The sequence below is a fragment of the Streptopelia decaocto genome (genome assembly GCF_964273445.1).
Source record: "Streptopelia decaocto genome assembly, chromosome: 1".
In the NCBI taxonomy this organism is placed as follows: domain Eukaryota; kingdom Metazoa; phylum Chordata; class Aves; order Columbiformes; family Columbidae; genus Streptopelia; species Streptopelia decaocto.
In genome coordinates this window covers 181273521-181345609 of record NC_138663.1, presented here as the reverse complement: position 1 = coordinate 181345609, position 72089 = coordinate 181273521, and the positions used below count along the sequence as shown (strand labels likewise).

At 42.8% G+C, this 72089-nt stretch overlaps 1 protein-coding gene across 1 annotated transcript; it reads left to right on the top strand.

Annotated features, from left to right (window-relative positions):
* Nucleotides 1-40039: 40039 nt before the first annotated feature.
* Nucleotides 40040-70587, top strand: LCP1 (lymphocyte cytosolic protein 1). Its single transcript, XM_082073780.1, has 16 exons — nucleotides 40040-40264; nucleotides 50878-50968; nucleotides 52777-52928; nucleotides 53645-53774; nucleotides 55239-55371; nucleotides 55965-56046; nucleotides 58017-58182; nucleotides 60056-60198; nucleotides 62604-62699; nucleotides 63202-63397; nucleotides 64045-64123; nucleotides 64364-64478; nucleotides 65322-65455; nucleotides 66452-66575; nucleotides 67476-67600; nucleotides 69091-70587. The coding sequence occupies exons 2-16, from the start codon at nucleotides 50902-50904 to the stop codon at nucleotides 69221-69223; spliced, it is 1875 nt and encodes a 624-aa protein (XP_081929906.1). The 5' UTR covers nucleotides 40040-40264; nucleotides 50878-50901; the 3' UTR covers nucleotides 69224-70587.
* Nucleotides 70588-72089: the final 1502 nt, after the last annotated feature.

Sequence of the window (72089 nt, the reverse complement as noted above, 5' to 3'; positions counted from 1 at the left end):
AAAGTACCACTAGAGGGGGCTGGTTGCACATAACTCAGTTCAGGTTTCTGCTCTGCAGGACAGGGTGCAGTGATGCTGTCCTGGCCCCTCAGCACCACTGCAGGTACGCGGCCAATGCAGCGCCAGTGGACACTCCCAGCCTGTGCAAACAACCCTCAGTGTAGCTATAGCCACATAAACTGCAAAACCTGCCCAGAACCAGCGGCAGAACCCAGAGCGCTGACCCCAGCGAGGTTGTGTTGCTGTGCTCGTGCTGCTCTCAGCTCCAAAGGTGCATCTGCTGAGCCACCACAAGCTGGAGATGAACAAATGTTCATCCTGGGGAAGCAATGCCCACATGCACCAGCAGTTCTAGTGGCTGCAGAACACAGCTGCACCATGCATTTGCTTCAAGTTCTGGCTCCTCTTTCTCACAGCTCCAAGCTTGGCCACCTCTATTCCTATATTGCCCGAACTCCTTTTGCTACTCATGTTTTGTGAAAGACACACTGAGTGCCAAGTCTCTGTGCTGCTGCCAAGTTAGCAATGCAGAAGATACAGCCCTCTGCCCTTGGGGCCTGTCAGAGAGGCTGCCAGTCTGGCCCAGAAACCCCGAATGCATTTGGAGCTTTTCCAGTCTGGAGACACTTTCTATTAATTAGTACAGAGAAGTTTTACAGCCATTCCTAAAGTAATGAAAGAAATTGCTTAAAGATATCCCTAGAGCAGCTCAATGCTAGCAAACTTTTTTTTTTTTTTTTTTTTTTTACTTTTTTTTTTTTTTCTTTTTCCTTTGGAAGACACAGGAATACTGTTCCTTAAAGGTGTATCTGTTCAAGCAGAAGCTGACACATACCACCTCCTCCATGCTGGCTCAGCCCAGCTCTCACTGAGAGTGAGGCAGTGCTGCACTTGAAATAATAATAACAATAACAACAACAGTAATCACAGAATGGTTGGGGTTGAAGGGGACCTCTGGAGATCATCCAGTCCAACCCACGTGCTAAAGCAGGTTCACCAGAGCAGATCACACAGGAATGTGTCCAGGCAGAATTTGAATGTCTCCAGAGAAGGAGACTCCACAGCCTCTCTGGGCAGCCTGTTCCAGTGCTCTGGCATCCTCAAAATAAAGAAGTTTCTCCTCATATTCAGATGGAACCTTCTGTGCTTCAGTTTGTGCCCATTCCCCCTCAACCTACCGTTGAGCACCACTGAAAAGAGTCTGGTCCCATCCTCTTGACATCCACCCTTGCCATATTCATAAACATTGATAGGATCCCCTCTCAGCCTTCTCTTCTCCAGGCTGAACAGACCCAGCTCTCTCAGTCTCTCCTCATACGAAAGATGCTTCAGACCCCTAGTTATCTTCATAGCCCGCTGCTGGACTCCTTCCAGTAACTCCTTGTCCTTCTTAAGCTGTGGAGGCCAGAACTAAACACAGTACTCCAGATGTGACCTCACCAGGGCAGAAAAGAGGGGGAGGAGAACCTCCCTCCTCCTGCTGGCCACACTCTTCCTAATGCACCCCAGGATACCGTTGGCCTTCTTGGCCACAAGGCCACATTGCATGGAAGACAACGTAACCACAGCTCACAGCTCATCCTCTGCCAGCCAACTCCAAGCCCAGAGCACAGAGGTGAAGTGTGTCTGTGTTTAGTTGTGCTGCACCCCGCCTTGCAGAAGCACCTACTGTACTCTGCAGTGCCAGAGTTTGTTTTCCTCACTGTGAGCAGCCAGGAACAGGTGAGCAAAAGCTGTTGGAAAGTTTACTGGGGATCTTGCTAGCTGCTGAATTTGGTGATGCTTTGAAATTATTTTGAATTTCAGCCATGGGCTTTTTGGCGTGTACAAATCCTCTGGATTACATCAGTCCCAGAAAACTTCAAAGAAAAATAAAAATCTCCCTTCCTCCTGTGCTATAGAGCTTTTCCCTTCCCACTCCTCTCGAGATCATGGGGTGGTTGTTCAGACCGCCTGCTCTATGGTAGGCATTGAAACTGATTGATTTTCTACTCTGTATGTGGAAGTTTAACATTTAGCAAAATGCAATCTCCGTGCAAGTGACACATTTCCTGGTTTTCTGTGTTTGAATAATGGTTATTATTATTTGCATAAAATCTTTCAGATTTCTGTCTTTACTGTAATGCTCATGAGTTCTACTAAACCTCTGAATTCCCTTTCATTTCTCTTTCTGCTATATCCATTTCTGCTTCTGCATTTTAATTTCTCTAACTTCACTTCCAGTTCACACTGCTGCCTATCCCCAGCCTGTAGCTGGTTACCTACACTGGGAGAACATTCAGCTGAATTAAATTACTCTGGTGAAAATCCCAGCAGATAAAGCAGTCTGAGGTTTTTACTATAATTAGTATAGCAAGCAGACAAAGAGTCATGAAGTTACTTTCATCCTTCAGCTCCACAGAAACCAGATTTCAGGTGCATTGAGCTACCAGAGTGAAGCCTACCTGGATCCTTGGTTTCACCTTTGTCCCCAGGCACCTAAATTCTGGCAGGTCCCCAAGGCTTCACACATTCCAGCGAGCTACCATTCCATAGGAACTACACAAAGACAGCACCAATTTCACCTGAAATCACTGAGGAAGAGGGGAGAAGGGAAACGGTGCCTGTCGTGCCGTGCAGAGTTTGGAGCACTTACCAGGAGGTGAAAAGCATTCCTTCTTCAGCTCAGGTGGTTTTATCTCCTCATAACTGTATCACAGCAGAGCTCACCAGCCATAAGTCAATAGGAATAATGTGATGTGTGGGGGAAAGCAGAAGGGGTCATGGAGAGGGAAAAAGGGACTACTTTTCATGCCGTGCACTGATGCTGTTATCAGGCATGCAAGATTCATGGGACCAAAGCGAGAGGTCGGCAGAATGCACCTACCTTCATGGCCAACTACTGAAAATGTTCTCTTAGGACCAGGAGGACCATGTGTTTGGCCCTGCCCCTTGATGTTACGGATGCATTTTATCCAACAATTATTCTGTGACAAATGCTGTAAATGAGTCACTGGAGCAGAGATGTCTCTCTGTCCATAGAAGTGCCTGTGTCATCAGTTTTTCACCTCTCTTGGCATTTCCCTCTCCTGTCTCTGTGTCCCAACTGTGTGTGTAATGTTGCATTTACAACTTCTATGAAGAGCCATGACCAGTCTTTCTCAGGTCACAGAACATTGAAGATCTCCTCAGACACATGACAAATCCAATGCAATTCCAGCTGAAGGCTGTGAAAATGCCAAGTTTTGGGCAAGTCCTGTGGGACCGTATCAGGAAGATGAGGCGACAGGACCTTCCCCTGTTGGGTCCAAGTTGTAGCTGTGGGAACTCCAAAGTCAGGGAAGACTCAGGTATTGATTTCAGTGCATCAGAGTCCAAAGTCTGTCACAGACCAGTGATAAAATTCCTTGAAAATAAAAAATGGTTGCCTTGGCACAGGCACAGGTACAATGGTTGTTACAGAGATCAGAATAAAACCCTTGAAGTCCGGCTGTGATTCTCGCCCTCTACTCGGCTCTAGTGAGGCCCCACCTCTAACCCTGTGTTCAGGTTTGGGCCCCTCACTACAAGAAAGACATTGAGGTGCTGGAGAGAGTTCAGAGAAGGGCAATGAGGCTGGTGAGGGGTCTGGAGCACAAGTCTGATGAGGAGCAGCTGAGGGAACTGGGGCTGTTCAGCCTGGAGAAAAGGAGGCTGAGGGGAGACCTGATTGCTGTCTACAACTACCTGAAAGGAGGTTGTAGCGTGAGGGTGTTGGTCTCTTCTCCCAAGTAGCAAGTGATAGGATGAGAGGAAATAGCCTCAAGTTGTGCCAGGGAAGGTTTAGATTGGGTATTAAGAAAGATTTCTTCATGGAAAGGGTTGTCAGGCATTGGAACAGGCTGCCCAGAGAGGTGACTGAGTCACCATCTGTGGAGGTGTTTAGAAGACACGTAGATGAGGTTTTTAGAGACATGGTTTAGTGCCAGTGTTAGATTATGGTTGGACTTGTTGATCTTGAGGGTCTTTTCCAACCAAAATGATTCTGTGAAAAAATGCTGGATTTTTGTCATATAACCAAAAGGCATGAAACTCTGTTGCACTTCATAATTCTGTATCTGTCCTGTTAAGTGGTTTTGAGTTTTGTTTATTAAAATGGCAGTTGAGTTTCACTGGTTTTCTGTATTGTGTCACTTGCACTGATACAATGTGGGAAGCTACACAAAGCATCAACTAAGCCCTTACTGAACAATTCTGTGATTAGGGGGCACCAAATCAGAAGCTGGAGCTCGGGTCCCAGTTTTGTTGCAGGCTGTCTTCATCATCAAGACACTTAGGCAAGGTTTTTTTTGTTTGTTTCATTGCATTGTTTTAATGTTTAGAGAAACATTAAGCATTCAGAGTTGGGAACTGGAACTCATTTAAAAATACATTTTTTTTTCCTATAGTAAACAAAATGTTTATAAATTGAAAAGTATTTATGAGACTTTCTATAGCTTGCAAAAATGTTGCAGTTTTGACAAATTGGTACTAGATGTAATTTGTAGTCCAGGAAAAACGTTATCCCTTTTTTTTTTTTTTTAAAGCAATGACAAGCATTATGATGTAAAATGACATATTGCTAGCTGTGAGGAAGAATCTGATACCTTGCCAGATATCAGTGGAGGAAATACAGGGTCAGTATATGACTTCATTGATTTTACATAGGGCTGAGTCTGCCTTTCATTTTCATTCAACTACATATTCAGTGGTATGAAACAGACCCTCCAGAGCTGAAAACAGTTTAAGGAATATGGCAAGAGTACACAGCACCTGATCATATCATTCCAGCTGATTCCCAGGTTGTCTAGCAGAATAACATGAGATCTTGTACTTCTTAACTATTTTATCCCATTTGCAGTTCCTCTGCTGTAATCCAGATCACTCTTCACAAAGTACTGGAGTCAAGCCTTAGTCTGAGAAATGAAGTTTCTATGGTATGATGATGGGCAGGCATGGAAGGAAAAGGGAAGCCTTCCAAATCTAAATATGGTTCTGTAACATTAGACAAGCCCAAGTCCTTTGCCATACCAAAGTCCACGGCAGCAATCACAGACAGCAAAACTACAATGGGGAAGAAACTGAGTAAAAAACTTAGCATCATCTTTCTAAGGCTACATTCACACCCACAGCAGTTCAACTTCCTCGCTCCCAAATGCAAATGAAAGAAATTATCTGGTCTCAAAATGATTATGGTTCATTGCTGGAGGAGGTGCTTAAACTTCCTTAGCTCCATTTTAGCAAAGGCCCACACTATTGCAAAGAAGTAATTACTTCAGCTCTAATGCACGGTCTGCAGGGCTCCTGCGGGCAAGAAAGAGGCAGACTTGTCAAAAATAGAAAGTTGTACCATACAGTGGAGCGGGGTGGAGAGGGAGGGAAGAAAATGTTTCTGCAAGTCCCAGAAATGGAGCTGACATCATTTTTGTCTCAGCTGTAAGCTTCAGGTCCATCTCCTTTGTGAACACACCAGCTTGACACAAAGTCTCAACATGAAGGTGCAACACACGTTTTGTCTGGAGGACAGGTGGCAGTGTAAAATCCTAGGAACATTACATAGAAGGAAGTATTTTGCATGCCTAATAAATCTCCCTTAAAAGTAGTTTTGCATTCCCCCAGATATACTCAAAATCTAAACTGACTATACCTGTGTGGAAACCATTATATACCCCATATTATCTAATAGCTAGCTTTGATCAACATTAATTTAACTTGAAAGAATGGACCAAGTATGAACTTCCACTTTCCTGGTACTTTTAGAATTACTGATTAGGACACAACTATGCGTATTTCTTCCTCGCTCTGGGGGGCAAGGGAACAGCACATATTTCTCTATTACTTACTTATCTTTTTTTTTTTTTTAATAACTTCTGTGATGTCTGGAGAAGCAAAGGGCAGGTAGACGAGTGAGCTTCTGAGGGTGGTTCTGAATCTCTTCCTTCCATAACAATGGGTGTATGAAGTTACTTTCTATTCTGAGGCATTTTAGTGGAAGATTGTGATTCTGTGATTCTGTCATTCAAAACCCCAGATAGCAAAGCAGAGGGCTAGTTCCCTTCAATGTTCAGACATTCGAGCTTTCTGTAATTTTAAAGACCACCAGGCATTTATAGGCTGTTCATACCATATCTTACCTTGACCAGGTTATATAATGTCCTAATTCCAATCTGATTAATTAGTAAACCAAGATAGCACATATGCATAAAATACTATGTGTTTCTTAGAGTGCACTTTACATAACAGACACAATCATACATACAATAATCTTCTAATTATAATTTAAATACCTGGGTTGTCTTGAAAAACAGGGGTGGGTATATCTGAATGCATTTGACAAGTACACAGAGAACATCGACAAACCAAGACCAACACAGTCTTATGTATGAATAATTCTTTTTCTATAGTTTCTACTGGGTGAGTTCCATGGAGCTATGTTTTAATTATCACCTAACTGACACATCATGCTGCTTGAAAACAACCACATATGGTTTAGAAATACATTTTCTCTTTCCTCATCATATACAAACTGTGTACACATATGTGGTCCAAATGAGAGAATGATTGCATTTTGTGTGGGATATTCAACTTACAGCTATCAGCAAGATGCTTACAAATAGTGGTTGGCTCTGTCCCCAGCTATTCCAGGTATACAATTGTCATTTACTGCTTTTGTTTAAATGAACCTCTCACACAGGGCAGGATTAAGAAGGGGAGAGAGAGTGCGATTAATCTGCCCGATGTATTCACTGACACAGTTAATATCCAAATACAGCCCACAGCATTATGATGTACAGATCTGTTTTCATTTTATGCTGCTTATATATCTAAGATTCTCAATACCATGAGGAATAAAGCTAATATCATTATAGGCAATGTCCAGATACTGGAGATCTTCCAATAAAAACAATCTACAGTGAAAAAAACCAGAATGATGAATTAGAAACACAAATGACAGAAAAACACAGAGTCAGAATAATTTAAGTTGAAGGGAACCTCTGGAGGTTGCCTAGTCCAACCCTGCAGCTCAGACCATTCCTAACTGCTACATAGTGTGTAGGCCTCTGGTTTTTTACCTAGTATAAAAAAGTATGATGGCTTAGCCTCTTTTCAGCATCCAAAACTATGTTTCAGCTAGCACATGAGCTGAGATGACCTCTAGCGGTATTCTCTCCACTCAGTGTGCATGTTGAGATGGGCACCTCAATTAAATATCAAACCCGAGGAGGAAGAAGCTGGGTCTTAACATTCCAAAACAGTCTAGAAAGAGACTTTTGCTTCTGTACTCCAAAATCTCCACAGGACAGTCATATCTTAATGTATTGACTGAGATTTAAGACGCTACATGGATTAATAGTTGTGATTAAGTGATTAGCCTCAGGGCAAGTTAGGTGAGATGAACTCCCTCCTCAAGGTTTCAGTTAGATTTGATGGAGACTGCCTCACTGTCATGGAAGGAAGCAGGTGTTTGAAAACTTCACAGATTTTTTTTTCAGAAAATTTTTTAGAAACTGTTTTGGACAACAGGAATAATTATTACAATAATAATTCTTATTTAGGATTAAGAAAGAGTACATCTGCCTGAGAAAGAGAGGCAGAAGGTAACACTACAGCATCAGTTATTCCCAACTCTGGTGGTCTCCCTGAAAGGGAGATGCTGAGGTAAGACCTTAGAAAATGGTTGGGATCCAACATATATTTTCTTCTTCAAATGCTGCTGAAAAGAAACCCATGAGAGTACCTCTCTAACAAACCACCTTTTTAGTAGGATGAGACTTCCACGTTATCTTATCTACTTCCTCGAAACCACTCTTCTAGTCCCTGGTGACATGTCAACCATTCCTACCCATGCAAATAGTTTGGACAAAACTACAGCTAGCAGAAAAGTCTGTGGCAACTGCACAGTGCTGCCTTCCACAGGTTTGGGTAGACTGGATGCAACTGGGAACACGAGCCTTACAGCAAAGTGTCTGTCAGAAAATCTCTGAGTGCTGCTTTTTTCTTCCGAGATGCAGCACATCTCTCACACTCTGAGGACAGCAGAGCTCTTGCCAGAGGAACAGCTGGTCCCTTGGAGCTGTGCCCATGCAACCTGTGCTACAGAACCACGCTGCAGCAGCGAGAACCACTGGAGAATCACACCCTCTGGGCCAAAGCACACACAAAACCAGAGTGTGACAATTAGTTGACTCTGCATTTTCACATTTCATATCACTGCCACACATCAAAATGCCATTTCCACTGTGTGAATAATTCATAGTGGAAATATAGAAATAGCTGTATACCTGCTTCTAGAACACCACAGCAGAATTAGATTATCTGCTGTGCATAGATTATCTGCTGTGCAGCATGGCCACACAACCACTTGTTTTAGCACAGCTGAAGAGGTAGATGCTACAGTGCTGCAAGCTCCTCTTTTCAATCATTAACCATCTACTGAGGACTTGACAGTTGTAGTGAGAAAAGGCAGCTTTTTGAGTGTTGTCTTCAGATGCAGAGGGTGAGAAGATGAAACTGCAGCCAGACTTTCCAGTGTAAACACAGGAGTGAAATGGGCAGGGCCAGTGCTCTGTAAGTCTCAGTGCTTCGTACAAGAGAATCTATGTTTTTTGTGGGATGGGTAGCTATCAGGCCCACTAGGAATTTCAGTAACAATAAAATCTCTCCTAGGAGGTTGGACAGAAAAAACGTTTTTCTCTTTGCTTTGTTTTGGCATTTGGCTGCTTGAGTAGACAGGAATAATTTCATATTGATCAACTCTGCTTGCAGTAATGCCTGGTAAAGACCAACATGAATGGTTGCAATTCTTATGCACCAGATCTGGAGAGTATCTATCACCTTTCTGCTCCACTTTCTCTGTTGGGAAGCTTGCTTCAGAGAGAATCAAACCTCTCCTTACATCATAGAAACCTGTGGTTTGGGGCTGGAATTGTATCTGTTACTGTCTGGATTAAGGAGATTCACATGTCTGTGTTGGAAACATATTGGGCAAGAAGGAACGAGGTCAACTGGGGCTGTGTACTGACAGGCTGGAACTAAGTCTGAAGAAGGGGGTCTTTGAGATGGATTTGTGTCTGACAATGACAAATCTAATGAACAGATGTGCAAAGGGACAAACATTCAGGGAACTTCCTTATCAAAAAAGCACCCTGGAGTGGACTTGTTTTAAGCCTGATTATTCAAGTGAGGTCAGTTGTGGTCAAGCTGTGAAAAGAACAGGTGAATCAGCTTCTGGGAACTGTCTCAAAAGTGACTGCAGGATCTTTTCCAAGTAGGCAGTTTCACAGAATCAATCATGCCTGTGCAGAAGCACTTCTAGCAGCCCCTGAGGTCTGGATTCATCCTTCTACTGCAAGGCATCCAGCTGAAGCACCACAGTCAGAAGTCTGTCTGCTCCTGTCCTGGATCCTTCTAGTAATGCAATACAATATGCAATTCCTCTCTTCAGAAGAGGATTAACCTCTTCAGAGGATGAAACAGATCTTCAGACAGCTGAACAACTCACTGAAATTGCTTGCCCCTACTTCACAGATTACCAAGAGGCTTAAAAATTCTGTTTTCGTTTTCACCTCCATTCAACAGCATGTGGTGGGATGGCACTGAGCCCTGGTGTCCCACACCAGTGAGGCAGAAGTTCATTTTGCACACCTCACACAACTGATGGACTATCACCAAAGACCTCATACTGGAGGTCCACTGGTTCCTTACATAGTCCCCAATTTCCAGACAGTACTGCACCCAGCTGACGTTTAGTCCTGAACATTTTTATCAACAAATAAATATTTAGTAAATGATCCTTCATTCAGCCTGTGTAGTTCCACAAGCTTAGTGATCTGTTCCCTTTGCTAGGAAGATTCATTTCCAGGGACTTGCTGAAGGAGAAGTCACTCAATACACTCCTGGAGGTATTTAAAAGACACGTAGATGTGGTGCTTAGGGACATAGTTTAGGGGTGAACTTGGCTGTGTTAGGTTTATGGTTGGACTCAATGATCTCAAAGGTCTTTTCCAACCTAAACGACTCTATGATTAGTAGTTCTCTGCTGCAGCTCAGCTCTCAGAGCAAGCTGAGGCCATTCCTTTTCTCCCTGGCTTTCCTGTGCTCCACCACTGTGGCTGAGAGCTTCCACCCCTCTGCTGGGCACAGTCCACCCCCTGACATTCCTGCTGCTTTTTCAGTCAACTGCTTCACTGTGTTACATCCTCGCTTTCTATATTCCCCCACAGGGGAACAGACACTTACACCACACCACACTATCTATCATTTTTTCCTAGCCCAGGGCTCCTGCTCTCGGGTCTCAGTCTCACACTTCATGAAGCACAAAACAACCCGTCCACCAAGATGATCAAGTTACCACTGCTGAAGAGTTGCTTGCTGATCAATGGGCATGCTGCTGTATAAATCTCTTTCAGGTGTAATGGTTACATTTGGAGAAATGATCCTTGAACAAACTTTACTGCCCAGCTCTTAGATTCTTGGCAGGTTTACTATATAAATACATAATCTATAAATAGCATCAATCACTAATATGTACTACTACAAGGAGAGCCATCACAACAGAACTTTGTTTCAGGATAAAAGGTTTATCTATCACTTTTAAAATGTTTTAAATCATTGAAGTACAGCTCTGGTAGTGAGCCAGAATTATTTACATCTGTTAGGACAGCCCCAGACTGGAAATGTATTGTACAGAAATAGATTTTACCAGCCTCTCAAAATAATATTCAGAAGGGCTTAATAATATCGAGGGGCCAATAATTATACCATCTGGCTTTTCAACCTTACTTCTTTAACTGAATTTTCTTTACTATTTTTCATACTGCATTACTTTCAATATATTATTGTTGTTCCTTTTGAATTAATATTATGCAATTATAATAACGAATACAGTATGACAGTATTCTAACAAAACAAAAAATCAAATTACTTAACATCCATTTCAAACATCATAAACATTATTTTGACTTATTTTCTTTCTGTTTGCCTGCTTTATTGACCATGTGAAGATTGAAGAGTTTTAGCTATTTAGATACTCCTATAGTATTGCAGAAGCTAGACAGCAGAAAAAAGTGCTTTCTTTGGTCTCTTTAACTCAGTTTGTAGGGCCAGCATTGTTTTTTCATGCTACCACTTTATTTACTGTGCTGATCTGTGAAAAAAAAATCACTGTAAAATTTCTGTATGCTGTACTTCTACAGCACATCCTGGGGCTTGACATTTTTGACAGAAGTCAGCAAACCTGTTCAGATGCTGGGGTCCTTCTCTACAGACCAGGTTGCAGGACCAGTGCGTAGCTTCCAGCTTTTTTTTTTTAATTACTGAGGTTAAAAATGTTTCAATTATAGAACATGTTATTGTTTTCCAATTTTATTTTTGAAGATTAATCCTTAAATATTTAATCAATAGCTACTTTGTAGAATCTAGAAAGCGCTTTTCATTCACATATACAGACACACAAAATGCCCAGTTATTTCCAAACCATATGGCACTGCAAGTCCTTTGTTTTAATTGGAAATCCCTGATGCCTTTAAAATAATATAAACCAATGCATGTCTTTTTACATGGATGTGTATTCTGAGAAGAGCAGGACCATCCCCCAAAACCTAATTTTTTTCACTTTGTGTGAATCAAAGCTGTATCTCACTTCCTTGTGGTCTGATTCAATGTGATCTAATTTAATTTTTCTTGACGACAGCAGTTTTTCACGTTATCTCATACTTTTGGATGAGCTAGGGGGAATGCCTCTGTTATCCGGTGGGTAGTGTTCAAGCCTGATAAGTGGAAGATGCAAGTTCCAGGACCTGCCCCAATGACTCTTCCACTGTTTACATGAAGAGCCTCCCAAAGAGATGCAGGTCATAGGGGTCATACTGCAGTCTTATTCACACTGCTTTGCACCAGTACCTTAACTTCCAATTTATTGTCTTCTATGTTAATTTTAGAGAACACATGGAATTTGAAACTATGCACTACAGGAACTATCTTTGTACAATTTACCTTTACCAACATTCTCGCTTGGTGCAGACAGTTTAGATGGTAGCTTAGGAGCCAGGGGTCTACGAAGCAGTTTTGGCTGCTCAACCATTTTCTGCTTTGCCTTTGTTCCTGCCAGATGACTGAGGATATTTCAAAAAATCAGAAAAATCTGACAAGGCAAACCAGAAGAAATCACAATCTCTAGTTTAAAGTGCTGAACTCTACATGTCTGCTCAGATAAACTAGGTGATAAAAGAAACATAAAACAGTAGAAGTGGCCAAAAAGGGAATTTGTTCTCTTAGTGACTGATTCAACAGGTTTTCTAGTTATCGTTAGTATTTCAGGAAATAAATCAGTGATGATATACATATATATAAAAAGCTATTCTATTAATTTTGGAATGCTTCCATTAAAGAATTTTTTCAACACCTCAGTCACAAAAGATGAGGCAATTGGAGGAGGTTTTAATCTCTGAGCCAAAGAAGGAACACTAAAATAGAGAAAAAAGGATGGCAAGGATTCTGAAAGCTCCCGGAAACAGTTTTCTGCTGGATAAACAGATTCAATAAGAGCAACAGTTGACCCTGGTAAAAGGCCAAGTCTGCAAGTAGTAATTTCATGCTTCTTTCTGGCTTCCTATTAGTTTATGAATGCATACAATGATACTGATTTCAATCAAAGAACCCCTGATTTCATTTCAGAAATCCTCATATTAGTAGCCAAGTTTAGCAAATCTCTGATTCACAGTAATTTTCAAGATTATCTACATCCCAAATTGCAGAGTGTTTGGTGGTTTTTGGGGGGTTTACTTGTGTGTGTATGTGGTTTTTCCCTGGGGTAGGGCTAAAAACATTTACGACATCACACAGTATAAAGACTCAGTCCTAAAGAGCTGGAAATCAGAAGGAAAACACAAAAGAGAAAGCATTGATGAAGGTGACTTTGAAGAGAAACCAAAAGTGTCATCAGGAAACTAATGGCTCACAGGAAGATTTATGAAGATTAAGAAAATTGTCACATACAGCCAGGAGCAAGGACATCTCCAGGCAAAAAATATTTCAATAATTTAATTTGCAAGTAGATAAACCTGAGACTTCAGTGCAATTTTGCATGTGGACAAGATTAATTTAAATGAAGTGTAGCATTATATAAAACTGTAATGAAGAGAAAAATAATGCTATGATGAAAAAAATGAACACAGTCCTGAAGTGTATAAACAGGACTGAGTTCAGATTTGACACTTAGCTCATGAACTTGAATGACAACTAAACAAGGGGATGGAGAAAGGAAGAAGCAGAGGAAGCTTGAAAAGCCTGGAGTTCAATTATAGCCATACTGTGTTTGAATAAATGGTCAAACATCGCAACAAGATGAGCTGCCACTATGCAAAAATAACTGGAATCTGGTATGGTTCATGAGGTCACCCAGAGGCTGGGGACAACATCCTTGCAATAAACTGGAGACACAGAAAGAAAAACATAATATTAAGAAAAAAAACCCCAAGCAGCTCAACAACAACAAAACCCCCGCAATGCAGGACTTTTTAAAAAGCCAAAGACAATTAACTTCAAGAACAGGAACAAAACACTCTATAGCTATGTCTGAACTTCTGGGTGATACACTGTATCTTATAATTCCAGTCTTCCATTCTTCAGGATAAGGGTTCTGCCACCTGCCACACAGATCATGACACAGGATAATAATTTGGGTTGGAAAATACATCAGGACATCTCTAGCCCAAACTCCTGCTCACAGCAGGGTTGCCTGTGAGGTCTGAGCAGGTTACTCAGAGCTTTACCCAAGGACAGAGACCCCACCACCTTTCTGAGCAACGTTTGGGCCTCCTTCTATAGAAATCAAGACCTAGAGTGCACACCCCATCAGGGCATAAGTCTAAAGATAGGGAAATGCTCATGTTTTCTCTCATTTAGAGGTAATCTGTGCTGAAACTGGTTGACAAACCAAAGATGGCAAGAAAAGTTCACATATTCAGGTAAGAAGAAATCATCAGTGCCTTGAGGAGCACTGCCTGCAAATTGCCCAGGGGCAGAACAGACTGGAAAGAAGTGAAGTGGAGGATGAAAATGGAGTGGAAGAACTCCTGACAGCGAGTGTGCACAGCACATTCAATTGGCTCAGGGTCAGGCAAGGAGGTGAAAGCAGCAGGGGGAACCCTGAAGTTGTGGAGATGAGCAGGAAGGATATCAAGGAAAACAGGAGACGAGGTGGAGGCACCGGAGCAAATGCAGCACAGGCAAAAAAAAAACGGTGTTTTTGGCAGGGAAGGATGATAAGAGTTATTCAAGCTGCTAGAGACAGGAAGGATAAAAGCAAGCTAAAGGGAGAGGGAATGTGATTTTCTCATGAGACAAAATTGCCCATTATAGTTGGTGAGATTCAAGATAAAAATAAAAACGAAAGCAGAACCGAGAAGTATAAAGATGGTGGCCACAAAACCATGGCTGTGGTCACCACTGCAGGTCTAATTTAGTTCAAGACACCGGAGAGTTGAGTCAACAAGCCTCATCAATGCTGAAGTTGGGAAGAAGAAAATTAGTAGTGGGGAAATTCAGCCTGGTGAATATTGAGGAGCAGAGTAAAGGATACAGGAGCAAAAGAAAGAACCTGTTATGAACAGGTTGAGACATTGCTATGGGAGAAGAGCAAAGTTGGTGGCAGAAGAGAGCAAGGGGAAACAATTTACTACAAACATATTACAAAGAGGGAGAGCGGTACAGAGACACTTCAGATGTGGATCAAAAGAAACCTTGACACAGCTGTTTTCTGCTCTAACCATGGCCAAATAACAGGAACTTCCTGCTGCACGGTAACAAAAGCAGGTTAATGTTGACCAGGAAAAAACACCTGTCCTGTGTATCAGCTTAGAGCAAAACTTTACAGAGTTATCCTTTTAAAAACCATATTTTATTGAGCAATATAGTCACCGTGAAGTGCAATACACAATACCAGTAAGATAAAACATTGTACTTCATTTTGTTCTTCACCTTGAATCTTTCCCGACTTTAAGCACAAATTTTCCCTTCTCCTTATCACAGTTTGTACATCTTCATTTAAAAGGTTCCTTGTGCAGCACTGTTCGACACAGCAGAACAGACAAACCTCCAACCAGACTTAGCTCCTGACTCTGATCTAAATAGGGGCAGCCTGGTCCCACCATGCAAACCTCTGCAAACTCTGTACACACACCCAGGACTTCTTGCTTTGATTCATCCATTCATAAAATCATTTTGGTTGGAAAAGATCCTTAAGATCATCAAGTCCAACCATTAACCTAACACTAGCACTAAACCATGTCCCTAAGAACCTCATCACAGAATCACAGAATGTCAGGGATTGGAAGGGACCTCGAAAGATCATCTAGTCCTGTCCTCCTGCCAGAGCAGGAACATCTAGATGAGGTTACACAGGAAGGTGTCCAAGCGGGTTTTGAATGTCTCCGAAGGAGGAGACTTCACAACCTCCCTGGGCAGCCTGTTCCAGTGCTCTGTTACCCTCACTGTGAAGAAGTTTCTTCTCAAATTTAAATGGAACCTCCTGTGTTCCAGTTTATATCCATTTCCCCTTGTCTTATCATTGGTTGTCACCGAGAAGAGCCTGGCTCCATCCTCGTGACACTCACCCTTTATATATCTATAAAAATTAATGAGGTCACCCCTCAGTCTCCTCTTCTCCAAGCTAAAGAGACCCAGCTCCCACAGCCTTTCCTCATAAGGGAGGTGCTCCACTCCCTTAATCATCTTTGTTGCCCTATGCTGGACTCTCTCCAGCAGTTCCCTGTCCTTCTGGAACTGAGGGGCCCAGAACTGGACACAATATTCCAGGTGTGGTCTCACCAGGGCAGAGTAGAGGGGAAGGAGGACCTCTCTCGACCTACTAACCACCCCCCTTCTCATACACCCCAGGATGCCATTGGCCTTCCTGGCCACAAGGGCACAGTGCTGGCTCATGGTCATCCTGCTGTCCACCAGGACCCCCAGGTCCCTCATCTATAAGTTTTTTAAACACATCCAGGGATGGTGACTCCACCACTTCCTGGGCAGCCTGTTCCAATGCCTGACAACCCCTTCTGTGAAGAAATCTTTCCTAATATCCTATCTGAACCTCCTCTGGTGCAACTTGAGAATGTTTCCTCTTGTCCTATCACTTGTTACTTGAGAGAAGAGACCAACACCCTCTGTGCTACAACCTCCTTTCAGGCAGTTGTAGACAGCGATCAGGTCTCCCCTCAGCCTCCTTTTCTCCAGGCTAAACAGCCCCAGTTCCCTCAGCTGCTCCTCATCAGACTTGTGCTCCAGACCCCTCACCAGCCCTATTGCCCTTCTCTGCACTCTCCATCACCCCAATGTCTCGCTCGCTCGCCTCGCCGCCCGCCACAGGCGAAAGGGGCGTGTCCGTGAGGCGTGGCCACACGGGCAGTGGGCGGGGCCTCCCGGCGCGGCAGGGCCCGGCGCGGCGGCGGTGGGAGCAGGCGGAGGGGGGTGCGGCAGCCCCGCCGCCCGCCCGGCATCGCCTGTTGCAGCGCGGCTCCTGGCTGGTAACTATTCCCTAATCATTATAATTAACGGGTAATTCGTTATTTAGTTATTGGATAATTTATTGTTATTATCATAATTATTTTCATTATTATAATTATTATTATTCCACCCCGGTGCTTACCGAAAGAAAAAAAAAAAGAAAAGAAAAATTAAATTGAGCCCTGGCCGCTCGGACGGGAGGGGCCGGGGAGAGCGGCTGGTGACACTGTCCCCAGGCGGCGGAGGCTGAGCGGGGGCTCCCGCAGGGGGCTCCCGCAGGGGGTGCGGGGTCCGGGGGGCAGCTGTGGGCGTGTGTGGAGCTCTGTATGGTTAACATACATCCCCCGAGGGGCTAGGAACGGGGCTGCTGGTGTCACACTCTGCCTTAGCACTGCAGCACCCGCTGGCTGGATGGGGTAGCAGGTGTAAATCTGGTGTTTCCTAAAGCAATCTGGGTCGAGCTGAGCCAAACCTCTTCAAATTAATCTCGGAAATATAATTACTTTCAGAAATAGACTCGGCATTGCAGTCCTGGTTCAAGCAAACCCCATTTGATCAAGTGTGAGAGAGATCTTGCCTGGATATAAAAAGTCTGTTGTGAGTGACTTAGAAATGTGGGATAGGGCAGAGAGGGGACTGGACAGGACAGGGAGGGATGGGACACCGAAGTGGAGGCAGTTTTAGCATCTCTGTTACCTGAAAATGATCTCATTAGGTTGCATTTAGGGACTAATGAGTAAGTCTGCATCTGTGTTATGTGAACACTGACCACCAGGCATCGTTTTCTATGTCAAAAACTGCTCTGCTGATACATTCAATCTTAGTATTTATTTATTTTTTAAATTCCTTTTTGTCCACAGGGTCCCGCTAAAGACAACTTCTTTATAGTGGTAATAGTTTTGAGAATTTCTGAAGGGCATTTCCCTTGACTCACTATGGAAATGAAGAAGCTGGTTTGCACGTTGCAGATGACTCTGCTGTTTGTCCCTTGCCTGCAAGGTTAACGTTTCCCTACCAGGCTGGCAGCAATCAATTCCCCTCTCTTGCCTCCGCTTCTGCTCTTCCTTTGCACGTATTCCACTGCAGAAAGTGAGTGGAATAGGCTGAAGGAAAAATTTGGATGTCTTTCACAAAAGAAACTGGGTAAATGAAATTAAAGGTATGGCTGCAATGTCCATAATGAATGCCAGAGGGGAATTATTTATGTAACAGGCCAAGGCATTTACATTTTTTATGTAATCATCATAGAAGAATCAATACCATGTCCGGGTGATTTATTTTATCATTGGCTTTTGTGCGTAGCAGTGCGAGATTCAAAGCAAAACTTCACAAAGAAGAAATACATCTTACGTGTGTGCCCTGCCAAGTCGTGAGGTCTCCCCTGTTAGGCTGTAAGCTCGTTTGGGCAGGTCTGGTGTCATTGTTTTTGTGTAGTAGTGACAGTTGCATGTCCACCAAGGTGTGTCCACCCACCCTGGCACCCCTTTCCATGGGAGGCAGAACAGGGGTGTTCATACCTGTGTTTGGATTTGGAGTTAGGGTACAACCAGGGTGAGCATCCAAATCTGGGAGCCCAGACACACTCCTGAGTCTCCTGCTCAGATGCAGGCATGTGTTACTGAAGATGACACCATGAGGAAGGCTAAAAAGACACCTGAAGAATCCCAGAATCCTCCTACTGAAACATTTCTTGTGTGGCGAAATACTGGGTTGCAGTCTTCCTTTGGAGGTAAATGTTTTTATCGAGGTTTTACGACTGGCAATAGGAATAATCCACAGAACCTTGCCAAAATGTGTAGTTTTTCTTCACTGGAGCACTGAATTCAGCAGGATTAGTAGTTTCACCAGCATGCACAAAGCCAAGTGTTTGGTAGGTGGGATGTTGTGTCAGCCTGGGTACAGCAGGTGATGATACTGTGCTTGGGCTTGGCCAGGTCCCCTCTGCCAGGCGTCTGCTGGCCAAGGTGGTAGGAGAAGTCCTTCCCACAGTGCTGTCTCCTGGCTCTGCAGCAATGTCTGCATGTCTGTATGGGCCAGTGCTAGGTGGTATGTGGATCCCAGACTGAACACCCAACTTGTCAAATACCGGAGTGTGCTTTAGGGACCCAGACCACCTGATGGTGCAGAGTGAGGCTGCAGGTTTTGCATCCTGTATTCTGCGAGTGGGATGAAATTTTGCTTTTACAGGGGCCCCTGGTAAAACTTCTCCAAGCTTCAGTGGGATTGTTTGTTTGTTTCTTTGTTTGTTTTTTCCTTTCAGATGAGAGGAATGAGGTGGCCTTTGTGTTTGCGAGATCAAGGCCTGACTTTTTGTTTGTTTCAGCATAAAAGACAGTTACAAGAGCTGTGCTTAAAACATCATCTCACTCAAAGGTTTGTGTGAGTTCTCACTGGTGGGCAAAGAGCCTTCTTCCATTTTCTGTTCCAGAACCTTCCCGTGGTGATGGCAGGGGCCGTGACAGCAGCTGTGTGGTGGCACAGCCACCTGAGTGGGTGTCTGGTGTGGCAAGACAGGTGGGAGTGACTGTGGCCCCAGATCTCCAGCAGTGTCTGGCACTGATCTCCATTGGTGATCTCTCTTGGGTGGCTGGTTGGATGGTGCTTCTATCAGCTGCATCCAAAATTATGCCTCCATTCCTTTAATGAATGCTAAAATGTACTGATTATAAGGGAGAAGGCCAGCAAGAGTGACTGTCCACTAATGGAGTATGTAATACATCTTATCTCTGATTTAGAAACCAATATGAAGTTCAGATGAAACTCCCTTTCCCACACCACCACATCATGTGGTACTTTCTCACATCCCATCACTGTCTTTATGACAGACCTTCAGTTCCTGAATTTTCCCGTGTACAACTCACACTTCGTATAGCCCTTGCTCCATTAAAGGTACAATGCTAAGAAAGAAGTCCTTAGATGACTCAAACCTTCCAGTCACCCATGCAAAATTAGAGAAAGAAGCAGCAAGGAACCACAGGCAGGGCTGTGTTGGGAGCATGTGCTGGGAGATGAAGAACTCAGAGATAAACTGCTGCTCCTCTGCATGTACGTGTGTAACACGTACAATTGCTAAATAACAAAACTTATTAATTTACATGCTATTTATGAATTTATTTTACAGAGTTAGCTCACCAGTCATCAGAAATTATATTATTTTCCTTGTATCAGAGAATCCATATTTTTGGTTTTGATGGCTGGATGAAATAAATACCAATTGCAATGGTGTGGGTTGCCAAGATTGAATTATTTTCACCAAGAAGCAGCTAGGACCATGCTGCTAGTCCTACTGACCTTTAGTATTGGTGACATAGGGAGCACACAGTTGGAAAATTCACAAATTGGTAATAGCATTACAAAGCAGACTTGAGGGGTGGATTTCTAAATTGGTGGCGTACTATGCAAAGAAAACATCAGCTGCTTTTCTTTCAGTATTTTGCTTTTGTCAGGCTCTCCATGTGGGCAGAAACCCTCTGGAGAGTGCCCAAGCAGAGCCCCTGACCAAGAGAGCTCTCGAGAGCCTTGAAGTTGGTAGCACTGCGTGCAGGTTTAGGGGCCTGAGTCAGAAACCTGGTGTTAGGGAGGGGAACAATCCCATGTAAACATCTGCAGTCTGTAGCCTTCCTCTTTTCCTTCCTGCCTTACCCAGTGACCTGGTGACCCTTAGTATATACAGTGCATTCATTTCGTTCTCTCTTACGGGAAGACAGCTAGTCCAATTTCCTTCTCTCTTATGGGATGATAGCTTAATCAGCATTTTGAATAAACCTAATTTATTTTTTAATCTGCTGTAGCCTTATTTAGTCTGTTTCTATTGTTATCATCCTTATAGTTTTTTTTTTTTTTTAAGAGTTTTATTCTGTATCCTTAGTTAACATTTTCCTAGTTCAAAATTAATCCTTGTTGGTTTTCATTATTGAACCTTCAATATTTACTCCTCCTTCCCTGTTGTTATGTTTTAGCACTAGTAGACATTTATTAGATTCTGAATGTACGCCCTTGACTACTACCATTTCAGGAAGCCACTTAAGTTGTTTTGTAAGGTTTTTTCTTTAAAAAAAAATCTCAGAAGAAGGTCAAAACAGTTCATTTTGTTCTTGCAAGGCCTTATCTTGCAGAAATTGAACTGTTTTCGCTGGGAAGACTCATATGTATGAGCGAAGCAATCAGATAAGTTTTTACATCAGAGAAATTTCCTTCCTCGTAGCATTGCATTTTAATGTAACCCACTGAACATGAGATTTGGGGGGATGAACGCCAGAGGTCCCTTCTGGCCGGCATAGCCATGGTCTCTCTCAGCCTGGTTAAACTGGGTACCACAGTATGAAAAAGCGCGGTTAAAACCCTAGTGTTGAAGTATTTGTCCAGCAGAGTGGCAGCACATGCCTTTCACATCACACTTAAATCAGCAAGTCCAAAAGGTTTTTGGAAAAGGAGGCCAGCATCATTTCTGAAATTGATTTCCCCAAAGATAAACCACTGTAAAACTGCAGTAAAAAGAATATTTGTTTCAGAAGCCTGAGTATTTTACAAAATGTTGTTGTTCCTGTAAGCAGAATTTCTTTCCCCATTATAGTTCCTGTCACTGTGCTGTTATGTTGCCTAACCCTGAAATGAAAGCAGTTTTGTTAACTTTTTACAAATGCTCGTTGCCATGTTGGGGTTGAATTGCCTACCTCTCTCAGGGCAGAAAAAACCCAAACCATACCAAAACAAGAAAAGTTTCATTTTCTTGTGTGTACCAGTAAAAAGGAGCCAGTGTGCTGGGTAAGAGTGGAACTGAATGAAAAAAAAATTCTGAAAAAAAGCCAGAGTCACTTTTTTTTTTTAATGATAGTTTTTTATGGTCATCATAACAAGGTTAAATAGCAAGGAAAAATGGAAACCCCGGTGTCTGCTGTTGAGCAGAAGTCCCAAGTTGAATCACTGAAGATGTACCTAAAAATAGTATCTTTAGAAGCAACTTCTTTGCTTCATGATTATGTAAAGATAAATGAGAACATTCTCTAATTTTTCTTTTATTGCTTATGGGAAGAACTGAAAAGATGAAATTTCAGTGTGTCTTACAGACAAATGCTTCCTTGCATTTGCAAGAAAATAAATATTTTATGCCATATATCAAAATCTTTCTACAAACTGTACAACTTTTACCCTACTTTTAAATTCAAAAACATCTGTATTCCTAAGTGTCAGCAAACTTTTCTAGCATTTATTTCCTGTTGTTTTGTATACAGTCCTTGCTGCCTGACATTCTGTTGAGAGAAACATGAAATAAAATTTGCAAGATTTTTATGGTAAAATGTTGGTAATAAAATCTTGAAAATGTAACTAGCGCCTATTAGTTAGCTTTGGCAGGCTATTTTTCTTCCTTTCCCAATATGTTTGCTGTCTTTATTTACAGGCAGGTGTCATGACTTTGCCCCTCAGTTTTTTCCCCTGTGTATCCATGCTAGAGTTTTCAAAATAAAACGTAGATTTCAGATTACCTAGTTTAAGGCATGAAAAAAATAGAGCAGTCTCTGGAAAGCGCTGAGCACCTGTGGTCAGAGAGCTGTGCTTGTGCTCCTCTAGGTCCCAGGGAAGAGGATGCATCCAGGCTTTCTGGAAGACCTGCAGACTAGAAGTTCATGGAAGTCCTCAGGTTCTGGATCTCAGAGTTCACCCAGTTCCACGCAGGGTTAGAGAAAACAGCAAAGACCACACAGCATAAGTGGAAATAGCTTGAATTACGTTTTGCAGGCATAGTGAGGCCATTTGCATGTTAGTGACTTGATCAGCTTGGCTTTAATGAGCAAAGGTAATCAGAACTGTGATAACACAGGAAGTATGAGCAGGGTCACGCGATGAGCAGGAACAGAACATTTATTTTTGCCTATGAATTAAAATGAAGTAGTTTATGCATTCTTTAAAAAAAACACTTTAGTTTCTCCTAGCAGTTCTATTTTAAAATACCCAGCTTGACATTTCTCCATGAGCATGCTTACCCATTGGCTTGGACCCTGCTCATTAGGGGGGTCCTCACCAATCACTCTGTTGTAAGGCTAGGCAGAGTAACTCCTAGGTTTGATGAGCTCCCCTTGCTAAAAAGACCCAAAATCAGAGTCAAGCATCCTCCTCACCAGGTACCCAAAGCCAAGTACCTCGCCAAGCCTACTGTTTGGGTTGCCTCCATAAAGAAGCCATCCCTGAGTTGGTGAATGAGCTCCCTTGTATCTGGTGGGAGAGACCTGCGATGCCATCAGGTGGTAAGCCCAGGGGCATCTGCTGCCTTTGAAGTGGTGCAGTAATTACACAGACATCAGATGGACAGATGGGGTAAGTGGACACTGTGGCAGAGGAGTTAACACTGTGCTGCTCCCTTCCTGACGAGCTGGGGTCATCGGCCACTGAAGGTCTCCCATGCTCATGAGACTGCAGCAGCGGGTGTGGTAGCTTGTGCAGCAGGGTGCAGAGAGCACTTGTTGCTTGTCAGCCCCTCTAGCTTATTGCCAGCGCCCCAGACTGCTGACGACCATGGTCGCCTCCAGAAGGAGAGCTTGCCTCAAACAGACTGTGGCTACGCAGACTGAGGCTCTGTCCCGAACGGTGGCTGTTCAGGTCTCCGGCTGCAGGGAGTGCCAGAGCCTGCTGCTGCCAGGGGAGGGAGGCCAGCACTCCACCTGTGTGAGGTGTGAGCAGGTGCAAGATCTGCTCGACATGGTCGTGAAACTTAAGGAGGAGGTTGAGACGCTGAGGACCATCAGGGAGTGCGAAAGGGAGATCGACTGGTGGAGTAACACCCTGACGTGCCAGTCGGAAAGGTCCCAGGGAGGTACCCCCCAAAAGGAGATGGACCTCCTGCCCTCTCGGACAGAGGCAGAAGTCCTGAGACGGCCCCACCCTTGTTGCTCTCGGGCAGAGGTAGGAGACCGAAAAGACGACAAGGGTTGGAGGCGTATTCCGGTTCGGCGTCACGGGCAGCCCCCCTCCCTGCCTGCTTTGTCTCCCCAGGTGCCCCTCCGTAATAGGTTTGAGGCCCTGGATCTTGAAGAAGAGGTAGGTGAGGAGGTGGTGCCAAGCCTGCCTACAAGATCACATAGGAAGAGGCGGTTGACTTCACAACTTAAGACTGCCTCTGATAAGAAAGAAAGAAGGGTGATTGTAATAGGAAATTCCCTTCTGAAAGGAACAGAGGGCCCAATATGCAGAGTTGACCCTCATCTTAGGGAAGTTTGTAGTCTACCTGGAGCCCGGATCAAGGATATGGCTAGAGAGCTCCCCAAACTGGTGCACCCGACAGACTACTACCCGCTGCTGGTCTTCCAGACAGATGGGGAGGAAGCTGCTTCCCGTAGTCTGAGGGGGATGAAGAATGATTTCAAGGTCTTGGGAAGGATGGTGAAAGACTCAGGGGCTCAAGTGATCTTCTCTTCACTCCTTCCATCTTCAAGTGACGATGTGGGATGGAATAGGAAAATTCACTCTCTAAATGGTTGGCTCCAAGACTGGTGCTACAGGCAGGGCTTTGGATTTTTTGATAATGGTTGGTTTTATAAGACACCAGTCCGGACACTGTCACGTGGGAAAGGTTTATCTCGCAGGGGCAAAAGGATGCTGGGGCAGGAATTAGCTGGGCTCATTTGGAGAGCTTTAAACTAGGCTCGAAGGGGGATGGGGTTGTAGCTGGGCTTGTCCCAGTGAGGCTGCATTCTAAAACTGATGAGGACCGGGTGGCCTCCTATGCCCCTAGGGAGAAACTGGTGTGCTCTGCTCGCTCCCTGAAATGCCTGTACACCAATGTGCGCAGCATGGGGAATAAGCAGGAGGAGTTAGAATCCTGTGTTCGGTCGGGAGATTATGATCTGGTGGCAATTACAGAAACATGGTGGGACAGTTCACATGACTGGAATGTGGTCATGGATGGCTATGCCCTTTTCAGGAAAGACAGGCCAGCCAGGCGTGGTGGTGGAGTTGCTCTCTATGTGAGAGAGCAACTACAATGTACTAAATTCTGCCCAGGAGGGGATGACGAGCGAGTTGAGAGTGTATGGGTCAGGATCAAGGGGCAGGCTGGCAGGCTGACACTGTTGTGGGCGTCTGTTACAGGCCACCAGATCAGGCTGAGGAAGTTGATGAGGCCTTCTATGGGCAGCTGAGAGTGGCCTCACAGTCTCAGGCCCTGGTTGTTGTGGGTGATTTTAACTTCCCTGATGTTTGCTGGAAGGACCATTCAGACAGACAGCCACAGTCCAGGAGGTTCCTCCAGTGCATTGATGATAACTTCCTCATGCAGATGGTGGAGGAGCCGACTAGGAGAGGTGCACTGCTGGATCTCATCCTCACTAACAAGGAGGGTCTGGTCGAAGCAGTAAAGGTTGAGGGCTGCCTGGGTTGCAGTGACCACGAGATGGTGGAGTTCAGCATCTCGTGTGGCAGGAACAGAATAGCAAGTAGAATTGCAACCCTGGACTTTAGCAGGGCTAACTTTGGCCCTTTCAAGCAATTGCTGGGGGAAATCCCATGGGCAAGACTGCTTGAAGGAAAAGGGGCCCAAGATAGCTGGGTGGCATTCAGAGATTGCTTCTTCCACACTCAGGATCAGAGCATCCCCACACGTAGGAAGTCAAGGAAGGGAGCCAGGAGGCCTGTGTGGTTGAATAGGGATCTGTTGGGTATGCTCAAGCAGAAGAGGAGAGTTTACAGGTCATGGAAGCAGGGGCTGGCCACTTGGGAGGAATATAAGGCTGTTAGAGGATGTAGGAAGGCAGCTAGGATAGCCAAGGCCTCCTTAGAATTACAGCTGGCGAGAGGGGTCAAGGACAGCAAAAAGAACTTTTTCAAATACATAGCAGATAAAGCTAATACCAGAGGCAATGTAGGCCCACTGATGAATGGGGTGGGTGCCCTGGTGGCAGAAGATACAGAGAAGGCAGAATTACTGAATGCCTTCTTTGTCTCTGTCTACTCTGCCGGAGGCTGTCCTGGGGAGCCTTGTACCCCTGAGACCCCAGATGAAGCCAGGTCAATGGAGGAGTTTGCTTTAGTCGATGAGGACTGGGTTAGGGAGCAATTAAATAGTCTGGACATCCATAAATCCATGGGTCCAGATGGGATGCATCCACAGGTGCTGAGGGAGCTGGCTGAAGTCATTGCTGGACCGCTCTACATCATCTTTGCCAAGTCTTGGGAAACAGGAGAGGTGCCCGAGGATTGGAGGAAAGCAAATGTCACTCCAGTCTTCAAAAAGGGCAAGAAGGAAGACCCGGGTAATTATAGACCGGTCAGCCTCACCTCTGTCCCTGGGAAAGTAATGGAACAGCTTGTCCTTGGTGCCATCTCAAGGCATATCAAGGATAAGAGGGTTATTAGGGGCAGTCAGCATAGCTTTACCAAGGGTAGGTCATGCTTGACCAACCTCATAGCCTTTTATGAGAATGTAACAAGGTGGATGGATGATGGCAGAGCGGTGGATGTGGTCTACCTTGACTTCAGTAAAGCCTTTGACACAGTCTCCCACAGCATCCTCACAGCTAAGTCGAGGAGGTGTGGTCTAGACAATTGACTAGTGAGGTGGGTTGCAAACTGGCATAGGGAGAGAAGCCAGAGAGTGGTAGTCAATGGTGCGGAATCTAGTTGGAGGCCAGTATCTAGTGGAGTGCCTCAGGGGTCAGTACTGGGGCCAATATCATTCAATATATTCGTTAATGATTTGGACGAGGGAATTGAGTGTACTATCAGCAAGTTTGCTGATGACACTAAGCTGGGAGGAGTGGCTGACACGCCAAAAGGCTGTGCTGCCATCCAGCGGGACCTGGACAGGCTGGAGAGTTGGGCGGGGAATAACCTGATGAAATTTAACAAGGGCAAGTGTAGAGTCCTGCATCTGGGCAGGAACAACCCCAGGTTCCAGTATAGGTTGGGAGATTACATATTAGAGAGCAGTGTAGGGGAAAGGGACCTGGGGGTCCTGGTGGACAACAGGATGACCATGAGCCAGCACTGTGCCCTTGTGGCCAGGAAGGCCAATGGCATCCTGGGGTGTATTAGAAGGGGGGTGGTTAGTAGGTCGAGAGAGGTCCTCCTTCCCCTCTACTCCGCCCTGGTGAGACCACATCTGGAATATTGTGTCCAGTTCTGGGCCCCTCAGTTCAAGAGGACAGGGAACTGCTAGAGAGGGTCCAGCGTAGGGCAACGAAGATGATTAAGGGAGTGGAGCACCTCCCTTATGAAGAAAGGCTGAGGGAGCTGGGTCTCTTTAGTTTGGAGAAGAGGAGACTAAGGGGGACCTTATTAATGTTTATAAATATATAAAGGGTGAGTGCCATGAGGATGGAGCCAGGCTCTTCTCGGTGGCAAACAATGATAGGACAAGGGGTAATGGGATCAAGCTGGAACACAAGAGGTTCCACTTAAATTTGAGAAGAAACTTCTTCTCAGTAAGGGTGCCAGAGCACTGGAACAGGCTGCCCAGGGAGGTTGTGGAGTCTCCTTCTCTGGAGACATTCAAAACCCACCTGGACATGTTCCTGTGCGACCTCACCTAGGTGTTCCTGCTCCAGCAGGGGGATTGGACTAGATGATCTTTTGAGGTCCCTTCCAATCCCAAACATACTGTGATACTGTGACTGCGTTTCTCAGAACTAACACCAACCATAAACTCTTTAAAAAGAAACTGTCTTGAAATACACATGTCAGTAGGGAGCCTGATGTTTGCAAAAGTTGTTGGTGTTTAGGTAGTACTACAGGTGTCAGTATGCATAGGGCATTTGGAATAAATAATTAAAAAAAAAAAAAGTCCTGCAAAGGGAAAATAATGTTTTGCACGTTTTGCCTCTTGATGATGGTTAATGTTTTACAGGATGAGGCAATAATCAGTTTCTTTATTGTTATATTGCAAACACAGTTCTTATATTGTCTGTTTTCCTCAGAGAGATTTCTAGGTCAAGAAAGAGATACCAAAGGAGAAATACTTCCCAGAAAATGAGAAAGAGATCTATAGTCATCAGAGAAGGAAAATGTGCTTACTAAAAATTGTTCAGATCCACCTTTAATCTCCTCTAAGTAACAGGATAACTGATACATTTTAGACCTGATTTCTAGTATCAGAAATTGTTAATATATCACATTTCGTAAGAAATGCCACTGTTCCCCTGCCTTCTTTTCATTTTGAGTGTTCATTGAGTTAAAAAGGCAGTGCAGGCTTAGTGCTGTGATACACCAGTAAGCCCCAGTATTTTTGTGTGGATGCTACACACATAAAAGAGAAAACAATTTTTCAAACCAATTCAAAAGCAGATGTCAGGTGAGGACTGGCATTTTACACTGATTTTCAGATAACCCCTGCTGGCTGTCCTTGCTGCAAAGCTGCCAGTGCCCAAGCTTTTGCCTTTGTCTGCAGTTCTCATTTGCGTCCCAGTGTCCAAACTTCATCAACATCCACTTTCACAATTACATGCCTCACATAGACAAGCAGGAAGTCAGAAGAGGAAGGACTGCACAATGGTTAGACCACTATTTCAAACCATGGGTGATCTCTCTCAGATGTATATACTAAAAATATATCTTTTTCTAAATAAGAGAAGAAAAATACATTAGTCAGTGGCAGCTCAGTTGCTACCAGCATTTGAGCCAGGTTCTTTAGGCAAACTCAGGTATTTCTGCCCTGCTCTGCTTTCAGTGTCTACATACCCTTAGTTAAATTCGTTTGTGCAACCAATGGTAATCAGAAATCCTAGCAGCTGCAAGAGAGGTGTCCCCTTAGGCTGTGACCACTATGTATCTGCCATGTATTTATCAACTCATCCTTCCTCTCACAGCCTTTCTTGTGGGGAGATTTGAGGCCTCTCCTGTGTTGTCCCAGGTGCACACAAGATCATTACAGAGGTGCACACAACCCACACAGTGGCATGTCCCAGAAATCTTGGACAGCCTTTGCTTAAATTCTGACTTATTTTGCAAGGGCAGGTAGGAGGACATGGCTGCAGATAACCTGTGTGCTGGGAAGAAAGGGAGACCACGAAACTTTGCAGAAAGGCAGCAGAGCAGCTGATACACAGGCTTTTACTAAATGCATAGTAATTTTTCTCTCATTCATGAGTCAACATCTCTTGAATCCTTTGCTGCAACATACCCTTGGGCATAGAGTAGCTGGAGCATCATAGTTCACATGCCAGCTGTCCTCATGGTGCCTCATTCCTGTGGCTGTGGCCAGAAATGCACCCATCAAAGGTGTGTGCCTGTGCTCTAAGTAGAGAAAGTTCTCAGTACTGAAATCTCACTGTGATATGGAAATAAACTTGCTTTTAAAATGAAAGGTAACAGCTCTTCAGCTTTGGATGAAACAGAGATTACAACATACAGCTGAAACTACTGAGGAAATGTAGAGAGGCTGAACTAAATGAGGTGGTGGATGCCCCATCCCTGGAGACATTCAAGGCCAGGCTGGACAGGGCTCTGAGCAACCTGATCTAGTTGAAGATGTCCCTGCTCATTGCAGGGGGGTTGGACTAGACGAGCTTTGAAGGTCCCTTCCAACTCAAACTATTCTATCGTTCTAAATCTAGTATTTGCAAAGGCACCTGTGAACCCTCTTGTTTAAACATGATTTGCTAATCAGAGCCTGCAGCATGCTGTTGAGGATGCACTTACAGCATCAGTGTGCTGCACATGAGCATGGTGAATCTTTGTGAAATGAGTCAGGACAAGGTTGGTTTGTAGGGGTTCATTGCAGGCCATCAGAGACACCCCCTAGTTTTCCTTCCTCTTTCTGTTGCAGGAACAGCTCATGTGCAGAGGAGGGAGAGGGACAAGGGCCAGCTGTTGGGATTTTCTTTAGTGTAAAATCTTTGTGTGGCTCTTCTATAGTTTGGCTGTCTAGTGTTTCTGATGGCTAAAATGCATATTTGGTTACACCTACTCAGTCATGTAATATATAATGCTGTGAAGAGCTGAAGAACATATTTTGTTATACCAACAACTTAGATACTTTCCACATGAATGCTTAAGAAAGGATTTAGAGTTACTGTTGTGTAGGAAACTCATTGCTGCTCATGTGGAGCTAATAACTCACCAGGTAGGAAAAGGCAAAGAAATGCCTGAAGGAGCGTTAAACCAGCCACAGCAAGTTTGACCAGGAGGCAGACTGCTTCTGCCACTCTTGACACTGAACCCTCTTTCCCTTGAGCTATTCAGTGGTTGTGCCAGTTTTTTATCTCAGTCTCATTGCACTTGTCCTGTGTGCCTGTCCTTCAGCCCTGGCTGGCAAAGGGGTGGAAATAAAAATTGAAGATGGTCCTGCTTTCTTCTCCCTTCACCCTTTGCGGCTCTCTGAATGATGGTGGTAGAGCAAACCATCCTTCCATCTGTCTCTTATATCTGATTTCTCTTAACTCCCTCCCTGTGTCATCTGGGATAGTTCAAGCCCTTTGGGGAAGCTTTTTTTCTTATCCTCTGTCTTTCTTCGTTCCTGGAAGTACAGTGCCCAAAGGCTCCAGGAGCTCTTGTAGAAACCAGCTCTAGGAACAAAGAAAACACCAAGATGCAACGGAAATAAAAAGCTGAGTGCCCAGGAGGATTCTGGAAGAAAAATTCCTGGCTGCATTACTCATTCCTCTATGCAAACCTGAGGTGCCAGGGAAGATGTTTTCTGGCCAGCACATCACAGCGACTGAGGCCATTTTCATCCCTGAGCAGCAACATGGCTCATTGTACCTGGTCCTGAGTTTTGGAGTGGACTTCATGGCCAGTCTGTGCATATTGCCTATGGTAGCACTTGCCAGGTGTGTCTTTGCCACCAGCTTTGGTGGGAACATGTCCAACAAAACACGACTGTCAACATCGGGGGGATGTGTAGATATCCCTGCCTCTGGAGATCTGCAGAGGACTCACATTGCAGCCTCCTTGGCTCAGTCCTTGTGGCCATGGAGCATGCAAAACGCTGCCAGCACTGTGAGGTGTCAGAGCTGTGGGAGGACACCATCTCACACTGACAGAGCACCAAGAAATCCTTCTGCCCAGGTGGTATTCCTGGTGCCCATGACCCCTCTGTGTGCCCTCAGTTAACCTCTGTGAGGTGTGCAGAGGAGACCGAGGCAAAGAATAAGCTTCCCTGAATGGCTCTCAGCTATTTGGGAAGCTGGTCTGGCTCCATCCTCCCTCTGCCTATGGACCATCAGCTTTCCCCCATCCTTGCTGCTGCCACAGGACAGGCACCAGCCCCCTGCATGCCTGTGTCTGGTCCTTGGCACAACTTCAGCTGCCTGGCCAGGGCGAATGATGGCGGGGCTGCTGGCCATGCTTCAGTTGCCTGAACCAGACAGTTGTCCGCTTCCAGGTCATGACATAAGCTGGCCAGTGGTATCATCTGCAGAGTTTTCCTTCGTCTTGAATGTGTTCAGGGGTCTGTGTCCCCACAATGTGGGATGATGGCGTTTGCTATTAATTCATTGCATGCAGCACTGATAAATATTGGAGAAGGAGCTAAACGGATCTGCCCAAGGTCATCTTCAAAGCCAACCTGCTCATTGGCACAGCTGTATAATGAGGGGTGGAAAGTGGGCAGCAATGCTGGCTGGGAGCAGGACTCCTGACACCGTCCCTTTTGGGGTTTCAGATTAGGGGATGGGTTGTGTGCTCTTGCTCCCTACATGTCAGTGAGTGCCTAGAAAAATGGACCTCACTGTTGACTTGGGGCTGACCTGCAAGGATTCTGTGGTCTGTGCATTTATTTAGTGGGATGCAGAGCTGAATATTGTTAAGCACTATTGATCCTTGGACTGTTTATACAGGGGGTTTCTGGGCAGCTGCCTGGAAGAGTTTGTTCTTTTTCCGTGATCTGGAAGAGCAAAGAAGGCACTGGCTGGGATTATTAGTGTGTCTGTCACTTGGATAGCAGAGGGCTTATCTCCTGGCCCTGCCCTGTGGACGGCCTTGGTTTCCACATTCCTGATGCCACTGACGAACACACAAGATCATTACGGTGGTGGAGTTTTCGTTTGCTACCATATTGTTTAATATTTCTGTTTCTCCTGTGCCCCTTGAATGCTGTGTCAAAAGAGTAATTAATATTTGTTTCAAGTTTATCTGTCTTTTAGGTAACACTAAAACTAACGTTTTGTGCTCCTTTTCAAGAACAGTTGTTTAGGGGCTTTTTTCTAACTTTTGAAAACATACCTGATGACTTTGCCTCATTGGCTTTCAATGTACATTAGCCATAGCAGCACAGAAAATGAAGCAGCTAAGTGAGGATGAGGAGATGAGAAACTCGTCTGCTTGTCTGAGGATGAGTTGTACTGATATGTATGATACCCACTGGTAGCAACACAAGCAGCTTCTCTGTGAGCAAAGTCATGCCACATGATACACATCTGACACTTCACAGTAAGTACTTGCTTATGAGTGGTGGATCTTCCATCTCTCTGTGTTCCCTCAAAGATCTTCCACTTTAAGCAGTCAGCAAAATTAAAGTCTAGTTTTCTCTTTTACAATATGTGCCTTCTGTATGATTGCTAACTTAACTGTTACCCCAACATAAAGGTTCTTCCTGACCATATTTTAGTTAGGTGCTAAATACATTGTTTGCTAAAATTTGTCCAGGCTGCCTCAAACTTTTGCTCAGATGTGCAAAGCCTCACAACCTTGGCCACCATTTCTGTCAAAGCCCAGCTGCTGCTCTATGTAGACTTCTATAACAGAATTGGAACATATCTTTGGAGGAATACCCTTCAATTGCCTTGCAGAGCTTATTGACATCTTTCCCACCTTAGCTGAGCTTCCAAGGGGCGTCAGTGCCAACCACTTGGACAGGAAGGTGTTTGGCCAGCAAGATGAAAAACAAATGCAAGGAAAACCTTGTTTTTGCTTATTTGAGATAAGCAAAGCTGATACTGAAAACATGAAGGAATCACAACTGGGATTTTGTGGGGTTTGGGCTGATGCAGAATTTCAGCTAAGACCAGCTGCAAGTGGTATTCATGATTGCTAGAAAGGAGAGATGGGCAGAAATGTCTCTCCATTCCCAAGCTTTTTCCCCTCATATTTGTCAGTTTATGTATGTCATGGATTGGATTCATCCCAAATACAGGCTCTGACTTGGAGGTTTTCTTAATCACCATGTAAAAACGTTTACTGGGACTAGATTTGTTGGGAAAGAGTGTGGCCTTGTCTGCACTCCTTTTCCAAAAACACAGATGCACCAGGTAAGAGTTTGTTGGATTCAGGACCTTTGTGGAAAACCTGACCTCAGATACCTCCTGTGTTTAATTTCCATTCTAATGCCTCATCCCTCATCTGCCGGAGGGTGGTGAGTCCTCCTGAGGCAGAGCCAGAAGCAGAGCTGGGTCTGCAAACACACCTGCAGCAAGGCTGGAAATGAAATCCCCTTGGTTCAGGCATTTGTTGTCCAGATTCTGTGATTCTGTACTGAGATTTTTTTTTTAATGTACTGTAGGAAGACAGCAAGTTCCTCCAAGTGGAAGCAGATTTCCCCTCCCAACAAGGAACTAATAACTGTTTGTATGGGTTTCTGAGCAGCAGTTTCTGTGCAGAATTTCAGGATGTTGACCCCCCGGCTTGGAAAATGCAGGTGAGAGGCTTCAAAAGAAGTGGAGCTTCGGAGCTGAATACCCTTAGAAATATTATGAACACTGGTAGAACAGCACCATGTGAACACGAGCAAGCAGAAACTACTAGGGCAGGAGTCAGGGAGTGAGGAAACAGCAAGAAGAATCAGAGAAGGGAAAAAATACAGAAAATGTGCCAAGGGAAAATGAAATAATAAAGGGAAACATGACAAAAGAAGAGGAAGAGATACAAGAATGTAACTTTTACAGAAGCTGAGTGAGAAAAGCAAAAACAAAACAACAAAAAACCCCAACCAAAACAAAAACAAAACAAGAAAACCCTAAACAAACAAAAGCCACAAAAACAACTCACATCAAATAAACAAACAAAACCCCAAAACAAGCAACCAACCAACCACAGAAAAATAAACTAAAAGTAAAGCAAACAGCCTAGGAGGTAAAAATTTTCTACCTTTAAAAATGTATTAAATCAAAACATAATGATAGATTGTACAATAAGGTATGTATGCAACATTCCTGCATGAACATGATATTTTGTTCAGTCCTACAGGTGTTTGTATGCAGATTTCTGTCTGAATCCAAAGCAAATTGAATTATTATTTCCTTGGCAAAAAGCCACCTGTGGAGAACTTGATCGGGAGAGCAGCTTCATTTATAATTGTGGGGGATATTTTCCTGCTCTCACATCACTTTGCAGCAGAAGACAGGTACTTGAAATTTTGGCAGCGGGTGGTAGCGCCTGGGTTCCCAGCAGAAGAGCTTTATCTTTGCCATGACAGCTGCCCTGGGCACATGGTGAAGCCTGGTGCTCATATAGTGGACAGGGGCAGGGGCCTGGGGAAGCACATTTTACTACCAAGCCCAAGCCCATTCTCCAAATATTGAGTGAGAATGAGGCTGTTAAGTGTAACAGATAAATGAGAAGGTTGGTTAACTATGACACAGCTTTTGCCAGATTCAAATTTTCAAAAATTATGACTTTGTTTCCTCCCAGCTTTGCAAAAAAAACCATAAAAACATTAAAAATAAAACATCTGTTCCATCTGTTTCTCCATGCTTTTTACTCCTATAAGCCTTTGGCCCGCTGAACCATCAAAGTCACATTTTCATACTTTCCCCCCCTGATCACAAAGGTAAAATATTTCCTTAAAGAAAATCAGAGCAGCTAGGAAACAGATTTTGGGTTGAGTCAGGGTCTGACCAAAACTCTGATTTTCATAGGAGCGCAAAACAACCCAAAACCATGAGAGCCAACATTGTTGCAATAGCCTCTGCAAATGACTCTTCTGGACCTGTATCCTCCTGGAATGGGTTTATGAGCTAGTGGAGTCACTGCTGGTCTCTGTTCACAATGTGGGATTTGGGCACTTTCCCAGGAGACCCATGGTTGCCTGCCCTCCTTGTGCGGGCCATGGCTATTCCATTGGCTAGTAGTGGCCAGGGTCTCCCAACCTCTTCTTCTCTTCACCCCACCAAGTAAAAGCTAAGATTAGCTCATGCACTGTTATTAATATTTCAGTAATACTCCTCGTTGCAACAAATGGATGGTTCTGCTCAATAATTCATGGCTGGGCGTAGCTTATTAAATTTGTAGTGGGGTATACACTTTCATGTTATTTATTTATTGTTGCTTTCATTTTACAGTTGTTTTTTTTCCCTGCTATTTCATTTTTCACTTGCTTAAATGCATCTCCTTCAAAGTTCAGACTGCTTGCAGGAAATTAATCTTGTTCCTTATGCCTTTTAAGTAAGGCTAAGCTCCTACCGCAAGGGTCTGGGACTGGGCCATAAGGAAGACTTTCAGACACTGTCATTTCAGAACAGGCAATCCCTTTGAAGCAAAGTCACTTTGGGGCTTTGGTACCAAGTCTGACAGCCCAAAGTTCATCCCTGGCCTCAGAGCTATCTGCTTTTTGTTTCACAGGGATTCTGGCTCCTTCTGCTGAGGGAACAACCTCCTCCAAGACCAGCAACTGATTGTTGCCCGATCTCCTCTCCTAATCACCCACACATATGTTTTGACTGGTTGTACCCCCTGCTTAGGAGTGATCTTTTGCTTTGCTTTGTGGAAACAGACTACTCACAGCTTTTTTGATCTTTGTGGCTCATCTTTATTACTAAATAAGACAGCCTGTCAGTGAAACTGAAATAAAGATTGCCTTAGAAGACTCATAGCCAGGTTTTCAGAGTTAAGGGGTTGGAAACCAAAAGCTGCACAAGCATATAAAATCACAAACCAGTCTCCTAGCCTATGTTTAACAGGACATTATCCTCCTGGCCATTCTTATGCCCAGCTCCAGGGGAAAGGGTGTACTTTGGAGAGCCACTGCTTCTCAGAATGACCGCACCAAAGCCACACTTTTCAGTATGGGGGAACTTCCTTTTATGTGCCTCTGTCTCCAGACATGCCAGCATGCAAGCCCAGATGTCTCTCTCAGCCCAAGTGTAAATGCCTTTTTGCTTGTTTGAATGGGAGGTTATCAGCTCTGCTTTGTGGCAGAAGTTTCCCTTCGTTTCCTTCATGCCTGTGTAGCATGGGCCACCACCCTCCATGCTACCTTCTCCTTTCTCCTCTGGCTCCATGTAGCAGCTGTGCAGGGCGGTACTGGCAATGCTGATACAAGAGGTCCATGGGAGTCGGTGGGTCCTGGCATGGAGGGTGGTGGTTGCATGGGGATCGGAGATCCTATGTCTTAGGGAGGGAAAACATGGTGGCAGACTCTAGATGGAGATGAAGCCCTGCAGGGGTAGGTCTGTCCCCTCCTTCTTGCATGACCAGAGTGAGACAAAGAATGAGAAGCTCATGTTGCACCAATAGATATTTCATGGTATCATGATTTCCTCCCCCAAAAGACCCCAGTATCCGTGCTGTGACAGGTTCAATGGGATCACCCATCATTGCTTTACATTCTCAAGGCTTTTTCTAGCAGATGTAATGCAGGGAGCATGCAGTGTAAAAGGTATTATTTTCACATGCATCCTGCAGAGCCCCTAGTCTTTAGCATTCTCCTGCAGAGATCACACATGACATTTCAGGATATATTGCTAACACAGGCAGTCCAAGCAGTGGGTCAAATTACCTCCCCCCACTTGAGCACACACCATCAGAGTAATGACTTCTGCTTCACAAGGACTCATTTACCTTTCAACAGCATTTAAGTACTCAGGGTCCATTTTCAGAAACAGGGCAGGCATTTCAGTACCTAAATCACTAGTGGCTACAGAAGTGTCACTGACTTTAATAGGAACAAGAACAGGGTCACACGAAATAAAGGTGTGATTCAGATAGCATCAAACTGTAGTGGGAATTAGATCAGGTCCTCTGTACTTACATAAGAGCGAGATTTAATTTTTTTTAAATGAGATCACTTTTAAATAATTTCCATTAATATTGATTTGCCCTAGTTTGTCATTGATCAGGAGGTTCTTCTCAAAGGATTAATTTTAAATTGTGCTGTCATTAAAACAAAGATACTTTGCACGGTCCACAGGAAGCTTCCACTGTCAGCTTGGAAGATCTGTGATGCTGTTCCTGCTTTTCTCCCCACCACACCCGTCCCATCCTGTGTATGTCCTTGGATGGGGGACCTGTCCACAACTCATGACTGTATCGGCAGTGGCAATGAAGGTGTTGCATTATACAAATATGATTTTGCAAAATAGCGGCTTTTGTAGAAACTCATTCCCTGAAGCAGAAACAGTCTGCAGGAAGGCAAAGGTCTTGGGAAACTGCAGTGGGCAGTTACAAGTGTAAGAGCCAAGAGGTGGTTGTGTCAGAAAGGCCTCCGCAGGAATACCCTTCCCTAGCTCTCACAAGCAAACTGTTCCCCTACATCAGACCCCAACTCTCTCCTCAGCTGGGGACCCCTACAAACCCCCTCTGGACTGCCAGAACCAAATTCTGCCAAGTACAATGAAACTGCTGTACCTCTTCTTAGGTAGATGCTCCATTTCCTGTGAATATAATTCCCATTCATTGGCAGAAATGGGATCGGTGGCTCCTGCAGGCTTGATGGCCTGAGAAAGCAAGCAGTCACCACCCTTCCTAAGGGTCCCTGAGGCACCTGAGGGTGAAGGGGAGGAAGGTGAGAGCCCATCCACAAGCCAGGAGGCAGGAGTGAACACATGCTGCCATGCAGAGCTGCAGGGCTGGCTCAGAGGCAGAGGAGAGCTGAGACTGTGGTAGAGGAGGAGAAAAGCCGTGCAAGGGTTTGACACCTGCGGTGACATGGTCTGGATGACCTGCAGCGAAGCGTGGCTGCATTGCAGGGACAGCAGGATGATGGTGCCAGTGTTGTAAGAGGTGGGTGGAAAGAAAGGTCTTTCAGGCACATGGGAAAGGGTTTTGAAGTGTTTTAGTAGTGACAACGGAAAAGAAAGAGTTGGTTTTGACCTGTTCTGCTGTGGCTCTGGGGCATGATCTGTTTATAACTATAGTCTTCCTCTGTGAGTGATTAGACACAGTGCATGTTAATTTATGGTACTTAATTTGTAGACAGTCTTAGCTGTTTCCTAATGTTTTTACCTGTAACTGAAGGAACATCCCTCTCTAGCTCTTCTGCCTTTTATGCAAGCAAACTTCCAAGTAGCTTCATTGGAATTTTGGCCCTAAGACTTGAGCTGTAAGTCAAGTGTATTATTTTTTTAATGCAGGACAGTAATGGACATCTAACTTAGTAGCACAGTGCATCCTATTGTAACACCATCTAGCCTGTTGCTAACCATAAGCATACTTTATTGCAAAATACAAGCTATTTATATTGAAGAGTTATGATTCAGCACACATCTAAGAAACTGATACTATAATGATTTCCTGCAGCATTCTGCCCCATGTAACAAATCACAATGGAGAGCTCATTGTCATACATTGTCAGCAATACCACAAGCAAACCACACAGGTATAAGTTAACCAGGTACAGGTAGGAGTTAACTATTGCACCGTACCAGTTACATGTATTCCAATCCTGGCAAATAAAATTGTTATTTGTGTGATGCTTCCCAGATGCACAGCACAGCATTTAAATAATGTGTTGTAATGACAAGACTTCAGCTGGGTTTGTGTGTAAAGACTACTTAAGTTTAATAATGATTGGAGAGACAGCATTATTAGGTATACAGAGCAATTTTCCAGTAGGTCTTGAAAAGGGAAAGGGACTTATGGTCCACATGGCAAATATGTAAAAATCTTTTGTTTATATGTGCCTTATAAATCCACCATATTTTAAATCTCATCCCCACTGTCCTTGTATTTCGAAGCTTGTTAGAGCACTGGTTTAGCACAGCTGGTGCCTATTGGTATGTACTGGTATGAATCAGTGCTGTGTACTGGTGACACAGTATAGAGCTCAGTCTGAGTGAGACGAATATAAAATATCATATGCTAGTGTGGAAAATCTGAGTCCCTCACCTACCTCTGCATAAGCTATAATAACTCAAGAGAGGATGTTAAGAGTGCTTAGCAAACACCTCTGATAAGGAGACGCCCGCCACTAGATTTCCTGTGCAAGTAAGATGTTAGATTTAAGGCATGCAGTATAATACCAAATAACGGTGCGGTATTATCCATATGGTGACCTTTTCCCTATCTCAGAAGAGGTTTTGCAGCATTTTAGAAGATGTTGTGGAGAGCAACAGCAATTATTAACAGTTTGGAAAGAGTTTGTAAGAAAGAAGTTGGGGCAAACCATTGGGTTGATGTTAAATATCCTAGAAAACAAAGAAGAGGAGCTATGGCACAGTCTATCAAATAATGAAATACCACAGGGGAGGTATTTTTCTAATAGAAAAAAAGTCCTCTATAAAAAAAAAAAAAATGCCTGCGACCCGTTTCAATGTAATTCTGAATGCAGCGAATCTATGTGTGCTTCAAGGGTGGATTTTAACTATGGGAGTTGTTCATGAGAAGGTTTTCCTGAAGCTTTCTACATCAGCATGTAGCTGATGGTCCAGCTGGTCTGAAGAATTGTGAATGACAGTTTTTACATTAAAGACACTCAGTTTGTTTTGTTTTTCAGCTGCCTGTTTTCAGAGGTAAAAGTCAGAACAGTTGTTAAAAAAGCTGAAGGATGATTCTTCAGCTTGTGAAAAGTGATAGGAATTTTGCTGCTAAGGCGGGACATTCCCTAAAATCCCCATGGGGTTGATGAATCACTTTCATCTATTGATGTTGTGTTTTCAGTTCTGTTAAAACTTCTGCAGCACTGCATCATAAGGTTTGAAAGACAGCTAATGTTAGCATCCATCAATCACTTTTATGCTTCACCCTCAGTGTAGCTGGAAAACGTGCCCTTGAAATCAAAGTCAGTTGTGATGTGAGCACTGTGTCCTGTTTGAGGCTCTTGTGTACAAAAAAGACTTTGACAGACTGTAGAGAGTCACCAGGACGGTCACAGGCTGGAGCACATGAAGTTTGAGAAGAGGTGGAGAGGGCTGGACTTCTTCAGCCTGGAGAAGAGAGAACTGAGAGGGATCTTCTTGGTCTCTACACCTACCTAATTGAAGATTCTAGAGAAGATGGAGCCAGTCTTTTTGTCATAAGTGAGCACTGAGAATAGGAAGGTCACAAGTTGCATCAAGGGAAATTCCAACCATATGCAAGGAAAAAAAATTTCACGGTGAGGGCAGTCGTATGTTGGCAGAGGTTGCCCAGAGATGCTGAGGTGTCTCCATCCCTGGAGACACTGCCCCAAGTGCTCCAGCCAGCCCTGTGTTGAGCATGGGGTAGGACTGCAGACCTTGCTGTTTTGCAAGTCTAAAATGTGTCTGCTTTTAATTGCCAAAGATAGAAGGTGTTTTGTGTGTGCATGTGCTTAGTGAGGGAGAATGGAACCTAAGAGGAGTAAAACTTAGAGGAAGTGGTGCACACCAGTGGACCTGTTGTAGGAGTAATGAGGTGAAGAGGGAGACCAGAGAATGCTAAATTTCCTTATAAAGACAAAATCTATTTCACTGTGACGTTTTTGTCACCAGTCACTTCCTCCTCTGGGCTCAGTCTTGGGCTCACAGTCTTGGGGTTGCCTACTTGTTCTGCAGAAAGGGAAGATTTTCCTGGTCACGCTGCAACCTATTTCGACATACTACTTCACAGTTCCCCAACCTACAAAAAGTTTGGGTTTTTTTTAAGAAGTTCTCCCTTTCTGTTGGATTTGCAGCTTGTCGAGCAGTTGCTTCAGCAGTTTGGACCCATCGCTTGAGCTTGGGAGGTAAGATGACAGCACCTGCTGTTTTTTAGCAAGCCTCATCGCGCATACGAGCAGTTTAACTGCACAGGAAATTGTGGTTGCCATGAAAAAGCAGTGTAGGTTCTGTATTAGCCTGAAGCATGTTCCATTTCTCTTGTGCACAGCATTTCTTCTGACCTTCAGGAAAGTATTTGATGGATTTAATTGGGCAGAGTGGTCTTTGACTGAGTAAAGTGGTAGTCTTTGACTTTGCATTAGTTTGGCAGGGTGTGATAAAGTAAGAAGCCATTATCTAGATTACAGAGTGGATCCCTATAAGAAGGTAATTGTAATTCCAGTGCTGAAAAACACTGATTCATAAAGCTAATGTATTTTGGCCCTTATGTATGTTTACAATATACTCTGCTGACTTAGAACATTCATACTAGACTTTTATAAATGTGATTTTACTCTCCAGAGAATAAATAAAACAGATTTATGGTGGAGCCTGACTGTAATAAGGACTTCAGCTTTAAAAATGATATGAGGTCGTCTTAACATTGTATTTGCCTTTTAAGATCTTGACTGTTGAAGCTGCTCATGTTTGTCCCGTTTTCCTTGGGATTTCAGTACAGGCTGTAGATGAGCTGTGACTTGCAAACATCTACAGACATTTTAGGCTGTAGTATTGTGAATAGGAGCCTTTGGGCTTAACTATTTGCTCTGTAAGAGCAGTAGACTTGCTCTTTTTGTCAGACAGTGGTTTCCTCAGCATGTGCATTTGGTTTGAACACTGTCTGTACAACTGGCCCTTAAGCCTGTGAGCAACTTGACTTTTCAAGCAAATGGGATCTCAGGTCTCTGTTAATGTGGCCAAGGTCACAGACACCAGTGGCCAGTTGACCCCTCACTGCTGCAGATACCAAGTGAAGATGATCTCTAGCAAATGGCAGGCGAGATTGTGCCACCAGAAGTGCAGATGGTTGCTCAGCAGATGGCTGTTTGATTATCTTGATAGAAGTAGATCACGCCCCGAAACCTTTCATGTAGGGAAACCCCAGCATGTGTCACCTTCCTCCCCTCTTGCTTGTCACACAGGAGCAGTTTGCCCCCCAAAGATGAGGCCAGAGAGTCCACAGGGGGGCAGGGCTGGGGCTGGAAAAACTCTTCTGAGTGGGCAGGAGATGTGGAAACCCCATCTGTGGTGGGAAACTCCATTGAGGAGGGATGCTAAAGCCAGGAGGGGCTGGGAAGTACCTGCCTCCCTGCTAGTAACCAGAATGGGGATTTCTGCTTCAATCCTGACCATGAGGCCCAGAAGATGAAGACAGTGCTCACATAATAAGTCAAAAAAAAGGTGTTATGTTACTGGATTTGAGTCTCCTTCCTCAGTTGAAATCAAGAGTTTGGACTGAGTACTGTTATGGTTATAAAATGATTGAGATCCTATATGAAACTCATTGTACTTAAACGAGTCTAGTGGTGTTGCTTTGCTCTCCCTGCTCACAGAACATACCTGTTTCCTTCTGATTTCAGTCATGAAGAGCTTAAAATACAGCTGTGGAGCATGGAGCAGAGCTATCTTGATAGAAATCCTACAGTAAAGTTGTCACCATATGTTTTTTTCTAATGTGTGAAAGAACTTTAGAAAGAAGTTGAGTAAAGGGGAAGGAAGGAGATGGGGGAGATCAGGAGAGTACAGTGCATTCAGAAACGTAGCTGATTTTCGTACTCATAGCACTTTCATGCAAAACAGCAGACTCCAGTGAAATGCTGATACAAAATGTAAAATATTTATCAAAAGGAAAAATATTTATGAAAAAAAATGAAACGGTGTTTAGGATACTGAAACCAGCTGTGCTGCAAGATGGAGTGAGGGGCTCTGCACTGATCGCTCTCTGCATCTTTGAAATTATCAAAGGGGAAAGCTCTAGGATGGAAAATAAATCATCACCTCCAGGTCTCTGGGACATAGAGGCAGTGCCTGTGAGGAGGAGAATTATAGAGTCATAGAATCATCAAATAATCATAGAGGGCGGTGTGCTGGCCTGAGGGGTGCCCGGCAGTGGGGTCTCAGGGACCACACCATGAGGATGGTGCCTTCTGCTGCTCCAGCTCCTGCTTTGGTTCCTCATTGCACTCAAAGACTCTACAGCTCTCAGGATGGCACCACTGCAGGAGGGGGTCCTAAGCAGCAGGACAGTTCTTAAAGAAGGTGATGTTCAGATCTGCTGTCTGTTTTCTGGTCTGGTTTGGCTGAAGGAAGGGCCTGATCACCCAGGGAATTGCTAAGCCCCTGGGAATCCTGACAAAAGCAGAGAGAAGTCCTGAGGACAGAATACAGCTCCCAGCATGGGAGCAACAACAACAGATTCATAAATCCAGGTGGAATCATTCAAACACAAATATATATTTCTAACTACCTCCTTTTTATAGCTGGGGCGTGTTTTTAATATTTTCCATGCAACAGAGGAACTGTTTTCCTGCTAACAAGCTATAGACACAGGCCATGTTCTCCTTTTCTTTTATCAGACACTCAGCTTTCACAGGACATTTGGAACTGAGTCAGTACTTTGTGACCTGACCTTCTGCCATTGGGCTGCAGCATGATGACTTCCTTACAGGAATAGGAAGAGAGGCTTTTATCCATCTGCTCCACGGTTTGGTGTTCTCCTCTTCCCCCACCTTAGTTAGCAAAGATGAAACTGTGTGGGGCAGGGCTTTCCTTGCCAAATAGGACATTGCTGAATGACTGAAGATGTTTGTTAATGCGGCTTGATTTGAAAAAAAAAAAAAATAAAATAAAAAAATCACTCTAAAGCATTTGAGAATCCAAATGTTCCTTTTTCTATGGAAAAATGTGTTCACTTAAAAGCTAGCTAATTTATCTTGGTAAAGGGATAGAAAATACAAGTGATGCAACAAAAAACGTAGTGTATTGGATTATTTTTTTCTTAAAAAGAAAAAATCTAGACTTTGAAGAATAATATGCACATATATGCTGTCTCCCTGGTAGGTTGTATCTGACAGATAAAAGACACATAAGGAGAGTTTTTATGGGTTCACAGCTCTGCTTCTTCAATGTCTTAATTTCCTTGAAGGACTAGCACTCCCTGCCACTGAGTGCTATATTGGAAAGAGATTTCAATTTCTCTACAAGCTCTGTGGATTTTCCCTTCCTAAGCCCTGCTGACTCATATTTGATTTAGGACTCAAGCATTGCATTGACAAATAAGGTCCTTTATAAAACAGAACATTAAGAAAATAACTCATGGGCATCACCATGTTGCTTTCTGAACAGCAATAAATGTCTTTTATGTGTGTTTCTTCAAATTGTATACAAAATAAAATATGGGAAGTGCAACAGCTTAGCAATTTCAGTGCCTGCATACACGGTGAGATTTTGCTGTTGCAGGCACCGATCTTCAAAAATGCCGTTGAGGCAAAGAATGTCATTTGTTGTGGGCTACACTGCGAATCTTTATCACGTACCAGGGAGGAACTATTTGCCATAGAAAGACTCCTCTCTGGATTTTATATGCTGATTTAAACAGCAAGATCCCACCCAGACTGAAGGCACTGTAATATCCAAATTACACATTGCTAATAGAGACAAATTTGTTTCTATCTACTTTTGGGTTTAAAATTTAACTCCGCATCTTCGAGGAAATTACAAAAAGCTCTTGTGTGTATCTTTAGCTATTTTAATAGGGAAATAGTCATACCACTAAGTGTACAGCTCGAAAAACAAACTTTTTTATGACCCTCCTCACCTCATCAAAGATGCTGCAATTCTTTATGCTTCTTCAACGATTTTCAAAGTTGTTGTGTAAGACGTGCATCTAACTGACACATAGTTCAAAATCTGATGGCATTTACTGATGCTGTCAGTCATGTCAAGTAGCTGGCTAGCTGAACAACTCACCAGCAAGGAAGAGATATATGGATTCTAGTTCTTATCTTACATCATTAGCAGAAAAAAGCCTATTAGAAAAAAATATCCATGTAATCTGCCTGGAAGCTGTGATGCCAAACAAGAATAAAGGACATGGATGGGATTGTTTATTTGTCTGAGATGGCTGGATACCTAGAGCCATCTCTGTGAATTATCACTGCTCCAAACCCTCAGTAGGCTGGGGAAATTTAGCGTTAATGGTACTATCCTGCATTGCTGTGGGTACACTATGGATCCCCCTGCTTGTGCAAAGATTCAAGTGCATTATTTTGATCACAACTGTAGGAATCACAACCAATAATAATAATTATGTGAGAAAGAAGCATGATAATAGCAAGTATGCTGAGAATATGAAGCTTATTTGGGATATAAACTCTTCTGGATTGTGTCAGAAATATGTGTGGCTGACTGCCAACAAGATGGCTTTGCCTGTTGCATTTTAGTTGAAGTTTTTTGCAAATGAGCACAAGATGAAACTTTAAAATTGAGGAACTTCTGGGCCATACTATTGTGGTTATAGCATTGATTCTTCTTTCGACATGCCATCTAATGCATCATTTCTCTTTTTCTCACCACTTGGTGAGAACGAAAATAAAAAAACTTGTCTCCAGAAGTAAAATATTTAGCAGAGCCCAACTAAAAAATCTTTTCCTTGCCTCCTCCTCAGCCCTTCCACACTGCAGAAAGTCAGATGACCGAGACACATAATTTGAACAGAGATGTGTATGGATATATGGACTTACGTATGGGACCTTATGAGAGAAGGGTAGAGAGAAATATTTCTGAGAAGCAATATCCTATCAGGGATGTTATAGCAAGTGACCAGGAATGAGGAGGGCACCAAAGGTGCAAGAAGTATGGGACAAAGATTGAATATGCTCAAGATACTCCCTTTTCCCTTATATTTTTCTGGTCTGCAAGACACTACAGATCTATCACAAGAGTTTCTGCACAATTCTGAGGCTCCTTCTCTTATTCCTGCCTGCTCGTGGTGGGCTGTGTGTTGGGGGAGGGTTGATGGTGGTGCCCCTTTGATATCAGCCAGGAAGGAAAGGGTAACACAGGAGAGAGCTGGGGAAATACTCCCCAACCCTTATGGAAAGCCAGACATTTGGAATTTGAATTTGAGGATGAGACAAGAAAAAGAAAAGAAACTGGAGCTGTGAGCTCTGCCAAAGTAAAAGGCAGAGTTTTGTCTGTGGAGTGGGACACAGACTTACGTTGCCCCAGGCAATTCTAACAGCTGTGTTTTGCAACAGCAAGTGCCTCTTGTTTCATCACTTTCAGAAAAAATAAACAAGTTTGAAGCAAAGAAAGCAGAAGAAATAGAGAAATTTATATATGACAGGGAACATACGTACAAATCTTTATCTGATCACTCTCCAACAGCTAGGTTATTGTATTATTAACAAAGTACTAATGCATTAAGAAAATTAAGCTCTGATGGTAGAAAGTGAGTAAATATTAGTAACTTATTCAACTTTCTTAGTTCCAAATTCACAGCTCAGTTGTTCCTGCCAACTTAAATATGTGTTTTTGAAATGTAGCATTTCCCTATGAAATATGCTTTTCTGCTTTGAGGAAAGGTACAACTTAAAGTCTAGCTGTTAAGTGTGATTTCACATCTTCAAGGTTTTCATTGCCTTGCTTGCAATAAAGCTTAAACACCAGAGAAGTGGAGGAAAATATGAAACAAGATAACCATTTAATACAAGCCTTGGAAACTTTTAGGTTTTAATGGCTTTGCCATTTATTATTTATATTGCATAGTGTGTGTACACTTTGCCAAGTAATACATAACCAGGGAGCTTCTCAGACTATGGCTTCAAAATGGAAAGAGATGAAAGAACATCAATATCGCTGTGTTTCAATTTAGCAGTAATGTTCAGATTTGAGATTATTTTAGTTCTTCCTTTATATTCCAGGCTGAAAATAGTATGTTCTTAGACTTCTTAAGACATCAGAGTGATAGTAGGTTCTCCTGAGGATAAGGTCAAATAAAAGGAGGCTTTATGGCATGTCTGTAATGTACTGGTTTGGAAATGACATCAGGAAAGAGAGTGCTTCATAGAGGCTCTTTTGATATCAGTTTGTTACAATACTCAGCAGCTTAGGTGAGACCATTTTCCATTTTTCATGTTAACTTTTAACTCAGCTGTCTTCTGGGGAGGAAGGAGTGCGTTTGCACAACTTTATTTTTGCTTTTTGCAATAGCAGGTTTCTGCTGTTTGGCAAACAAGAAAGAAGTGTCACTTCCAGGCAATGTGTAATCCGGATGTCATGATGCCATCTGAAGCTCAGTCTGTCTCAAGGAGTGTTTTATTTTACTTCTGAATTTGTATTACCTTCCATTTCTTTCTTGTTGGCAGTTCCACCATGTTTCTTGCTCTGACCTGTAGAGCTCTCTTGCCCTCCTCAGTGTCTTGCTTCCACATCCGAGCATGTGCTGACTTTCATCTCGCTCTCCCTAAGAAACTTCAGTTATTTCACTGACCTTCAATCACACCAAGTTCAAGATCCTCCTCCCAGCTACTATGGACCTTCACAATCTCATTTGTGCTGATAGCTAAGCTGTTTGCATTTGTGTCTTCTCAAACCCCACTCCCTCTTGCCATGCCTATCCAGCTTTCCTCTTCTTGCTGTTCATCTCTGTGCTCAAAGCCTGATTCTATCAGCTGAATTTCCTTTTGCTCCTCCCTCAGCTCCTCAACAGCTATTCCCTTCAAAGAAGCTGTTTCAACTTGTTCATATTGGCCATCTCCACGTTTTCTCGTTTGCTGTATTACCATCCTCTGCATTTTTTTCTCTGCATCTGTCTTGTCATACTGATTTTGAAAATGGTTCAGAGCAGACCGGTGCACTGTATTCTTACAATGCCTTGTGGATTATCAGTAACTGAACTATTCACCCAGGGTTGCTGGATGCCCCCTTGATGGGATGCCCGAGGTATTTTCGGGCTGTATTGAGGACGGTGAAGTGCTGGAAGTGTTTTTCCCCTAGAAGCAAATGACTCTACTACTACCCTGTTTCCTTGAAAATAAGACAGGGTCTTATATTATTTTTTGCTCCAAAACTTATTACTTTTTTACATGTATGGCTGCCTGGACACTATTTAAATTGACTTTTTAAATGAACTATAACTAGGGCTTATTTTTGGAGTAGGGCTTATATTTTGAGCATCCTCAAAAATCCTGAAAAAAATAATGCTATGGCTTATTTTTGGGGTAGGTGTTTGTCGAGGGTTTTGAGTGTGGGGTGACAATAAAACCGTGGGAGATGTATTGTTAACCCCCTCTCCTCCCCCCACTTCCCCCTCTTGCCCCTCCCTCTCCCCCCTTCCCTCTCAGGACAGGCGATCGGGAGGGAAAGAAGGACAGAGAGAAGAGAGTTGGAAAAATTAAAAATCTTTTACTAATGCTACTGATAAGAATAGAGAAAATAATACAAAGTATACAAAACCAATCTTGAAAGTCTCAGCAACTGCAGAGCTGGCACCTGAAATCCTGGATTGGACTCTGCAGCCAACCGGAGCTGGATTCAGTCTGTCACTAGGCCTCAGTTCGCCGGGGTGACTAGCAAGGTCCTCTCCTAATGTCGGCCATAAGCAAAAGGAAAAGAAGGAAAAAGGGACGAGATCCTCGTGATCTCCCACTTTTATATGAAGTATTCATGTGAATGGGATGTTATACACTGTTGGTCAGTTTCTTGGTCACCTGTTTCTCGTTGCCCCTCTCACAAGATGTCCATCCGTGCATATCAATAACTTTGCATTCCATTGCTATGTTTACCAAAACATATATCTGGTTCTCCAGGAAAATGCAGCTACTAAGAAGGCTTTAGCTGACAGGCAAATTCACTAAAAGAGAAATTTGTTTTTAACAAAACCAGGACAGTCTTATTTTTGAGAAAACATGGTATCTTATAAAATCAGAAGGAAAATATAGGACCTGACCTCCCCCACCATTGTCCAGAACCATTTTACATTTCTGTGTGCCTAGATATCATAATTTACCTTTAATGATCTAAGCAAAATAAGCAATTATGTACTGAAAAGCAACTTTTTGAAAGTGTATTTCTTCCTTTTTGCTGCGTGTTGCTAAAACTTTGGACTTTTACTCTCTCAATTTCCCTATGTTTTGTTTTTACTATTCAATTTTTTAAAATAACAGCATTTTTAATTGCCAATAACTCTGAAACCTTTAATGTGAAAATTCTGATTTTTATTAATTGAGTGTAAGTTTGCAAGCTTTCATGCACTTCTCAGAGGTCTTCTGGCTGCAGGTGAGCCTTGAAGGCCCATGATGAAGACCTTCAACTCTTTCCCTGCCTTTATTGCAATTCCTTGCCAAAACTAGGACTAGAGGTAACCCTGAAACTATGTAGAGGCGATGGCCATAAAGCGATTATCTTGCTGATATGGCATATTGGAACAGGCAGTGATAACACCTTCATAACTCCAGTACAACTACTCCTTGGGTGATCGAGGACTAGTTCTTGCACTCAGTGCAGAGATTCATCTGATTTCTTGGCTAAGTGGTGCCAGCTTTGCAACAGAGTGGATAATATTACCTAAAAAAGAAGTCAGAAGGGTAAAGCCCTTAATTCTATTATGTATTATTAATACCAATGCCCACACATGTAAACATATGCACTATGAATAGGATTCTGTCTTTAACAGATCAGTTAGTTACACAACTTCTTATGCAGTCAAGAAAAGTCCATTTCATGTTGGTGATAATTTTTTCTCAAGGTTATAAAACTTTTTGCAAAAGTAATGTTACAGGCAACAACCCATAGTGTTTCCTATCTGTTAGGATCTAGAACAGTCTTAATGCTGTTAAAAGTTCTGTCACAAATTATATTGCTTCATCAGGTGACTGGACTGGAAGGGGTGATCTTGCAGTGGAATGTGGATTTTCTTGCTGATAGTTTAAGATTTTCATATGTTCACGTGCATTTTAGGGAATCCATATGTTGCAAAGACATGCAGCGTGTGACAGAAAAAGATTGTTAGTGAGGAATCAGAGGCAGGAAAGATATCAGGATGAAGAAGGAAGACTATGGATTTAATATTACCCTAATATACCTAACCCACATTGCTAGTGGATCATAGGGATTTTTACAGGTAGCCCTTGAACACATGGTGGCTCGAATCACTTAGTGATATTACTAGTGTTTCGGTAGCAACCACCAGCTCCATTGTGCTGAAAACTGCATATAGGTTCTTGCGCCCCAAGAACAACTGCATTATGGATTATCCTGCATTTCTCTACTTGTGAAGGTTGGATGGAGTAAATGAACAGATTTTTCTCTGGAAGCTGTCCTTACCTTCAAATCACAGTGATGAGGCAGATAAAGGGTGCATGATACTACAGGGAAGCAGCAGACAAAAAGCCAGGCATATGAGGTTGTCTTTGGGCTATTTCAAAGCCATATTCATACTGGTTTTCACAGATACAAGGAATCAATGCACAAGTTCAGGAGAGCATTAAATCTGAAGCCCAGATAGGCTGTACAGAACTCTGTGTCTTTTTAGAGGGCTATAGCAAATCTGTATTTCAAAAAATTATCCCTCTCTTGGTATAAAGTTTGCAATCCAAGCTTCCAGGATGCAATGTTGGTTTCAGTCTGGGAATAAGGTACTTCTGATTTTTTTTTTTTTTCTTCATTTGAACACTGTAGCTACAGCAACCACTTTCCAGGATCAACTCAGGTTTCCATTCTATTCTGTTTAAATAGTTGTTTGGTTAATTAATACTTAAAGAGACATAGGACACTACAGTCATTCTCACAAATATAGAATAATAGATAGTCTCTCTCCTGGACAGTTTCCTTATGAATAGATGTAAGGGACAGTAGATGCCTGATAAAGCAGAAGGGTATAATGTGCATCTTCTGGCAGTGTATTAAATGATGTGAAAAACAAGTAAACTTTCCCTTTCTGATTATTAAGAAAGGTGTCTAGAATGGAAAAGTCTGATCCTTCCTCCTGTTCTGTATCTTTGGTGGGAGGAAAGGCAGGAAAACTCTTTCTGGCCACCCATTCCTAAAATGCCCTCCAACCTCAAGCACTAACTTAAGTACCTTTTGGGGGCAAAATCCCTAAACTCTCCCCATAGCCAGAAAAAGAATTAGTGCTCTGGAAGCCTGACCTGATGCTCTGAACACCTTGTGAAGGAACTTCTCTCCATCCATCCACCCCATAAGGGTGACCAGCTTCTTCATTAGGTACCCAAAGATAGGGGTGCAAATATCACCTGGGACTCCAGCTCCAGCCCAGAGCCCCTGGAGCAGACAGGGCTGCTGCTTCTCTGCCAGCACAGCTGAAGAAGCACATGGTGAATTGTGTTTCCAAAGGGGGAATAAAACAAGAACCAGCACAATTTTGTCTGCTTTCTCCATGAGAAACAGAAGTTAGCAGAGGTGGGGCTTAATTCCAATTAAATTTGTATAAATAAAACTTGTAGGATTTTGAGCAGGGCTTGGCAAAACAACGGGAGTTATGTTGATTTTATTTCACATACTTAGAATTTTACCCCTTCCCTTCATTTTGAGTTGCAGACAAACTGGGTTTTCAGCCATGGAGAGCTGCTTCAAGACTTCGAGTCATGCTGTCAATCCCCAGTGAAAACCCCTCTTTTTTATCATGATTACAAACCCAAAAAGACACAAAATAAAAACAAGTGCTTTCTCCTTGCAGACCCACCCCTCGGAGAAATAAGAAATGGCGTCGACAGCACACTTCTCAGAGGAGGAGATGGCAGAGCTACGAGAGGCTTTTGGCAAAGTTGGTGAGTACAGCAAACAGGAAAGACGCTGCAGAAGTGTGAAGCCGTAGCGAGCTCTTTTCTCATGTACGGACCAGCTGCGAGGAAATGGAGATTACTCCAGCACTGATCTGCTGTGTCACAGAAACCACAGAAGGTCCTTTTCCTGCCACCGCAGGCCTCCTGGATGAAACCCCATCAGCACGCTGCAGAGCCATGTCTTCTTACTGGAGAGAGATGGTGGGGCAATGAGCGGCAGGGTTTATGAAACAGCCTCAAAAGCTGTACAGAAAACCATGTTGGAAATACTCTCAAGTATTTTCCAAAGAATATTGCTTATTCCCGACAAATTATTTTGAAGGCAAAAAGTTTTTATTCTAAGGTTAATTGAGTACACCCTCTGCAGGGGGGAGAATCTGGAGAGGACAAATACGCAAACGGCTACAAAATTTGTAATCCCTTTACTATGACCTTTCAAGCTCCTTATGTTTTTAAACTGTGTGTTTCCTTTCAAAGGCTTTAAAGATCTCATCTGATTTATCTCCTTTAAAGTCATGCAGACCTATCACTGTCTATCCAGATTCTAAGTAAAGGTCCTTATGCTTCTCACATCTCACTTATCTTCTATTAGATTTGTCAGCCTCGCTGGATTATGTGTTAATCAGTTGTCCTTGCTGCTTCAGGTGATGGCTGTTTGATTTCTGAGCACGCAGTCTTCCAGGCTGGCAATCCTAAATATCTGGTCACTGTGTGTGCCCCATACACCCAATGCACTGACAAGGCAAATGCTGGAAGCAAGCTCTGGTTCCTCTCCCAGACATTTCCTTCTCTGAGTCCAGATCCTTCTGTTGTATGATTTCACAAATGGATAGGATGCCTTATGCAATCTGTATGAATCTGTGCTACTGGTGCTGAGAACTGAGTGCCTTTTTGCAGTATGCAACAGGTGACTCACATTGCAACTCCTCACGCAGGAAATCTGCAATATGCTTCTTTGAAATCACCTTAGGCACTGGGCTGTGGAAAAAGAGCCTGCAGAACAAGAAACACACAGATATATAAAATACAAATATAGATATATAAAACCTAAATATAAATATATAACCATATAGATGTATATATAACTATGTACATAACAATAGTGTTTTAACAGAAACTCTTCACACAATAGATTCTGTTTCCTTTTTTATTTGTGGGGATTTGCACAAACTGGTGGAGAAGAAAGGACCATTTAACCTTTGTTGGTGACTTCTCATAAATTCCTACCCTGGATCTTGTAACAAGGTCAGCAGGATTATCCATGTTAGCATCATTGCAGAGATACACCAAGTTGTTATTTTGAGAATGACCATATGCAGCTCCAAGCCTCTGAACTCATGACTTTTGATGAAGAAAATGGGCCAAAATCACTAGTTATATATATGAATACATGCACATGTAACATGTAACTCTGTATTGCATCAAGTCCATTTTCTGTAGCTGTTCTGTAGACAGGATACTCCCTCTATAAATCACTCACATGCTTGTCTACATGTAAACCTTGGAAATACAATTATATCCATCTAAAGCTAGCTTTGTTAAAATATTACCCTGTTTCTAAAACAAATAAATTAATCTGTATGAGCTATGGTTTGTTAAATAGTGATTGTGATTTTTTTATTGGGTATGAATGACACTGCGGTCGTTGAAATTATCAGATTTCTAGATTTCAGGATATCAAATCTTTACATATAACGTACCCTTCCCCAGGTACAATAAAAACAACAGCCTTTGTGTGCATAAAATTTTATTAGGCTAATGTTGAATCTAAATGTTTGCTTTAATCTTTGCAGATATTGGTGGGAATGGCTTCATCCACGCCAGCGATTTAACAGACGTGTTGAAGGCAGCCAACCTCCCTCTCCCAGGATATAAAGCCAGAGAACTCATTCAGAATTTGACCACCACGGGGGATGGCAGGATCAGTTTTGATGATTTTATTTCAGTAAGATATTATTTATTTAGTAAGTAAGGTGCCAGGTGGGTTATTCAGGGTGGTCCCCAGGGCACAGCAGAGGCACAAGCACAGGGTCTCATGGGCAACTAGTCAATCTGAGGAGTCCCCTCTCTGGAAAAGATGAGAGCAGGAGGTAACTGAACTAGAAATCTTGCAATTAAATGGGACAAGTTACATGAACGCAGCTGCATATTGAACAGACTTAATATCTTCCTGTTTGGTTGATGCAGAAGGATGAAGTGTTTCAGTCACAAGTTGCAAAAATATTGTGTTCTGGCTAGATGGTTATGAAAAATTCCAGCAGATTGAAACTGAAAACTTTATGGGACATTTTTTCTACTAAAAAGCTGCTTCTTTTTCTAGCCTGAACTGGGACAAAAGCAAATGCTAAAATACTCATATTTTCTTCAAACTGAAACTGTTAAAGGCTTTACTCCTGCACATCTTAGCTCCATGGTTTGGTACCATGTATGCTTCTGTTACTTAGGTGATCTTTGTTCACTGCTTTGAAAACATAAAAGCTGTGTACGATCCTGCTCTGCCACCGCAGATACACAGGTTTTACACAGAAACCCACTGAATAATACTCAAGCTGTGCTTCCATGTGTATGAAGCAGAGAGGACACATCTCCTGGTCCAAGGCATCACTGTTTTAACTCGGTTTGATTCTCTGAAATTTTAAAATTGTCTCTTGTGCTTGAAAGATTTTCCAAAATCTGAAGAGTGATGATGTTGCTAAGTCATTCCGAAAACAAATCAACAAAAAGGAGGGGATCTGTGCCATCGGTGGGACGTCCGAGCAGTCAAGTGCCGGCACACAACACTCATACTCAGGTAGGTACAGCTGTCCTACACTGATAGTAAACAGGAACAAGTGTGCCCTTTGAGATCATCTACACCAGGGGTGTCAAACTCATTTTCACTGGGGGCCACATTGGCCTCCTGGTTACCTTCAAAGGGCCAAATATAATTTTAGGACTGTATAAATGTAACTACTCCTACATATATACAGTCGTACAATTACTTTTGGCCCTTTGAAGGCAACCGTGACTCTGATGTGGCCCCCAATGAAAATGAGTTTGACACCCCTGATCTACACCTTATCTTGGTGCAAACCCAGGTGCTCTGGCCTCGGTGAGCTTCAGCAGCTGTTCAGGCAAGGCTGGTGCAGGGGAAAGAGTTGAGAAGGTGACAAAGCACCTGAAAAGGCTCTTTGTCAAAAATAGTGTGAGCTGGTTTTCTGGGCTGGACAGAGCTGTGGCTACAGGGGGAAGCTGCAGGGGCTCAGCTTCCCTTGCCATAGCGGCACTGCAGCTCTGCTGGAGAACAGCCTCCCGGCACGGCTGCAGCAGCACAAAGACTGGCCCAGTGCTGTCCCTGCTCAATGGTGAGGCAAGACACAGGTTCCTCAGTGTTGGCAGTCTCTCCAAACTCACCTGTAACCAAATGTTTCCTGACATTTTTCTAAAGAGGGCACGACCCCATCAAGGCTCTTCTCCCAGCCTGTTTCTCCAAGCTGAAGGTTTGGGGCAGCCAGAGTTGTTTCTGCTTCTTCCTGGGCACAGTCTGCTCTGAAGCATCTCCACAGGGAGGAGGTCCCATCCTTAGCTGTCTTCTCCAGGGGCAGGGATAGGGAACTGACTCTTGCCAGGGAAGGGAGAGTGGAGGATGCTTCCAAGGTCTCCACCCTCTTGAGCACAGAGGACACCTTCCCTGAGCTACTGGCGATGGTGTGAGCTGCTGCTGGTACAGGATAGCTACGTTACAGCCCTGTTGGACTACAGGGAATATTGCCCCATTACCCTCTGAATACTCTTTGTCAGTGTCCAACACACCCTGGCCAGGATCTTCTAGATATTCCACATGTGGAGGCTGTAATGTAAAATACAGAATTCACTTATTTCAACGTATTTGAAGTTACATGGGATTTTGATTTAGCAGAGTGATACAACAGTGCATTCAAATTACGGTGCAAGCACAAATTAGGCTTAGCAGAGCATAGCAACTGAAACATACAGTTGAATCACGTGAACTTAATTACCAGTCTCTATCATGTGCCTGCCCTCATGACACCGGGCAACCCCAGTCAGCGGGAAGGAGTGTGGAAGGAGTATTAACCAGCTCATTTGCCGTCTTCAGCTCATTATTTGTCTCCTCGGAGCCTTCTTCCCTTGTAGGCGTTCATTAATCACTCACGCTGATAGGAGAGTCTTCTCCCCAAGGAGTTCAGCCTTTGTAAGTAAAATGATGGTAGAATTATTGCACAGCAAACTGATGGATTTGATGTTGTGTCCACAGAGGAAGAAAAGTATGCCTTTGTCAACTGGATTAATAAAGCCCTTGAGAAGGACCCTGACTGTAAGCATGTGGTCCCAATGAATCCAGAAACAGATGACCTCTTCCAGGCAGTCGGTGATGGCATAGTGCTTTGGTAAATAATACCTGTCTTTCTCACAAAAGGGAACTGTGCCTCTGCAGAAACTCACGTCTCTGCTTAAATGGAAGCTGCTAACTTTACATTAAGCTCATTAATCTTTGCAGATTCAAGGCCTTAATAATGCTATTTTTTCCTTTCTTTTATTTTAAAAAATATAAAGCTTCTTTCATGTTAAATGAGAGTTTTTCCCTGCCTCCAGACCCTTGCAATAAGATGAAGTCAGTGAAATTTGAGGAGTTACTTGGTTTTATTTTTGTCCAAGGACTTTTGGGGGTTCACACAAAGCAGCATAAGACAGTGAGTGCTTTCACAGAAATTTACTGCACGATAAACTTTATGCACAATTTGACCTTGTGGCATTCTTGGCCTCACAATTATAGTACAATCTGCATGTGACCCAAAATGATTTCTTGAGTATTGCGTGTGTGCCTGTGTTTTTATGAGTAAAAACAGAGTCTGACTATATTTGTTCAGTAATTGTCCAGCTCTTTGACTTGTCCTACAGCATAGTTACAAAAGCTGTATTGTATTTTGTGTGCACATAGCTAGTAGTGTATTTATTTTAATTTCTTTTCTTTTATTTCCAGTAAGATGATCAACTTTTCAGTGCCAGATACTATTGATGAAAGAACAATCAACAAAAAGAAACTCACGCCCTTCACAATACAGGTACAAGATTCTTTGCTTTTTTCCTTGGGATGCTTTGATCTAATCACTTAAAGCAAAAGCTGGTGATACCGTGGTGCTGCCCAACACAATGAGGCAAAACGGTTTGTGGCAAAGTGAGATGTTCAGGTCCATGTTGTAAAAACATAAACACTTACATTTATGTGTCTTTCCAAAAATATGGGCAACCTGACTAAACAAATTGTATTTGTGTTTGCATTTGACCCATTGTATAATGTTTACCAGTTCAAAGATGTGTGGTAGATGCCATATTAATGCAAGAACAACTAGATAATACAGTGACCAATTCCAGGTGGAGCAGCTCTCAGGAGGCTGCACGCCACGTCTAAGGTCACAGACTGTTTTGCACTCTGGTGACCTCACTAAAATATTAACTGTGATTCAGGAGGTACCGTGATGTGCAACATGCCTGAGATGGGACCATAGCCTTTGCTTGCCTTTCACAAGCCATGCTATTTCACCTTGAAAACTGAATATTATGTGCACATGTATATGATATAAAAATTGGACAAAAAAGCTAATTTTCACCTATTGAAAGTTTATTGTGTTTCTCACACAGCATTATGCAGAGAGATATTTTTACATGAACAGCATCCACGTATCTGGGTATAAAATATAAATAGATATAAGGAATAGATATGAACCTAACCCAGTTTAGCCCTTAGCTGCTCTGATTTGATGGAACATTAGCCAGGCTCAAGTAAGCTCAGAAGCCATTAAATTGGATTTTTATGCTGTATACCACATTTTTCAGTTCTAATCATTCTAGTCAGCAGCACAGCTTAGAGATGCAGCTCAGATCAATCCCTGTCACACACAGACATGATTTGATCAATATAGCTTCCACTTTAACTTAACCCTTTTACAGCTGTCTGATGGAGAAAAGGTAATTAATTTGAAATGCTCCAATTTTTCTAGCTTATGAGAATTTATACTATGTCTCTCTCTGCATTTTGTATCTAATCAAATCTCTCTGTCATGCCAACAGTGATGAAATTTATGTGAAAAATTGCAAATCTGTAGACATATTATATTTTTCAGGCTTCTTTGCCTGCTTTACTTGCCCTATGTTTACTAAGCCACCTTTTCGAATAGTGCAGACTTGCGGATCAGATTTTGTTGTACCCTTTGTTTTAAATAGGGAGCAGTGAAGGAACATAATGTTCTTGAAAAATCACTTTCTTTCTGCCCCTCACTGTGCATCACGGAATCCCTCTGCTTCCCCTGAACACTCCCAAAACAGGACTCCATACTCCACAGTTCAAAACCAAAATATCCAGGCTTGACCACTTCTGACTTGGGCTGAACTGCAAGGTTACAAACTCAGCAAGTTTATTCCTGTGACCATGTGTTTTTTGTGTACTTTGCCCATTAGCAACTTATTTGTATCTTAGGAGTTAGGGCTGTTGTGTACTGCTTAGGGAGAGACAAGCCTGGAATATCTGCTGGTTGACTGGGTTGTAGCTCCCTCATTCCTCCATGTGTGCAAGACTGAGTGGAGGAGAACTTGCCCTGTGCTGAAGCTAGGTCTGCACTTGAAAATGTGCCTGTGCATTGGCTGTAGGAAGGCCTTGGCTTTGATAACCAGGATTATCACTGTGGATAATCACTATGAATGCAGACGTATGCTCTGAGCTCCAGTGCCCTGTGACGTGGTGTCTTTCACCTTTGCCAAAGAGGTCACAGAATCATAGAACAGTCTGGGTTGGAAGGGACTTTTGAAGGTCATCTAGTCCAACCCCTAAAGGTCATTTCCATCTTCTTGTTGGGACCCAGAACTCACCTGTAATCCCAGGAGATTCTGAATTCACCTGCTCCCTGTGGTCAGACTTGTACATAAATGCCTTAACAGCAGAGCTCTTCACAGATTTCACTAGTTTTGTCTGTGCTCCCTTCCTGTATCCTCAGCTCTCCAGTTACTGCATAATTCATAAGTTTTCTTCTTTCCCTAGGAAAATCTGAACCTGGCCCTGAACTCTGCTTCAGCCATTGGGTGCCATGTCGTTAACATTGGAGCTGAAGACTTAAAAGAAGGGAAACCTTACCTGGTTTTGGGTCTTTTATGGCAAGTCATCAAAATTGGGCTCTTTGCTGACATAGAGATCAGCAGGAATGAAGGTATGTATGCCTCTTGCTTTCAGTGCTCTACTGTTAATACTGAACAGCCTTTAGGATAAAGCTCTTTACAAAAAAATTCTTAATTCAATTTTTATTCCAGTATTTGTTACCTGTCTTCTTGACCACTCTAATTTCCCTTGCTCTTCACAAGTTCCAGCACTCCAAAGTCCAAGGCTGTGGATAGGCTTTTATGTGCAGAGCCAATTTCGTGCTCATTGGGTCAGGAATGATGATCTACACCCAAGTACATTGGTGTTTTGGCACTAACTCTGGGATAAAGAAATGCTACACTGCATTCAGGAAGCTGTGTTCTTGCTTTTGATGAAACCATTGCCAAACATCTCCTCTTTCTTGGTGAAATCAGAATTATAGAATCACAGAATAATTTAGGCTGGAACCACCAGTTTCCAGAGTTCTCAGTTCCCATTCCTTTGTAGGTAGCCTTGCCCAGCTTAATAGCTATTTTTCCTTTCCTGGTATTTTCTCCTTCATTTCTCATCTCAGATTTCAGTTTGTGAGGGTAGACAAGCCAAGGCCATTTTTACTTCTTTTCAGGTTCTCTCTTTCTCTCATAGCCCTTCTCTGCAGCTCTTCCAGGTGAAATTCCCCTTTCTTGAATATGGAACACTGTATTTCCACTGAGCTCTCATTAGCAGATGGAATTAAGGCAGTAATACATCCCAAACTCTATGGGAAATACCTGGGATGCACTAATATCACGTTTAGTTTTTGCCTGGTCATATCACATGGTGGATCAGAACAGCTCAGATGACACCTAATATACTCAAGTTGTTCTCATTCTCTGTTCGTATAAGCTTTTAGCTAATAGCAGTTATTTGTATTAATTCCCTAGTGAATGTCTTTGAACATGGCACTATTAAATTACATTGCATTTTTATTACTGTCATCTAGTTCTTTCTATCTGATTTCTTGATAATCTTCTGTGTTGACTATGCCACCTAGTGAATATCACCATCAGAATTTTAGCACATTGCTAGTATTTGTGCCAAGACAATTGATGCAAAAAATATTAAAATATTAGTCCAAAAATCAATCCATGATCAACTCCACAAGAATTCTTTTTACAGGCTATTTCTCAGTCTTAACATTGTTCTCTTAATAAGATCCACTCTCTTTTCAGATACTTCTATTATCCATATTTCTTTCAAGGAATGACAAAAGTAATCAGGAGATCAGAGCAGGATAACACACTCTCCCTTTTTAGCAATTAGTTTCCATGTTATTAGTTGTTCTTCTCAAAACTTGTTCTGAAGCCTTTCATGCTCCAGAGACCAGCTGAACATCCTGCAGTTGCAAGGGTCAATCCTTCCCTCCTGCCTCTTCTTCCTTTTATGACATAACTAATACATTAATTTTTCTGTAGAAATAGAGTATCTTCTCCAATTGACAGATGAGTTAACCCTCCTGGCCCATGAGCCCATGAAGTCCTGTACAAATTCTTCAGAATACCTGTGTGTATCCAGTTTCAGCATGAAGGGCACTGAGATTTCCTTCATCTAAGATGCAGAAAGTCTGTGCTCATTTTTTCATTCCCATTTTTCCCCTGTGCTGCTCAACATCATCATCTTTTAATCACGATCTGGGGCAGGGAAATTGGGCAGTTCTTAGAGCACACTGAAATTGTCTTACATTTCTATACGATCCACAGCTAAAGCTTTGTCCTCATTTTATTAATGAGACCCTTTTTCTGTTTGTGTCCTCTGTCATGCTAACCAAATTTGAATTTTGGCAACACTTTTGTTGCTTACTTTTAGAAACTAGGGTAGCAAAATGAGTAAGAAAGAAAATAGTTATACGTTCTCCTCTACAAGTATTCACAACATCATGAATTTTTTCTTTTTCCCTTGTTTAGCCTTGATCGCTCTTCTGAGGGAAGGAGAAAGCCTGGAGGATCTGATGAAGTTGTCTCCAGAGGAACTGCTGCTGAGGTGGGCAAACTATCACCTGGAGAATGCAGGATGCAACAAAGTCAACAACTTCAGCTCAGACATCAAGGTATGAGAAACACTGACCAACAATAGCAAAACAGTAGCTCCAAACCCAAATATTGGCCCTCCAAACTGGGATTGTGCATTGAAACAACCCAAGCAGCTGAGATTGCTCTGCCAAGCACTTGGAGCTGGGTACATAAAATCATTCTGGTGGGGTTTACCTTTCTGCTTGGTAGTATCTCTCCTCCTCTTGACCTCGCAGTCACCACTGCCAGTCCCAGCACACCAAATGCCTGGGAAAGGAATGACTGCTGTCTCTGGACAGGGCCTACAAACACTGCCGCTGTATTTTCAGTTCCCTGCCTCTATTGCTCTCCTCCTTCCTCATTGTCCTTAAATGCCTCTTGACCTGGCTTTGCTTTGGAGAAGGCTAGACCTTACCCAGATATGTAACAAACTGTAGGGGAAGAGGATGAGGCTCTTCCAATTCGCCCACTTGATCTTTCCTTTGGTATAGCACCTGGGTCATGTGCTCCTCTGGACCAACCTTTGCTATAACTCTGAATGCACTTACCCACAGGTTTTAATTCAGTGGGACTATTCAAAATAATATAGCTAGATGGAGAGGCACTTGTAAAGATGGGTCTCTAGTCCATGCAGCATATTTCACATACTTGGGAGTTCATGGACTTGTAGGTGCAGATTTCAGCAGAGCTTTCTCCGTAGCACCTTCATTCCTCTTAGGCAGAGCTATCTGAACCTCAGTGATGCACACTGATGAGTTTCAGACACTAAAGCCACAGTGTGAGACCCAGCCGGCATCCCAGGGCTGTAGGGGGTACATCAGGGAGGGTGTCTGAGCTGGCTTCCAGGCAAACCAGGGGCTGGCCAGCACACCAGCCATGACCCCACCTGCCCACTCCCAGTATAACATGGGAAAAGCTCTGCTCCAGAGGTGCCTGGTTGTGGGTTTCACCAGAGGCTGAAGCATGAAAAGACATTTACCATGTTTTTCTTGACATACATAAAAAAAAACCACCAGAGAAGGCAACAGGAGAGTCTGAGAGTCACATTCAACAATGCAGTTTTTATTGTAACAGATTTTTGGTTCACTGGGTAGAAGTCACTGGAGAATATCCATTGAAAGGAAAAGAATGGAGTCTTTCCCATCTTTCTGTAGGCTGGCTGAGAGGACTATAATGCAACTGATTAAATCCTACCTGCAACTGAAAGATAAATCACACCATATTTACAACTGGAAAATGAAGCACACATTTACCTCTCAGAGGCCAAGACTTCAGCCTTTACAGCCATCCTCATAATTAAGTGTGTCACCCCACCTCTCTTCTATTATAAATAACCACTTTCCACATACGGTGGGTAGTAATGCAGGTGTATAAGACTGAAAATGTTTCAGGTAGTCTGCTTTATATTTTGAAGACTATTAGTTGGGTTGTTTAGTCAAGTTCCTAGACACTAACCTGTAGCTTTGTTTTCAGTTTTCTGAGTTATTTCTGAAGTGAGAGTAATACTTTCCACACATAGAAGCAACATTACATTTCACAAAAAATGAAAGACAAAAGATGTTAAATCCTTGTCTTGTTCCTGCTCTTTTGCCTGAAAAATGATGATACCATTGTCAATTTTAACTTTTGTCCTTGAAAACTGTGCTTTCTCTTCCATAACTGTTCCAGCATTGCTTTGAAATCCGCTTTAAACATCTGCTTTCTCCTTCTGCATTTTCTTTTGTTAAATGCTCAGCAATCTGACTTCTACAGCATTATAAAGGTATGTGTTTTCTTATCTCTAATCTAATGTTCAGATTAAGTCAGTTCTAATATTGAATCATAGAACAGTTTGGGTTGGAAGGGACCTTCAAAGGTCATCTAGTCCAAACCCCCTGCAATGAGCAGGGACGTCTTCAACTAGATCATGTTGCTCAGAGCCCCGTCCAGCCCGGCTTGGAATGTCTCCAGGGATGGGGCATCTACCACCTCTTTGAGCAACCTGGGCCAGTGTTTCACCACTCTGATTGTAAAAAATTTCTTCCTCCTGTCTAGTCTGAATCTGCTTTCCTTTAATTTAAAACCATTAAGCCTTGTCCTATTCTAACAGGCTCTGCTAAAAAGTCTGTCCCCATTGTTCCTGTAGGCCCTTTTAAGCTCTGAAAGACCCCTTTTAAGTACTTTGGTTTTGCTGTCCTTTTTTCTAAGTGCAACACACAGCCTTTTGTCTCACATGTTGAGCATTCTGCAGCATATATATATTGGCTTAGGGAAGAAATTGATCTGGCAAATACAGCATAAAGTAGGAATTGCTAAGTGCTTCCAGATTAATTTAATTATGTAGCCCAATGATTGATGTAATAAAAACGAATCATGCAGGAACATTGTTCAGGGGAGCGCTGGCATGCAAAACCTGAGCTTTAGATGTAATTTTTCCTCCATTTAATTTCTCTGTCTGTCACAGGACTCAAGAGCTTATTACCATTTGCTGAACCAAGTTGCTCCCAAGGGAGATGAAGAAGGCATTCCAGCTATTACTATTGACATGTCAGGATTAAGGGTAAGATGAGATAAGTTTAGAGTGAATGCTGATATTTTCTGTTACTTGTATTGCTGACCAACATGGAGTTGCACTGGGATGCCAGAACAAGCAAACTGGTTTTAGCGTTGCAATATGATCTTGTATTTCAGATATCAAAGCTTTCAAATAATTAAATTATGTGCTTTCCCTTTTATTAGATACCATTGCTGAAACTTTAACAACCATTGAACCACACTGATAAACTACTAATATGTAGCAAGTGTATTGAAATATATTTATTTAGGTATTTTATCAATCCACTCCCTTTTATACGGAAAAAGCAATATAGTGAGATGGCTGCATTGTAGGTAAAGCCCATTCGAAAACACAGACCTGCTGTTAGTAAAAGCAGGAAAGGAGACAGCTATAAACTCCACGAGGATCTGCTTTAACAGCCCCACATGTGGAGACCACAAGTGGGTCTGGCGTCCGGTGCCAGGCACTGGGCTGAGGCTGATGGCCCCAATTTCTGCTGGCACAGGAGAAGGACGACGTCCAGCGAGCGGAGTGCATGCTGCAGCAGGCGGAGCGGCTGGGCTGCCGACAGTTTGTCACTGCCACTGACGTCGTCCGGGGGAACCCAAAGCTAAACTTGGCCTTCATAGCCAACCTGTTCAACAAATACCCTGCCCTGCATAAGCCAGAGAACCAGGACATCGATTGGAGCTCTATTGAAGGTAAAGAAAATCCAAATAAAGGACGCTTCTGGACGTCCATGCGGCAGTATCCCTGCTTTCAGTTGATGATACAATAACTTAACCTTATGTCCTTCCAGCATATATTCACTGCACCATTAGCACAGGCATCCTTGAGAAGAGGGTTCTGTTCTGTGTATAGTACATGTTAAAAAACTGTTTGTGGGATGTCTGAACCAGTATGGACTATTGTGCATACTTGTTAGTTGAAATTAGGCTTGATCTGACATTCTGTTAACTGAGAATGTAATTTAAAAATCAGATCTTGCAAAAACTTGCTGCCTGCTTGCTCTGAGTTGGGGTCAGGACCACCGTTGTATGGATCATTTGCTGAGCTTCAGGTCCTTTTTTCTCAATCTCATAGCAAAACTGTTCGTGTTACAGCACAGGCTGTTCTTGAATTTTTGAAGGCATTTCAAGGCCAATCTGCCTAAATACTATAATATATAGGGCATGAAGAAATATTACATGCTGCATTGTGCTCTCTTATTTCACATGTCACCCACTGTCTCCTTCTGTTTGTAGTTCAGTGCACTATAATTTCTGAGTTATGGCTTCATCACAAGACACTTATTTTATGAGAGAGTTGTGTTTTGCAGGCCTGTTGATTGATGTATCTGTTGTTTTAGGTGAAACAAGGGAAGAGAGGACATTCAGGAACTGGATGAACTCCCTGGGTGTTAATCCACGTGTAAATCACTTATATAGGTAAGGGGAGGTACTACACTTCCTTCAGATGATAATATCTACAGCCAGGTAACTGTTTACAAAAACATAAGAACTTTTGGACCCTATAAGAATATGAACTGCCAATTTTTTGTTTGTTTTTGGTTTGTTGTTTGTTTTTTTTTTTTTTTTTAGGAAACTAAGTTTACTTCTACTGATAGTTTAGTTTAGTTCCATTCCTCTATTGTTTGTACAATGATATACCATTTTTATTTTTTTCAGTGACCTGTCAGATGCCTTGGTTATCTTCCAGCTCTACGAAAAGATCAAAGTGCCAGTAGACTGGAACAGAGTGAACAAACCACCATATCCTAAACTGGGTGGCAACATGAAGAAGGTACAAAAAGCCGGAATAGCTCCAGTAGCAATGTCTTACGCTTAAAGGATGTCTATATCATTTCAAACAGCAATGTGGCCATTTGTGTTGCTCTCAAGCCCCAAGTACAGCACATTAAATGACTTTTTGTCTAGTCAGTGAAGAATTTTTCATCTGAAAAAGAAACATATATTTGATTCACTGGTTGTTGTTGACAGATGAACAATATTTCTAAAGTAAAGACACTTGACACCATTTGTGTCAATATTTAAAAACTGTATTTGCAGAACACTTTTGCTACTGTCTTAGTCACCAATTATAATGCATCTTCATTGTGAGTCATATGGCACCAGCTTAATTGCATCTGTCTGGATCACTGCTCTCTACATCAAATGAAGACAGTGATGATAAGCATTCTTGACCAGATGCATCAAGAACTGATCACAGAGTTGCTGCTAAATACAGAGCTTTCTTCCAGCTATCCGGATGACTAATTCCATCCAGTTAGGCGAGAGTGATTAACTGACCTAAAATATTGACTGGGACACTTATCCATTGTCTCAGTGCAATATCATGATGCTGGAGGTACCTGTGAGCTATAGTTTTGTATTTTCCATGGTAATCTGTTTTCCAGGCCCTGATGATGAAGTACAACATTTCCTTCTATGTTAACTCTTTACCATGGTATTTTGGGGATGGAACTGGCTGCTGGTAGTCAAACAGCTGCATTATCACAGAGCCCCACAGCTCCTCTTTGCCCAGGAGGTTCTGGGCTAAGCAATCCATAGAATTTAAAGTAATAGTGTCTTGTCTTCTTTTTTTCCTATATTTTTGAACCTCACTAATTGACCCTGTCATTAACAGCTTGAAAACTGCAACTATGCAGTGGAACTGGGAAAGAATCAAGCCAAATTTTCCCTTGTTGGCATCGCTGGGCAAGATCTGAATGAAGGAAACCGTACACTCACGCTGGCTTTAGTCTGGCAGTTGATGAGAAGGTATATATGGCCGTCAGATACAAACTTCTGAGTGTTTTGGTATACTCAGCTCACATTGTAATAGTTTCCTGATGCTATCACTGAGAAGGGTCTACAGGTTACAGCTTTCTCCCTCCTCTGTTTGCACTTATACGCAAAGACAGAGTAATCTTTTGCTCACTCCTAGTTAGGGATGTGATCAGGAAGCACATTATCTTGTGGGCAAAGCCATTACAGTCAGCTCATGCAGAAGATTATTATTGTCACTATCTGTATAGCATGAATAAGTGTTCATTGCATGGAAGAGTGAAGAAGAAGTTGAAAGGTTTCTGTATCAGGGAATAGGGAGAATGTACTGGAAACAAAGAATTGATGCAGAAGTTTTATAATCCACCTGAAGTGGATGCAACTCTCCCCACTTTAATGTAATTCTGTGCATGTGTGTGTGTGTTTCTGTGTGATCTCCATAATCGGATGTAAAGAGACCCAGTGGTTAGAAACTGAATGCAGGCTAAATTCAGCTTATAAAGCAAGGTACAAGTTTATCAGGCAGGTAATTAATCTAGAGATGTGGTGATTACTTGCCATCAATTTGGGATGTCTTTCCAAGGTGTATGCTGACAAGCAAAATATTCGAGGCTTGTATTTATGCAGGTCAGTCTTACATGAACATAAAAATTCCCTTCCAGCTTTAAAGTCAGAGATTTTTTTTTAAGCATTGTGAGAATGAGTCATTTACACCTAGATCCACTAAGAGAGACCTTGTAGGAAGTTTGAGTGTCAAAACCTCTTGACACTCCCAAAACAGTGATTAGGGAACTAAGGGTGAATTAGACCAAATAGATGAATATAATGTTATAATATAATCCATATATACTGTGAGTGTGTGGGAAGCAGGGGAATATCAGGTCTAAGGGGACTGTTGGGGTGATCCCAGTCAAGCTGCACACGTACAAGACAGTTCTGAGGTTACAGTAGACTTTGAGCAAATGCAGGTATCCTGGTTTCCCTCTTAAGGTACACCCTGAACATCCTTGAGGACATTGGTGGTGGAGAGAAGGTCAATGATGAAATCATTGTCAGCTGGGTTAATGAAACACTGACTGCAGCCGGGAAGGATTCAACCATCTCCAGTTTCAAGGTACAGTTTTTTGTTAGAAGTCTCTGCTTAGGAATCTCTTATTCAATGTGTTTGTGTGTATATTATATACATTGCCTGTATATAGATATATAAACATATATACATGTACACAATATATTATAATATAATTAATTACATTTTATTACTTTTCATTCCCTTTGAAAGGCATGTTCAAATACGGATCTTTTATTCAAGGGGCTTTATTATGAGAAGGTAACAGAAACATGTTATGAATGTAACAGGAAACACCTTCAATGCCAGTTTGACACAGGAAATCAAAGTGTAGAGCCAGGAATGATGACTGGAATTAAGCAAGAACTGCTGTGCTATTGATTATTAAATTACAGCAATTACAAATGACAGTATTAAAAAGATCAGTAGCAATATTTTCATAATATGGTAGTACCGTTCAGAGGTGGTGCCCTATTTTGCAAGGCACCTTATAAACACAGAGATGGTTCAGTTCCAGAGTTTCCAGTTTTGCTAACACATCTGAGACACTTGCCAAGCTGGGGAACATTCAGCAGATATAAATCAGCAGTGAGCACCAGGAGAAGACAGATCCATCAGACTTCATGTAATGAGCTCTGAAGTCACACAGCTGGTCTAACTCGCACCTCCCATCAGTAGATGTGTATCAATGTCATCTCCCCACAGGAAGCAAATTGACTAGCCCAGCACCCCATCTTTTGATTTAATGATGTCTCATTCATTGGGGAAGAAAAAAATCCTTGGAAGGATTTTTAGTCTGCCTTAGATGAAAAATTATGCTAAGCAGCCTTTTGAGAAGATCTAAATGGCTTTTGACTGAGCTATCCATGGCTCTTGAGTGTAGACTCTGGCTTTGTGGGAGATCTGTCATCCTGTTCTTGCATATAATTGTATTCTTCATCTCTGCAGGATAGCAAAATCAGCACCAGCATGCCAGTCCTGGATCTCATTGATGCCATTCAACCAGGATCAATCAAATATGACCTCTTGAAAACAGAGGACCTGAATGATGAGGAGAAACTGAATAATGCTAAGTACGTTTGTGCCAAGTGACACTTAACATGAGCTACCTGCTCAGACTTCCCCTAACTCTGTCTTTGAAAACTGCTCTGCTATCATTGTCATCTGGCACAACCTCAACTGAGAAATACCTCCAGAGTTAGAAGCATGAAGGCTAGGACTTAGGCAGTAAAAAAGACTATCAATGGAAATGAAGTGTGTAATGTTATAATTTCTGCTTTATAATTCCCTTGAAGGGATCAAAATTACTTGGCTTCACAGGCTCCTACTTTCTCTTATTAAATTTAAAATTCTTTCAGAGGTCAGGGAACAATGCCAACAATAGTGAGCCATGGAAACCAGTGATTAGAGGTCATGATACCTCTTTAGTCACATACGGGTGGAACAAGGGCATATTTAAGAGAGAAGGGGGAGGACATGCCTGAAAAACTGGTTTTATGAATGGGGATATTGATTTTTTTTTTTACCTGAGTGCAAACCATTTCCTACCAGAGGGTCAGTCCTTGGGGCATCTCCTTTTCCTTTCGGAGTTATACAGATCACTTCCTGCTCTGATCATCAATTTAGCTTCTCCTTTGCTGCGTGGCAACTACGAAAGAGAAAAGGCAACCAGAGCTGCCATTATTTTTATAAAGACTTTTTTCACTACTGTTTTTCCCTTCCATTTCCTACCACCTGCTCTCTTTCTTGCAGTCCTATGTGTGCTTCTCTCCGTACTTAATTTCCTCATCCCTCTACTAATGTTACCCTCTTCAGTCCTCCCTTTCTTCCTCCCCCCCGACATGTTTCTCTGCATTTGGGGGAGAATTTCACAAATGTGTGTGCTCTGCAGTGGGAAGAACCCAAGGTTTTCTAGCTTTTTTTTTAATGAAAAATAGAGATAAAAGACATATCCCCTGGACAACAGCCAACAGCCGTGAAACAGTGCACTCTGAGGAGGAGAAGGATAGGAAGGTCAGCTTGTAGATGCTGGGTACAACTCAATGTCCCTGAATGTTGATTTTCCAACAACACTGATCTCCACCAACATCAGCCTTCTGCTTTCCATCCTCATGAATTTGTTTATATGTGAAGACTGAGCAGCAGAGATTGAGGATTTGATTTGATTAACTGGTAAAAGGAGCCTGTGATAAAACTCCCAGAAGATTCTGAAGGGGTTAAACATGACAAACATAAACCAAAAATAGAGGGAGCAAGACCAGAATGGCTGTTTGTGAGGATAATTTTTCAGGAGATGGAAGACTAAATGTTTCATATCAGACTTTCACCTGCAGTCTCCCATGCTCTAACCATCAGGGAATGCGCTCTACCTTTTACTACAAATTAGTTCTTTACAAACCTGTCTCATACATTCCTATAGAAAAGTTTAGTTTTGATGAATCAGTAAGAGAGTTCCCAACCCACTCTGGTACTGATAACGTGGAAAACTTCTTAACAGAGAGAAAATTAATGCTACTGCACTAATTTATTTATTTGTTTTGTTTTTTTCATCCCTGCAATGCAGATATGCCATCTCTATGGCAAGAAAAATTGGAGCAAGAGTCTATGCCCTTCCAGAAGACCTGGTTGAAGTAAAACCCAAAATGGTCATGACAGTGTTTGCTTGCCTCATGGGAAAAGGCATGAATAAAGTTTAAAGCACAAAAGACTTGTACCGATACCTGGTATTCACCCTTTTGACTTCCTCAAACTGGATGCTCTTCTTCGTATCAAGGAAATATGCAGAATGCTCATGCTTTTAAGGCATGAATGTTATACATGGTTCCAGATCATACGAAAGTTGTGTATCCACGTGTATCCAGGAAATGTTTTGTTTTGAACAGTAATATGTGCTTGTTTTCTTTGCTTTATTTTCCACTTTGCTACATATAACCATTTCATATTCCTGAGTAAGTTTCTAATACTGAGGCCTATACATATCCTTTTATTAATGGATACCAGTGTTTTCTGTCAAAGGTCACCTGGAGATCTTTGACTTGGGAGGTACAGACAGCTTTTAGGATAATGAAATGTTGTACGCTGCTTCTGCCTGAAAATGTCTTCATGCTTCTGGTAGCATTTCTGCCGTATTTTCCTTCAGTTTGCACCTGGGATAACAAAAGTGATTTCCCCAAGCCAATGCAAGTATGAGTGGTCTACATTGACTATATTTTTGGAATGGTAGGATCCTCCTACAAAATTCTTGTGGAAAGACAGAAGTGTTTGGAGACTACTATGTGTTTCTGGTATATGAACTGAGCAGTACTCTTCCCTGCAAGTTATGCCTCTGCCATCAGTGGCATTACTCCCAGAGTACATTGCTACTCACTAGAAAAAAATATACTGTAACCTGGTCCTCCAAGAACACCCAAACTGTGGAACCTTTGCAAGAAATGCTCTCCATAATTCATTTTTATGTCATAAGACACTTAAAACATAAGCAGGTTGAAAAGCATGATAGAAATGAAAACCATGTTAAAGAAACTGAGGGGATATACTCAGTTAGTAGCAATAAGATGTTAACCAAAGGGACACAGAATGACATATTTATGTAGTGGGTAAAAATTAAACTCTGTTAACTTTAAAGACTTGCACTCGAAGGGCTGTGGGCCTGATTCAGGAGAGCATTTAAATCTGTGCTTGTGTATGAAACATACTAAAATGCTTCCCTGAACCCAGGCTGGGATCCTCAATGGAGCTAAATCAGCATAGCTTTGCAGCTGACAAGACACTGTCAGTTTGCCTCAGCCGAGGACCTAGCTCTTTCTACAGATAGTGGGATATATTTGCACTGAATCTCTTCCTTGGCATGAGTTGTTTACTGTTCTGGCTTTTACGTGGATTTTACTGTGGTGAAATGCAGAAGGAGGGAATTTTGCCTTAATGCAATCCCAGTGACACAGCCTCAATTCCTTCCCTATCCTCATCCCTTCCCTCCCGCCCCTTCAGAATTGCCTTAATGAAGAACCAATATTCAGTGATGTGAGAAGTCTCTCCAAATAAAATGTTCTATAAAGCCAAATGTGTAGTCTTTGCTTTTAGTAATGCATGTGCTAATTGGGAAGTGTGTATCGTATGGCTGAAATAGGGATGGATTTAAAAAAAAAAAAAACAACAACTGTGGCCTTGCTAAGGATTTATCTTCCATATTGTTATTGAAGCTATAGATTGCAGAAAGCAGGAAGAATTATTCCCTAGGTAATTTCTGAACATGCTGCTCTGAGACACTGCCAAAGATGGGACACTGTGCTGGCTGGACCTGCAGCCTGACCCAGTACAATTTTCCCCATTCAGTGCAATCCCTGTCATCCTCTTCCTTTGCTCGCATACCCGTAAGCTTTGTTTCTTTAAGCACTCTGCAAGGCAAGCGCGGTTCCTGTACTAACGATCAGATCCTCTTCCTGATCAGATCTGGCTGCCCCGTTCCTCTCCTGAACCTATGGCCCTGCTCTGGGTTCTCTGTCTCAGGGAGATGCCCTCACCCCAGACTCAGGGGTGGACGTGAGGGATGAAGTAGATGAGGGATGGGAGATGCCACTAAGGTGAGGGTGAAAGGGCTTTTCCCTTGGTCCCAACTCGAATGCAGGGACTTGCAATCCCCAGAAAGAAGAAGGGATTTTCAGGCATTTCCCATTCACCAGCCCTTAGCAACTCAGTTTTCTTTTTGCATGGGGGTAGGATTTTTAGAGGATCCTGCTGAGAGGTGCAGGGAGAGGAGGCTTTCATGCATCATGCACTTCCCATAGGCAAGATGTAGGACTTCAGGGGCCCTGGAGATTCAAAGCATGTTTTGTAAAGGGGGCTGCTTCTCCATCTTCGCAGCATCCCGGCACTGGAGCTAGGCACCCTGCCTTACAGCCCTCCCCGTTGCTACTCACCTGCCCCCAGGCTGAGTTTTGAGACACTATGCCTGAGCCCCAACCTGCAGCTCTGCACCAGCAGTGAGCCCTGGCACCAGTGACACCTTACCACGAGATGGCAGTCACTATATCTGGAGTTTTAGAGGCTGGCATGCATGAGCTCGGAAAATGCTCTCCTCTGGGAAAGACAGAAAAATTGGGATATTTAACCCAAGGCAAAGTGCTAGCACCTGCCAGTGCACAAAAGGGAATAAGTGCTGTTGGCAGGGATATTATACTAAATGTCTTATCAGACCTTCATCCCTACCTCTATGATCCCCCTTGAAAAATAAAGCTCTCATGGACCTGAAGGTGTGGGAATACCTGCATTCTGGTAGAGTAGTATAAACATTCTCACTTTTCAATTCACCTCTTGTTTATTTGATGGACTTGAGGATTTGCTTTGATGAACTGGTAAAAGGAGCCTGTAATAAAGCTCCCAGAAGATGCTGAAGGGGTTAAACATGACAAACATAAACCAAAAATAGGATCTGGAATCTTTTGCCATTGCTTTTCTCCAACTTTTTTCATCACTCTTAGAGAAAGCAGCTGTCTTTGGGATTCACTCCCAAATCAAGCTGGCTTTGTAAGCACTTCCATTATTGATTTTCATTGCACAATTAAT

Coding starts and splice junctions, on each gene's coding strand:
- LCP1 (XM_082073780.1), top strand. CDS start 50,902: ATGGCGTCGACAGCACACTTCTCAGAGGAGGAGATGGCAGAGCTACGA. Junction 64,479..65,321: donor TGGGTGGCAACATGAAGAAG/GTACAAAAAGCC, acceptor TGTCATTAACAG/CTTGAAAACTGCAACTATGC. Junction 67,601..69,090: donor GAGAAACTGAATAATGCTAA/GTACGTTTGTGC, acceptor CCTGCAATGCAG/ATATGCCATCTCTATGGCAA.